Source organism: Haliotis rubra, unplaced genomic scaffold (genome assembly GCF_003918875.1).
Source record: "Haliotis rubra isolate DU_JTF1 unplaced genomic scaffold, ASM391887v1 Scf148, whole genome shotgun sequence".
Classification (NCBI taxonomy): domain Eukaryota; kingdom Metazoa; phylum Mollusca; class Gastropoda; order Lepetellida; family Haliotidae; genus Haliotis; species Haliotis rubra.
Window position 1 is genome coordinate 17,111 of NW_025765425.1, and position 72,089 is coordinate 89,199.

The 72,089-nt window shown below is 41.3% G+C and overlaps 3 protein-coding genes across 3 annotated transcripts; all 3 read right to left on the reverse strand.

The window, feature by feature from the left end:
- Positions 1–20,048: 20,048 nt before the first annotated feature.
- On the reverse strand, positions 20,049–28,378 carry LOC124269818. Its single transcript, XM_046704852.1, has 11 exons — positions 28,251–28,378; positions 27,371–27,466; positions 26,748–26,798; positions 25,681–25,765; positions 23,586–23,762; positions 22,812–22,950; positions 22,441–22,552; positions 21,497–21,569; positions 20,993–21,139; positions 20,708–20,847; positions 20,049–20,109 (listed from the first exon to the last, which is right to left on the reverse strand). The coding sequence occupies exons 1-11, from the start codon at positions 28,376–28,378 to the stop codon at positions 20,049–20,051; spliced, it is 1,209 nt and encodes a 402-aa protein (XP_046560808.1).
- Positions 28,379–30,623: 2,245 nt separating this feature from the next.
- Positions 30,624–40,756, reverse strand: LOC124269819. The gene is made up of 4 exons (XM_046704853.1): positions 40,744–40,756; positions 39,056–39,145; positions 31,899–32,233; positions 30,624–30,779 (listed from the first exon to the last, which is right to left on the reverse strand). The coding sequence occupies exons 1-4, from the start codon at positions 40,754–40,756 to the stop codon at positions 30,624–30,626; spliced, it is 594 nt and encodes a 197-aa protein (XP_046560809.1).
- A 2,485-nt stretch (positions 40,757–43,241) lies between these two features.
- On the reverse strand, positions 43,242–46,474 carry LOC124269820. The gene is made up of 3 exons (XM_046704854.1): positions 46,392–46,474; positions 45,819–46,121; positions 43,242–44,948 (listed from the first exon to the last, which is right to left on the reverse strand). The coding sequence occupies exons 1-3, from the start codon at positions 46,458–46,460 to the stop codon at positions 43,242–43,244; spliced, it is 2,079 nt and encodes a 692-aa protein (XP_046560810.1). The 5' UTR covers positions 46,461–46,474.
- Positions 46,475–72,089: the final 25,615 nt, after the last annotated feature.

Consider the following 72,089-nt stretch of genomic DNA (forward strand, 5'->3'; position numbering starts at 1 on the left):
AAGTACATAAAGGATAGTGAATGGAAGCCAGAGATGTAGTTACAATGAGATGTTTATACAATGGATGCGATGTTTATACAATAGACTGGGCTTGGTGGAGGAGGGATCATAAGCAGATGGAATGAACATCCTCTCAAGTTGAACGTTTGATGTGAATGGCTTCCTGACCGTTTAGTTCCTGAATGTGATGTCGTAAGCACATCCTCTCAAGTAACCACCTCACCTTCCTGATGAGATGTCGTGACCAACAAATCATCCCTAAAGGCCTACAGCTCCGCTCTCCCATCCAGTCTACAGCAGCCAAAGCCATCCTTCACCTAGCGTCCAGAAAACTCCTCACTGAACGCATCCGACATCATCGCAAAATCAAGGCCACCTCCACGTCCGCCATCAATGATCTCCACACCTCCCTCAGTTCCACCCTTGACCCAGAACTCTTCTCTTCCTTACGAACTGCCCAGACTACCGCCAACAACAAACTAGACACCTCAACTAAGACCGGACACATCAAGAAACTACAAGAACTCACTGCCTCAGGAACCAAACGCAAGAAAACCACAGCACCAACTATCAACAACACAGTCGTCAACCTTAGCAAGAAACAACTCACCAACCAACAGGTCAGTACCCTTGCCAAAGGTCTCAAATTTGCCCCTACATCACCCAAAATCAACTCGGACATGTTTATCGCCAACATTGAAAAAGGGTCTCCAACAACTTGCACCCGGTGGAAAGGTTGACTTCCTCCGACACCAGATCACCAGTATTCTCCACAAAGCCCAGCCTCAGAAACCAAACATCACACCAGCTGAGAAACAAGCCATCAGACAACTTAAACAACATCCTGATATTGTCATCGCCCCAGCCGACAAGGGCAGAGCCACTGTTGTCTTAGACAAGGACCACTTCCACTCCATGGTGGATAACCTCCTAGATGACACCTCAACCTACCAAATGATGAAGAGGGATCCGACTACAAAGCTCAACCGTCAGCATAAGGCCACGCTAAAAACGCTGCATGATAAATATGAACTCTCAACAGACCTGTATCGTAAACTCACAGTATCTCACCCCAGCCACCTTATGCCAGAGCAACAGTCAAAATCCACAAGAACCCCGTTAAAACTCGTCTACTAGTCTGTTCCCGTGACACTGTATTCTACAGTACTGCCCAGCACCTTACCCAAGTACTCTCCCCATTAGGTAAATCTGCCAACTCCTTCATCAATGATTCAACTGACTTCTGCTCCAAGATCCGTGACATCACCAACCCAGGTCCAATCATCAGCTACGACGTTGTGGACCTATTCACCAATGTACCTCGGGATGAAGCCCTTCAAGCACTACGTCACAGAATTGACAACCTCCAACAACCCCTCAACACCAGCCTCTCTACCGACTCTATCATCAGCCTCACCTCCGCCTGCATCAACTCCACCTACTTCACCTGGGGCGATGCCATCTATGAGCAAATCCACGGTCTTCCCATGGGCTCCCCACTATCCCCCATCCTAACAGAAATTTACATGGCGGACCTGGAAGAAGGCCCTAGAAACTGCACCCTTCAAACCGTCCTGCTGGTACCGCAAAGTGGATGACACCTTCGTCGTCCTCCAACCTCAGCAAGATCCAAAGCAGCTCCTCGTCCATCTCAACAGCCAACATCCCTGCATCAAATTCACCATTGAAACAGAGCAGAACAACCAACTACCTTTCCTTGATGTCCTTGTGTCCCGCACCTCCTGCAACCAACTCCAGACCTCCGTGTACAGAAAACCAACTCATACGGATCAATACATCCACTACAACTCCAACCACCCACCTAAAGTCAAGACCGGCGTCATCTCTACATTGACCAGAAGAGCCAAAAACATCTGCTCAACAAACCTACAGGAAGAAATTGAACACCTGAGGAAAGTCTTTGTGGAACGCAACCACTACCCACCTGAAATAGTCAACAGAACCATCGAAGCATCGCTTTCACCTCCTGCCAAAAGATCTAAACCAGAATCAGCCCCCATCAAGATATCCATTCCCTACATTGGTAAACCATCACACCAAATCAGCCGACTCCTGAAACAACAGGCAGGAATAGACACTACCTTCTCAGCGTCCTCCAGCCTCAACAACCTCCTCCATGCCAACGGAAGAAAACAACCCACCGTCAACAACAACAACCCGAAATGTGTTATTTACAAAATAGACTGTGATTGTGGACAATGCTACATAGGTGAAACATCCCGACCCATCAACACCCGAGTCAAAGAACATCGCACCTCTGTTGCTAATTCCGACACCAAATCAGCTATCTCTGACCACATCAAAGCCAACCCCAATCATCAAATAGAGTGGTCCGACATCACCATTCTCGCCAACAACCAAACGGACTTCACTAAACGCAAGCTCACAGAAGCCATTCACATCAAACGCCACAAGCCTACCATCAACCGTGACCAAGGATACTTCATTCCATCTGCTTATGATCCACTCCTCCACCAAGCCCAGTCTATTGTATAAACATCGCATCCATTGTATAAACATCTCATTGTAACTACATCTCTGGCTTCCATTCACTATCCTTTATGTACTTACTGGCTTCATCAGCTTACTGCTTAGCCAATCATGGCAATTATGTTGTTTCCTTTGTCTATTATGTTGTTTCATTGTTATATACAGTATATATATGCAGCTCCTACACTTCATGTATCACTCTTGCTTGACAACGGTACAAGAATCTGTATCGAAACGTCGCACTCACCAAAATAAAGAAGTTGTTATCCATAAAACTTGTTATATATTGTACGTCTCAACTTCTAAAATGCCACTCAAACAAGTTGTAATGAGTGTTCTGTTCTGGCCGGACTCCGCTGTAGGCGACCTGCAGTTCGTCCACCACTAACACCACGTCACAGACAGGTGCGTTTGAGATGGAGTAGACGTCATATCCGCTTACACCAACGTCAATGGTCTCATGTGCTATTCACAGATGAAAGCAGATTCAATATGGCCTTCCATGATGGTCGGCAGAGGATTTATCGTCGCAATGGAGAACGAATAACAGATGCAGCTGTGGCCACGCATAACCGATTTGGATATACTGGATATACTGGATGTACTCCACTGCACGTGATCGACGGTAATCCTACCGGACAGCGTTATCGGGACGAGATTCTGGCTCCTATATCAGTACCATTCCTGCAAACTTTGCATGGTTTATACAGTCGACCCTCTTGGGCGCGCGAGGAGGGTACACAAGATATTGAATGACCGATTGCTTCATGTTTGTCATTTTCATGTTTGGGGGTTGGTCTATACAACTGATGCTTGCTAGTGCTGTTTGAATTTTTTGTCTGTATGTCACGATGTGTCACGTTTGTCAACACATTAAACATTATGATGACACTCTTAGTTGTATCATTTCTGAGCAACCTTTCTGTACATGTGCTATATATGATTTGACCTGTTATTAATGACGCCTAGTATATTTTGTCTTTACCATGGATGCCCCTCACCCATCACAGTATCCTGACACCGAGTTAACCATTTAACTGAGTTTAATACTTCGCCGCACTCAGCAATATTCCAGCTATATGGCGGCGGTCTGTAAATAATCGAGTCTGCACCAGCCAATCGAGTGATCAACAGCATGAGCCTCGATCTGCGCAATTGGGAACCCATGGCATGTGTCAACCAAGCCAGCGAGCCTGACCACACGATCCCGTTTGTCGCCTCTTACGACAAGCATAGGTTACTGAAGGTTCATTCTGACCCGGACCTTCACTGGTCTAACCATTAAACTACTTATGGTATAGGGTGAGTGGGTGAGCATGGTTTTACGCCGCTTTTAGCAATATTCCACCAATATCACGGCGGGGGACACCAGAAATGGGCTTCACACATTGTTCCCATGTGGGGAATCGAACACGGGTCTTCGGCGTGACGAGCGAACGCTTTCACCACAAGGCTAACCAACCACGTCCTTTAGGTATGGTCAGCAAAAGGATCAAATAAGCGTCCTTCTACTCCCCAGACCGACGGTTTATCCATTGCACCATGAGGGCAGTACGTAGGTATAAGGGGTTATATTTGCTTATATAGTGTTTAAAACAGGCGATGATATTTGTACAAGTAGATAACAATGGTATAAAGAAATGAGTTTATTTGGAAAGCATAGCATACATCTAAAACATGTTAAGTGCCACAGTTGTCTGGTTGGAGTTTTTGTGACTCTCACAAGCGAGTTATTATAACATGGCTATGTGTTCGTTAACAAAGTTGCTGTGAAAGAGTATATATATCACGCAAATTATATGAGACAAATCACTGCCCATGGCAAATGCCCGAATTCAGACAGTACATTTATCTAAGTTGACACCCAGCGATGGCTGAACGGAAACCCATAATTTATTCCGGACCTTAGACCCTTAGTCTATAATATTATAAAACATGATAAAATGTACATGCTGAAATGGCGAGTGAACCTTATTTTTTCAGCTTCGTATCTTTAGTACCATACGTAATTTACTAAAACATTTAATGATATATATATCGTCGGCTGATGAAGGCCATACAAAGGTTTCAGTTGATGGTGGATTGGTTTGATGAGTTGCGAAACATTCTTCTCCCCCTCCCCACCCCCACCCCTTTAGTTTATCTTCAACATAAGCAAGGCCTCATCATGGCAGAATACATAGAAGCGTCTTAAAATGTGGAGCCTGTGTATGTGTCATTTGTAAGTCTGAAGTTGCAAACTCTCAAACATGGTTTTTATTTCCCGTTGATAAGGGGGGACTGAGTAAATGGGTTTTCACACAAGATATAGATTAAAAATGAAAATATGAATGGTCGTATTTAGTTGATGAGCCGATGCGTACAGGAAGCACTATAAAATCCATAGTCCATGACAGTAGTGTATTTCAGTTTACAGAAGCTGTTGGCTACCACGTTAAACTAGCGTAATGATCGTAATGACAGATGACAGTCACACCCAGTCATCGACATCCTCGGCCTTCAGCTTTGCCTTCAGTTCCTTGGCCTCTTGTATAGCCTTCCTCTTCTCTTTCTCGACTTCTTTGTCTGTCGGTCCAGGTGGAGGAAGAACTGCTTTCATCTCGGTTTCAATTCTCTCTATTCTGCTCTTCACCTTTGTATCAAATTCTCTCTGCTTCTGTTGAACTAAAACAGCAATTGAAGCAGTGGCGTCTTTTGCTTGTGTTTCCAGTTCTGTCTGTCTTCTCGAAATTGCAGCCTTGTCCTTTTCCGGATCCAGTCCAAGCAACTCCCCCAGACTTGCAACTTGATCCATCAGGTGCTTCTGTGAGACTTCAACATACATCTCGGCGAGGTTGTTTACCATGTAGGCCAAGGTGTTGGCGTCGGTGGCTTGTACATAGATCATATCTCTCAGCATGTCCGACATGGTGTACTTCAGGCGAAACTTTTTCCCCTTCTCAGCACTTTGGAGAAAATTCTTGACATTCTCATTCATGCTACACTTAATGATGTTGGATATTGTTTGGAAAAATCTCACCAATTTTCCCCATTGGGTTCTGACTTCCCCAATAGCCTTGATACCTCTCTGCAATAACGCTTTGATCTGGTCAAAGTCTACCTTGTCCAGCTTGATCCGTGCAAGATCGGTGATAATGGCTGTGATGTCTTCGCTGACTTTATCTAGTTTCTGGCTTTTATCACGGAAGTCATCTCTAACGGTCTCAAGGGTAGATGAAGCTTGTTCGACCTTAAATCTGGCCTGTGCACTGTGTCTTGAAGAAGCAGAGTCGGATTGTCCTTGCTCATATGATGACATCTTTGGGGTCGGCATTTCGAATGGCTTTGCCCCAAATGCAGTTTCGCAAAACAAGTTTAAACCTTGCATCTTTGCATTTAGCCTTCCCGCCACTACTCTCACTCTCTCTGTTTGCTGTTCCCCGCCTGACAGTTGCTTGCTGGCATTCTTCAAAGTCTTAATCAGTTGAGACGCATCCTCCTTAATTCCATCGAATTTGTCTCTACATACTCCTGAGTAGGATGAGAGAGAACTAATGATGTCACTTAATGTTGATTCGACCATTGTCAGATCCCCGGGTTCTTTCCCCTCAGAAAGCAAGTTGAAATTGTCCAGGACGTTCTGGATGCAGAGCGAAATTCTAGGAAGCTCCAACATGAGTGCATCTGCAGACTTTTCTGCTTCTGATTTCACAGACGCTGTGTCCCCTCCCTTATTTCCGCGTCTCTTACCACCAACGGATTTCATCGCGAATATGCTTGTCACACTCTGTACTGCTGTGACAGCACATTTGGCTAGTCCCTCAACGAAATCCATTCCAAGCATATCCCATCCAGAGGGCATAGAGTCCATGGCCTTTTCATATGACTTTTGAGCTTTTTGGAACTGTTCTCTCATTTCGTTATACTCCTTTTCAGCTTGTTCTTTCCTTTTTTCTAATGCCCCCTTCCGTGTTGATTTCACTTCAATGTCTTTTTCAGCTTTTCTAATCTTGTCGTCATATCCCCCTTTTGAAAATGTACATGCCTCTTGCAGTTCGCCAATCAAGTCCATGACGTCAGAAAACTGTGTTTCAACTTCCTCAGCTTTTAACATACAGGTGTCAGTAATCCTTTCGATGTTCGCCAAAATATCCGGAACCAATTCTTGTATTTCCTCATCAGATCCACCAATGATAAACTGCAAAGATTATATGATCACATGGCACAATGTCTATACTACTTGAAGGGATGCTTTAGAGTGATGTATGAAGAGTGATAAGTAAAACCTTTGTTATCGTGGCCACATTCAGTAATATCCGCTAAGAATTATTCGCGACTAAATGTACCAAAACAAGTGTATTTACAGAAAACGACTCCGAGAGAACGGAAGGAAAACTTCATCGCCGTTGTATTGAAAAAAAAGTTTCCTTGTACAATGTAACATATGTTATATTTGGGATTACACTTTCTCAGTAAAGTACAGATTCTAGTACTTTTCCTTGTATAATGTTATCATGGTGAGATTATTCAAGAAAGTAGTTCCCAAATGGGCATAAGCATAATTTCTTTCGCGAAACTCACTCCCAATAGGCCTCTAGTAATGTAAAGATATTAGTCTCATTGCTAGTTTACATATTTTTCTTTGGCAAACCGATGATGTCATGTCAAAGTTGAGGTCAACGTCTCACTGACAGTTTTAAGTTACAGTCCGGCAGACCCTCATACAAAACATTACGATGTCAGATGTTCCAATCCTTGTCATATCTTTGATTTAACAAGTGTTCAGTACCTTTGTACAAGCAGATTAGTATTTCAAAACGCATTGATTTTACTTTTTCTGTTCGGTTTTTAAGTTCTTCTTGAATGAATTTTTCTATAAATACCTTCACAGCGTTCTTGACATGGAGAGGTATCTGCAGGGTAAGAAGACGGATCTGGTCCATGTTCTTGTTGGCACAGTTGAAGGAAGTCCATCCCTGGTTGGCGACCTGAACTATGCTTGTCCTCAGTGAACCAGGGTACTTGGTATATTTGAAGGCAGATCTGTCCATGTGTTCTGACACCAGAGAGACGTCCTTGTCCAGAGTGACGAGCACCAACTGACCCAGAAGACACACCGACAGAGGAGCTGGGCACAGCATCTCCTGCCAGTTCATATGAGGCCCTAGGACCAGCATCATGTCTTCCTGCAATTGCAATGAAAGATGTACTATGAAAAGAATACCACTAGGTAACAGTTTTATTTCCAAGTATTACTTTAGCCATTACTTAAGACTGAATTGTTTAACATTTAAATCATTTGTCCAATCATCATGGTACGTCCTTATACCACAGATTTGATTCTTTGGCTGAAGAAGTTTTAAATGATCATGCTTGACGTGGTATGGAACAACACTTAGTGTGGTAGAAGATATCTACTGCTGGTTTGTTGTGGACTATGGACTACGTGATCTCATGCACTGTCAGAAGGTATGACAACAGCAAAACTCTACCTTGGCATCCGTCGGGCTCATCACTCTTTTCTCGGCCTTTGCAATGTCCTGTCTGCTGACATCCGCCATGATGTGTTCTCTTTATATCTGGTAATACGAATGTTCTGGAACATGTGTTACAGATAGAACTTAGTTATCAGATGGAATATTGTTCAGTTAATAGATTATTATATGTGGGTTATAGATTCACAGATAAACGTCACTCATTTGATTGTCTGGCCAAGTACAAATCTGCAGACCATGAACTTGTAGCTTGAATAGTGCAGCCATAAAGCAATCAGGAAACTGTGGCTTACATAGGAAACATATAAATTTATAGACAGAAGTATACACACGCACACGCACACGCACATACATAAAATATGTGAGTGCAACCTGTAATGAATTCAATATGTTCATGAGCTGAATATGCCGTTGAAGGCAATCTTACGTTTGTGCAGAGTATATTCTTTTGACAAAGATATATATTCACTCTCTACTTTCACCATAAGCTGCCGAATCCAGGATCTGCAATTTATCCCTGTACTTCAACAACTTGAGTGAAATTACTTTCTTACAGAACACCTTTGCCTGTTATTGAAAACTGAAACTTTGTTGAAAAGTATTTATAGTTTCGTTCCACCATTATATACAGCATCACCACAAACTGCCTAACTGCGGTGTTTTGCTGGACGACTGCCTTGACAGATGCAACATCTCCAACAGGCTGTACGTACCCCAAACGTAAAACTCAAAAAAATAAAAATAGTTTTATTGAAATGAAAGCAACACAAAACAACAACTTTATAATGGCGTTTTTACAAATTACTAAGTTAACAAGAAGACAGGTCGTGGAAGCAAAGATATATATTCAGTTTGAGACTATACAACGATTTAACCTAACAAAACGTGACTTAAGGGTCTTTCTCACAAAATATACGAACAGTCCAACAATGATAGTAGGAAGATCTTTGGGCAGTCAATTCTTTGCATTTTGCAGTCGCCTATGTCAGAATGTCCACACGTCACCACTCGCCTCCTTCTGCAGCTCCGATAGCCTTCAAAGCAGGGCGTGACAGAACCTTATTCCACAAATCAGACGTTGTGACTCCTGTTTTCTGTAGACTGGCAACCAAGCTCTTCAAAGGTTCTCCAATCTGTGCTATGTCATACATTAATTTGGTTTCATCCCTTAAGATCTCGGCTCGTCCGGCAACTAGGCTGAGCTTGTGAATAACCTTCCGCATGTTGACCAGACTGGAGTTTTGTTCTGTAATGTAATTCCTGGTGGCTTGAATGTAGAGCTCTGTGTTACTAATCTCAGCAGCGACACTCGCTTTTTCATCTGTTTTTCTTTGTAATTCATGTTCAGTTTGTTGACAGTTATTTGACATCTCTGACAAAGTGTCCCTTGCGTTAGACAGTGTCGATCGAACTGAATTCAGGCAGTGTTCGGCATTCTCCACATCATTTGTAAGAGCCGTCTCAGAAACGGCCAGCATTGTTGCTCCAACTATTGGGATCCATATGGTCGCCCAGCCTGCTGTTCGTACGTCATTGCGATGCTTTTCAGCTCTTTCGAACTCTTCCCTTGCTCGTTGAACTCTTTGCTCTGCACTTTGCACGTCCTCTTCGGCACTGGAAACCATTCGAGCCTGGTCCTGCAGGTGTCTTCTCTTTTCATCAAGGGATGCATTCAAGGATGCTAAAGACACAAGAAGTTGCTGGTGATAGGCTTGCTTCTGTGAAAGCTCTGCTTCCTTGCCGAGACACTTTTCAGTCAAAGTTTTGATGTGCTCAGTAAGTTTTCGTTCAGCACCGGAAAATGCCTCATAGGCATTATTTGCCGCAACCTTAACGTCCTTTGATCCAGATTCTATTATGGTCATGAGATCATCAATGTACTGTACGCCAGCCTCGAACTGTGTCACAACTGCTGGAGGTACTGGTTCGTGTATTTGTTTGCACAAAGCTTGGCCCATTGTCTGAAAAATGTGTTAATGTTTTATTTACTTTTGGAATTTATGAAGCATGGAATCTTTGCAGGAATATGTATAGTTTGTAACATAAAAGGTATATGATGTATATTAGGTAACTACAATGCATGTTGTGTGACATGGCTGCGCTGTTCTCAAATACCCTTTTGCTAAAATATAACTGGCTCGTCTTTCAAACAACAGTTCTGTTCTAAGACGTAGGATAAAACACTTAATTTTAGGTGTTTATGACTTTAAAATCCACAACAGAACTAGGGTTTTAAATACCATAAAAACCTGAGGAGATCTATAAACGGAAAGAAAAATGTGTAAAAAGCGTTTATCAGTATTTTTATCTTTCCCACATTTCCCATGAACTTTTAAAAACTTAAACTATCTCCTGTTGCCATACATGTACTTGAGAAGAAGATCAGAAAAGGCATTTAAACTTTATTTTGGTGTGTAAAATCAATTGTGTGTTATTTTGATTTGTTATTTCATGTATAAAATTATGGATATTGCATAGCTGGGAACAGTGACAGGACGACGGGAACTGGTGGTTATAACAAAATACAGACTTAATCTCACAGGTCTCTATGCTGCCTGATCTGGCTAAACCTATATCAGCCTGAGTGAGAGTATGTTGGTATTGGTTGCCGCAGTTGCCAAGCTACACAAAGGCAATGGGTAAAGTACCGAGTATGAGCCAGGCAAACCAATGGCCGAAGCATGAGCATCTATGCAATTACACATCTATCATTAGTTTGAACTAGGTAAACAAACAGTTCTGAAATCTAAATCAATCTGTGACAGCCATTACTGGGATTACTATAAAAATGTTTCACATTCTTAAAACGAAATTTCACTACTCAAGAAATGATCGTGAATATCTGATATATATACTGTTCAACATTTGCTAAGGATCACAGAACTTTAAAAAAAACACTTATGCCATAAGTAATATGACGTCACACGAGTGTCACATATATCTCGATTCGCCCTTTGTGAGAAAGTGGGTTGCATTAACACCTATCGTGGCCAAACCTGGACATACAGGTGGTGACACAACAGTTGTCAAAGTCACAATTATCTGTTCAGTAGGTGTGACCCCCAAACACGCACTACAGTATGGACCCGTGAAGATCCGGGTTAGAATTGATCTGCGGTAACCCAAACTTGTCGTAAGAGGCGACAAACGGAATTAGCTTGCCCTCATATCGCCTACACCTCATGTCGCCTACACCTCATATTGCCTACAATAATTATAATGGCGAGTTCTACCACCCCCATCATAGTAATGGGTATTGATATTGCTATTTTAACTTGTTGTATATGTATCCTTATTAAAGTATAAATCATCAAGACTTTTCTAATGGTATAACAGCATTTACGTGATGTGCAGTCAGCCCTAAATTTTGTTTTGATAAGGGTATAGGCGAAATGAGGTGTAGGCGATATGAGGTCAGACCGTCAGACTCGCTGACTTGGTCGACACATATCATCGTATCCCAATTGTGTAGCTAGTTGCTCATGCTGTTGATCACTGGATTGTCTGGTACACACGATTATTTACAGACCGCCGCCATATAGCTGGGATATTGCTGAGTGCAGGGTAAAACTAAACTCGATCACTCACTACAGTTTGACACCGCCTTTTCATGCTGCCAATACTGTTGCTGTGGGAGACGGTTCAAATCCTGCTAGAGTCTGTGTTTGGTGCTTGGTTGATCCACTTGCTTTGGTGCTTGGTTGATCCACTTGCTTTGGTGCTTGGTTGATCCACTTGCTTTAGTGCTTAGTTGATCCACTTGCTTTAGTGCTTGGTTGATCCACTTGCTTTAGTGCTTGGTTGATCCACTTGCTTTGGTGCTTGGTTGATCCACTTGCTTTAGTGCTTGGTTGATCCACTTGCTTTGGTGCTTGGTTGATCCACTTGCCTTAGTGCTTGGTTGATCCACTTGCTTTGGTGCTTGGCTGCTTGTTGCAGCAGGTTCCCTATGTGTTCTATGGGGTGGATATTAGGGCCATACCATACTTTGGGGGGTTAGTGTTTTCAGATACTTTCCCACGGCCTTTGCATGATATGGACGATCGTGGACATTAATAGGGAACCGATGAAGTTCTTCCCGAAATAGCTCCCGCGAAGGCTCTAAAAAGGACATCCAAAATCTCATCTCTGTGGCGAATCCCGGTCAAGGTACCATTTGCAGGAACATGCAGGTCGGTTTTATCGTCCCAGCTGGTTCACCCCTTACCATACTTGAGCAATTTCCATGTCTGCCATGGTCAACAATGGTTTACATATGCTTCATCTTGCTAAATTCTGGTCTCCAGTCTGGTGCAGTTCAATTCTCATGGTTAGCGGTCCACTGGTGGGCAGGGGTTAAAGGGATTCGAACACAAGGTCGTCTTACACGTAAACCATGCTGTCGTCTTGGAACTGTTTGTGTTCAAATGTTGACACTGCGGGTAGTGAAGAGCCAAATCTCAGCTATGAGGCATTTCTGTTCTCTGTCAGAGAGCTTGAGTGTGGAGGTAATGGTCATCCCGAATCATTGTTGACCTTTCACGACCTCAACCATGGCGGCAATACCTCACGTTTGGAAACGGTTCCATGTCCTATTGCTGACACTGTGGTAACACCACGTTCTTCACCTACTCCACTCTCAGTCGCTCCTTTTCGCAACATCCCAGTGCCTTGTGGCAGTTCTCCAGGCCATGTTTGTTAACTGAACAGTCAATTTTGGTTTACAATGCTGAAAACACAGAGAGAAATCTCCCCACAGAAATCTGCCATTAAAGCAGCATACCCTTTTCGTTCAGCTATCAATCACTTTATGTGCATCTACTATTCGTTATCATTCAATTCTCAAATGTTTTACTTGTAACATCCCATGCCTTAGCAAATGTTGAACGGTATATAACTATACTGTATATATAATCACTGAACTACAGCATCACATCAACTGGTTAGAAATGTCAGTTTATTTAAGGGGAAAGGAAGAAATTTCATAACAACCTAAAGGGCATCCTAATGTATGTTTTTTCCTATTTTCAAAATGGCGGGTGTTGTTATCCTGTGTTTCTGTGCTTGAAACTACTTTTAAAAAGGAAATTGAATCACGATAATGGTGTTTCCTTCCCCATGTCAACTATACATTTTGTGTCAGTATATGAAACATTGTGGCCGCAAATATATCCTCACAGTATGTTGTTAGCATATAAAATATAGAAAGTTGTTTCAGCCTTCAAGACAAAAAGAAAATACAGCAAATATAATATTGAATAATGCGTGGTAGGACACTGAGAACTGGAACTGAGTTTATTGGATGGTATAATTGGAAGAAAACGATGCAAAATTATTCGCCAAGTAGCAGTCAAACAGTGCTGATACCGGGTGGCAAAAAAAACAGAATGCGACGACCACAGTGATAACATGGCCAACAATACAGGGAGCCATGGACATAGCGATAACATAGGAAACAATGCCGACAGCCGTGGACATAGCGATAACATAGGAAACAATACAGGGAGCCATGGACATAGTGATAACATAGGAAACAATAAAGAGAGCAAAGGACATAGTGATAAGATAGGAAACAATACACAGAGCCGTGGGCATACCGATAACATAGGAAACAATACAGTGAGCCAAGGACATAGTGATAACATAGGAAACAATGCAGACAGCCGTGGACATAGCGATAACATAGGAAACAATAAAGAGAGTAGTGGACACAGTGATAACATAGGAAACAATAAAGAGAGCAGCGGACATAGTGATAACATAGGAAACAATAAAGAGAGCAGTGGACATAGTGATAACATAGGAAACAATACAGAGAGCCATGGACATAGTGATAACATAGGAAACAATAAAGAGAGCCATGGACATAGTGATAACATAGGAAACAATACATAGAGCCATGGACATAGAGATAGCATAGGAAACAATACATAGAGCCGTGGACATAGTGATAACAAAGCAAGTAATAGATATGATATATGTGACACTGGTTGGGTTTCACCATATGGGTAATAAATAGAGGATATTAATATATGAGCATACTATGTTTACTACACAAGTGTCTAAATGCTGGTATTGCCCGAGCGAGAGTGTCGTAACATAGTATGATATGGGCACGAATATAATATTCTATGTACTATCGAAGTCGGCAAATTGAGGAAAATATACCCAAATCTACTTTCAAACATAGGCTGGCTACCGCATGTAGAACGCAACGTCATAGAAGAAACGTGACGTCACCATGACAAAGTGATAGTTTGCCCTAGGGCATCGTATGAAAAATATGAACCCAGATATTTTCAATGGTAATAAATCTCTATATTCTTATACATTCTTATATAAGACATCATTAATCTCCATATGATATGGTACATGCATAAAAGGAATAGCAACATTTACCCATATGATATAGCTGATGTGTAAGACTCTCGTCAACATTTACCCCTTTACGACACAGCCAATATGCAGGACATTTATCTTTAGACGACATGGCTGATATGTAAGTCTGTCTTTAATTAACATTGCCTTTTGTGAAACTATCGTTAACATGTATCTCCATGTGATATGGCAGGTGTGATAGACTATCGTTAACATTGTTTCCCTATAATGTGGCTGCTGTGTAAAACTATCGTTAAAATGTATCTCCTAAATATGATTGATATATAAAACTGACATTAACCTTCGTGTTACACAGCTGACATGTACGCTGACAAATAAGGACACAGGTGAATGTAAACATATGGTCAAATCCCACCTACATATGACATATCTGACACTTAAGACTGGTGCCACCATCTACCTGTTTAGTGCAAACTCACAACTACTGCAATATGAATTCTACTTACTGTTTTCCGCAGAGGACAATGTTGGAATAAGTGTACGAATAAACACAACCCGTTTTATACACAGCGGCAGGAGAGATTTCTGGGAAATTTGAAAGAGCTGGAAATGTGAATCATCCCGGAAGAGAAACCAGAAAGAGCCGGTCAGGGTTGGCAGCAGGCCCCGTGAAATATATGGGCACGGCGGTGGAGGAGGTTGGAGGTTGGAAGGGGGACTTTTGTTTTGAGTGGCTGCTCGGACGAGTAGGATATGTCTGTTTATGTCTCCTGTTAACTGTGATGTGTGTATATCCACCAACATGTTCCTAACCCTGCTTCAAGTCTGTGAAGGTCGAGCCCATGGATGTGTAGTATTTCTATCCTTGTAATAGGTGAATCTAAATAGGCACAATACAGTTTGTTATTATTTTGTTGGGATAGTTTGTTCTTATCATTTGTAGTATCCATGAATCATGATCTCTTACCCGTGAAGATCCAGGTTAGAATCGGTCTTCAGGAACCAATAGTGGTAGTGGGCGACTAACGGGATCAGGGGGTGGGGGGTTGGGGGTGTCAGACTCGCTTACTTGGTTGACACGTGTCATCGTATCCAATTGCGTAGATCAAAGCTTAGGTTGTTGATCACTGGATTGTCTGGTCCAGATTTGATTATTTACAGACCGTCGCCATATAGCTGGAATATTGCTGTGTTGGGCGTTAAACTACAAACCAACATGTTTTCTTATAATCATTCCTCAGGAGACTAGGCCAAGTCTAACACGTTCTCTTTGTGTAAAGGTCACATAGCCAACTTAAGATAAAGTCCTATCTGGAGGAAATATATGCCTCGCTTATCTCAAGTTCCTACTCATCTATTTCATCGTGACAATGAAGCACATGGCAGTGTCTACGTGTCTGTTGTAAAGTGGAGTTACCAGGAAGCAACACACTGGAGCTATGTAACTGTGGGTGAGTGTGTGTGTGTGTGTGTGTGTGTGTGTGTGTGTGTGTGTGTGTGTGTGTGTGTGTGTGTGTGTGTGTGTGTGTGTGTGTGTGTGTGTGTGTGTGTGTGTGTGTGTGTGTGTGTGTGTGTGTGTGTGTGTGTGTGTGTGTGTGTGTGTGTGTGTGTGTGTTCGATTCCTCACATGGGTACAATGTGTAACCCCATTTCTGATGTCAACCGCGGTTATATTGCCGGAATACTGTTAAGCCTAAAGGCGGCGAAATACCCAACTCATTCAGTTGCCCTGCCTCTGCTTGTGTTTGTGACCAGTGTCAGCTATAGAACACCTATTATCATAACAAAAATTAAAGCCATTCAAAACACGGTGCTTATGATAGTCGTGCAGCGCTCACCTTTTCGTGAACCCTAGTATCAGCACATAAAGACAAACTTAAATATAGTCGGATTAGCACAAAGAATTCCACTTTCCACAGAGAATTCACAGAATGACTTACCTGATTTTGTTAGTGTTATTCACCTCGACAGGATCAACGGAAGAAAATTGCTGACACTCCTTCACATATAACAATTATTTGTTACAAGAAATGCCATCCAACCATAAAGATTATTGAGGCAACGATGTTTTAGGTAAAGTTTAATTGTAATTGGTTGTCACAAAAGTGAAGTCTTGTTGCTCAAGGGGGCGGTAGGGTAGCCTAGTGGTTAAAGCGTTAGCTTGCACTCCGAAGACCTGGATTCGATTCCCCACATGGGTAGAATGTGTGAAGCCCATTTCTGTTGTCTCCCGCCGTGAAATTGCTGGAATATTGCTAAAAGCGGCGAAAAGCCATGCCCACTCACTCACTCTTGTTGCTCAACATATGCTGACGTCATTGATTCATTTTCTAAAGTTTCACAAACGATATTACTGTTGTCAAGTTAATCTTGATCAATTGTTAAAAGTGAATCTAACCAGTTTTAGACTCTGGATGTACTGTAGATAAACATTTGTCTCGCTTATCATGCAGTCACGTGAACACAGCCTTTTCCTTCTTGTGTAACAGTTAAGAATTTGGAAGTGATTCACAGTATCTGGAAACCTGAAATTTTCATTTTATTGACACCTCTAGACACTGTTAGCACATTAACTGTTAGCACATTAACAGTTTTCACAAGGAGTGGAGTCTTAGGGAACCCACAGGTAAGTGTGTGAGTTAAGTTTTACGCCGCTTTTAGCAATATTCCAGCAATAACATGGCGGGATACACCAGATATGGGCTTAACACATTGTACCCATGGGTATCGAACACGACTCTTCAGCGTAACTAACAAACGCTTTAACCACTAGGCTACCCAACCGACCCCATAGGGCACGACTGCAAGCAACGATCTCTCCACCACGGTCGGGATGCACGTAAGAAACTGGCCTTCAGCAGCCGATGTTTGTCATTAGCGGCGACCAACGAGATCGGTTGGTCAGTTTCCCTGACTTGTCGTCAGAACCAGGTGGCGTAGATCGGTGCTCATCATATTAATCACCGGCTTGAATAATCCATACAATAGTTATTTACAGATTGCTCTATACAGTTGGTGTATCGGCGGTACAATGTTTAGGGACCTCCACAATCAGTCATATTTCTGGTATACATTTTCAGGCCAAGGGTCGTTTGAAAGCCTCCTTGGTGAAGTGGTTAGAGCATCTGCCCGGAGAGCGGAAGGTCGAAGGTTCGATCCCCGGCCGCGTCATACCAAAAGACGTTAAAATATGGTACTTGTTGGTCCCTGCCTGGTGCTCGGCATTAACTGGTACAACAAGGACTGGTCGACTCGGAGTCAGTATAATGGTATTCATGCTTCACTGCGGCATGGTATCTCAGTGAGCTAGCACTGTAAATCCAGCATAAGTCTGAACTTGTACAAGCCGTCACACATACACACGCATGCATGCTGTCATATGAGCAAAATAATCTTAGGTGCAACGTTAAACCCCATTACACCTCCCCAAACCCGCACTGTCCCGTGAACAATTAGTTGAGTCATGCCCCTTGACCTGCACATGACGTGACGGGGAACTGCTGACATACATCTCATAAACACGAGCAGCAGGAAACAACCATAGAAGCATGTAGAAGTGTGAGAGTGAGACAGGATAACAATATAAAGCCACAAGGAAACCACCATCCAGGAAGAAAAAACAACAACGGGGAACAGTATACCGCCAACTTCTTGCGATATTCATAAGTGAGTGAGTGGGCTTCACACATTGCACTCATGTGGGCAATCGAACCCGGGTCTTCGGCATGAGGAGCGAACACTTAACCACTAGGTGAGGTGAGGTGAAATTGGGTTTAACGTCGTGCTTGAGAATATTTCGCTCATATGACGATGTGCATGCGTGTGTATGTGTATGTGCGGCTGCTTGTACTAGCCCAGACTTGTGCTGGTTTTATAGTGCTAGCCCACTGAGATACCGTGCCGCAGTGAAGCATGAATACCCCACTCAGACACATTACACTGACTCCGAGCCGACCAGTCCTTGTTGTACCCATTAATGCCGAGCGCCAGGCAGGGACCAACAAGTTTTACCCAAGCCAAGACCCAGAATATCTGTCTATAACAATAAGCTCAACCATGACCCAGAATATCTGTCTCGAATATTACCCCAGCCAAGACCCAGAATATATGTCTATAACAATAAGCTCAACCATGACGCAGAATATCTGCCTCGAATATTACCCCAGCCAAGACCCGGAATATCTGTCTATAACAATAAGCTCAACCATGACCCAGAATATCTGTCTATAACAATAAGCTCAACCATGACCCAGAATATCTGTCTCGAATATTACCCCAGCCAAGACCCAGAATATCTGTCTCGAACAATAAGCTCAACCATGACCCAGAATATCTGTTTTAATATTACCCCAGCCAAGACCCAGAATATCTGTCTCGAACAATAAGCTCAACCATGACCCAGAATATCTGTCTCGAATATTACCCCAGCCAAGACCCAGAATATCTGTCTATAACAATAAGCTCAACCATGACCCAGAATATCTGTCTCGAATATTACCCCAGCCAAGACCCAGAATATCTGTCTATAACAATAAGCTCAACCATGACCCAGAATATCTGTCTCGAATATTACCCCAGCCAAGACTCAGAATATCTGTCTATAACAATAAGCTCAACCATGACCCAGAATATCTGTCTCGAATATCACCCCAGCCAAGACCCAGAATATCTGTCTATAACAATAAGCTCAACCATGACTCTAGAATATCTGTCTCGAATATTACCCCCAGCTAAGACCCAGAATATCTGTCTATAACAATAAGCTCAACCATGACCCAGAATATCTGTCTCGAATATTACCCCAGCCAAGACCCAGAATATCTGTCTCGAACAATAAGCTCAACCATGACCCAGAATATCTGTCTCGAGAATATCACCCAGCCAAGACCCAGAATATCTGTCTATAACAATAAGCTCAACCATGACCCAGAATATCTGTCTCGAATATTACCCCAGCCAAGACCCAGAATATCTGTCTATAACAATAAGCTCAACCATGACCCAGAATATCTGTCTCGAATATTACCCCAGCCAAGACCCAGAATATCTGTCTATAACAATAAGCTCAACCATGACCCAGAATATCTGTCTCGAATATCACCCCAGCCAAGACCCAGAATATCTGTCTATAACAATAAGCTCAACCATGACCCAGAATATCTGTCTATAACAATAAGCTCAACCATGACCCAGAATATCTGTCTCGAATATTACCCCAGCCAAGACCCAGAATATCTGTCTATAACAATAAGCTCAACCATGACCCAGAATATCTGTCTCGAATATTACCCCAGCCAAGACCCAGAATATCTGTCTATAACAATAAGCTCAACCATGACCCAGAATATCTGTCTCGAATATTACCCCAGCCAAGACCCAGACTATCTGTCTATAACAATTAGTTCAACCATGACCCAGAATATCTGTCTCTGAATATTACCCCAGCCAAGACCCAGAATATCTGTCTATAACAATAAGCTCAACCATGACCCAGAATATCTGTCTCAAATATTACCCCAGCCAAGACCCGGAATATCTGTCTATAACAATAAGCTCAACCATGACCCAGAATATCTGTCTATAACAATAAGCTCAGCCATGATGACGCAGAATATCTGTCTCGAATATTACCCCAGCCAAGACCCAGAATATCTGTCTATAACAATAAGCTCAACCATGACCCAGAATATCTGTCTCGAATATTACCCCCAGCTAAGACCCAGAATATCTGTCTATAATAATAGCTCAACCATGACCCAGAATATCTGTCTCGAATATCACCCCAGCCAAGACCCAGAATATCTGTCTATAACAATAAGCTCAACCATGACCCAGAATATCTGTCTATAACAATAAGCTCAACCATGACCCAGAATATCTGTCTCGAATATTACCCCAGCCAAGACCCAGAATATCTGTCTATAACAATAAGCTCAACCATGACCCAGAATATCTGTCTCGAATATTACCCCAGCCAAGACCCAGAATATCTGTCTATAACAATAAGCTCAACCATGACCCAGAATATCTGTCTCGAATATTACCCCAGCCAAGACCCAGACTATCTGTCTATAACAATTAGTTCAACCATGACCCAGAATATCTGTCTCGAATATTACCCCAGCCAAGACCCAGAATATCTGTCTATAACAATAAGCTCAACCATGACCCAGAATATCTGTCTCAAATATTACCCCAGCCAAGACCCGGAATATCTGTCTATAACAATAAGCTCAACCATGACCCAGAATATCTGTCTATAACAATAAGCTCAACCATGACGCAGAATATCTGTCTCGAATATTACCCCAGCCAAGACCCAGAATATCTGTCTCGAACAATAAGCCCAGCTAAGACCCAGAATATCAACTGTTGCCTTAGTTGTGGTGTAGTAAGACACATACCCATTGACCTTGAGTACCGGCGATACATAGAAGAGACAGAAGTCAACAGTGGTGCAGCCACTCATAGTCAGAGGTTGGGGATCCGTCAGAGGTTGGATCTTGTTAGGATCATTGGCAGGGAACACCATCGAGTTGGGAAACTAGAAATACAACATTGACAACGTTCATCTTAAAGGGGCACAACACCCCAATTTCCGAACCATATGATACATTTAAGCATATTTGTGTAAAGATGTTGAAGAACGGTTATACATAAATCTTAATAATTTATCTGGCATGTCTCACCCCTTGGTATCCCGCCATGCATGGCGTCATGGTGTAGCTTCCCACTTGATCAGCGGCCAGGATGATGCCGTACTTGTTCTCACCCCCAAAATCTGAATACGTGGACCACACCTCCCCGTCTGGACCCTCAAAGTCCGACCAGGCCAGCTGGGGAAATATGACGTGCATGAAATATGACGCTATGAAGGGCATTTCGTACGTTTCCATATTGTTTCATAGATTTTCAGTGCATATAACATTACTTAATTTTAAGATGGTTCGCTAAATATATCAAAGGCAATGAAGTACAAAAATAACGTTTAGCTTAGATCGCTGCTCATGTTGTTGATGACTGTATTGACGTCACGCTTCACGTCAGTTGTCACTGCCTCATGCGGTCTCTTCCAGTGCAACTAACTCGGTTAGCACTCCTCGGGCTTTAACTTTAACAGTTCAGGGCAAAACTGTAGAACCACTTTATTGCACTATTTATGGTGAAAACTGTATACGTTAATTAGGAAGCACCTTTCGTAGCATGTTATCAATTGCCGTCGCTGGTCGTGACGGCTTTAAGATGAGGCCGTCAGCATTGACAGATCTGTTGAAAGAATGTGAAAATACATTAATGATATCATCTGTTAAGTTTGGCCAGAACATTTCAAAACATTACTCGCCACAACTTAGCTGATGTTCTAAGCGTTGCTGCAAATTGCAGAAAGCGTGTTCCAGCTTAAAATGAGGAAAACATTTCATTTGAAAGAAAAGGTATGGTATGGTTATGTGTATTCGTCACACGTTAAAATGTTACCTGGATGATATCTTTGTTATCATACGACAGATAAACAAAGGGAGGTAAGTATGAGGGATACAGCATGACAGATAGTTTCCGTATTACCGTGAGCTTTTAGAATCCTGCATTCTGATTTGCCCACCTGTCGAATCAACGTTACACGATATTTTGGCTTATGACTCAATGATAATTGTGAGTGTAGTTTATGTGGACTGTCAACATATCTTATTGGAAGTTTATTAAGTAAATTTGTGATGACTACTAACAAGCTACAATGACCGTCAACCTACTTAGTAATGGTTGTCAACGTACTTCATGAGGACTTGCTGAGGACTGTCCACCTACTTCGTGATGATTGTCAACCTACTTCGCAATGACCGTCAACCTACTTAGTAATTAATGGTTGTCAACCTACTTCATGATGACTATCAAAGGACTTGATGAGGACTGTCAACTAATTTGATGATGATTGTCAACCTACTTAGTGATGATTGTCAACCTACTTCACGAGGACTATCAAAGGACTTGATGAGGACTGTCAACCTAATTCATGATGACTGTCAACCTACTTAGTGATGGTTGTCAACCTACTTAATGATGACTATCAAAGGACTTGATGAGGACTGTCAACCTAATTCGTGATGATTGTCAACCTAATTCGTGATGATTGTCAACCTACTTCATGACGAGTGTCTTGTTCATATACCCCACCATGTCGCTGACCCCTACTGGACCTGTACTGAGGGTTGCTATTGCAGAGTTCAAGGTCGTGAACGGTTCTGTGGCACCATCTGAAACAAAACACGTTTAAACCAGATAGAACTAGGTATATATCAGCCTACGGAAGACAGACTGGATAACTTGTTTTGATTGCATGTCACCGTACAACCAGGGCGTACATCGCTGCTCGAAATGACTATTCTGTCTGGTCCAAATTTCATTATTTATAGGGGCAGGTAAATCTATGAGTGCCTCGCATATACACTTACAAACAAAGCAGAGATGAACTTTTAATAATGCATCATTGTTGCTTGACAACGCTCTACATACGGTATGGGTTTCCAGGCTGAACGCTGGTTGTCCAGAAGTTGTCCTTGAATGGCGCAACGCCGAGAGCCCACGCAAACAGTGACGTAACGCCCACCTTCCAGTTGGCGGTGCCGGGGATGTAGTCACCACTGGCACGGGCCTGGAAGATGCAGTGTAAATGTGACAAGTATCAAACATACTTCTTAGGTTTCAACTCACACAGCCACGCAGTGATGACTTGAAATTTCACTCCTCTTTTTGCATATCGGGTGACCGGAGATAAAATGAAATTCACAAATCGTACATATGCTAGGAATTGAACCCGGTCGTCTGTGTGACGAGCAAACACTTCAACCACAAGGCTACTTCGCCGACCATATTGACATCAGAGCAGTCTGTGGGAACGGAAATAATTCAGATTGACAAACAGAACTTCATAATTATTGATGTATCACACTTCACAATGGATACAGTAAGTGGGTGACTGTAGTTTCATGCCGCTTTTTGCAATATTCAGCAATATCATGTCCCCCTTCACTGTACCTGTGTGACCGTGAACATCCGGGTTAGAATTGATCTTCAGCAACCTATGCGACTAACGGGATCGGGTAGTCAGGCTAACTGAATTGGTTGACACATGTCATCGTATCCCAGTTGTGCAGATCGATGCTCATGCTGTTAATCACTGGATTGTCTGGTCCAGACTCGAATATTTACAGACCGCCGTCATATAGCTGGAATATTGCTGAGTGCAGCGTTAAACAACAAACCAACCACCCTGTCCTTTCACTGTACCTGTGTAACAACGGGTATTTCCAATGCCTGCATCATGTGACGTGGCAACGACATACAGTACTGAAGAGTCAGGCCATTCTTGGCGGCGCCATTGCCCATCTGAAGCAGCCATTGTCGGCCCAGGTCGATGTCGCTCCACACCTTATGAAGTTCTTCAAATTGAACATTCATAAAATCCTAGAAAACAAAGTCTCATTAATAGAATTTGGTGCTTGATGTGGGTTCACTTTCATACCTGACAAAGGTTTTCAAGGTCATCTGCCTTTGGCCGCTCTTTCTTTCTAATTTAAAGTGACATTTTAAGAATTTTGGGTAAATGTTGGTACATGCACTTCAGTGGAGATAAATCTCTTCACAAAATAGTTGTGTGGTGTAGAGTTTTGTATGAGAGGTATTACCTGTTCGAAGACCAACAAGCCCCACTTCCTTGCATCAGCGAGCAAATCATCCCAGAATTTCTGAAAGGTAATGGATGGTTCCTGTAATTAAGACGTTTATGACAAATAGCAGCCTACAGTAGTATGTTCCGATTTCTTTGTATGAGGGAGAAATGAATATTTTGAAATTTGTAAATAATGGTATTAAGTTATCGAATATTAGATGTTGTTTCCCAGTAGAAATCGACTAAAAATTTACCATCTTTCTTTGTTATATTTTCTAAAACCCCTATGATGGACATAACATGTCAACAGTCCACTTATACAATCGAATTGAAATTTTGCCTGATAGGAGGTTTGTAAAAAGAGATATTACAAGTTATTACTGCTAGTTGTGTCAATGGAACAACTGAAGGTATTCTCTATATGTATGGATTTGGCCTTCTGTAGTTCATATTAGCAGCTTTATGTCAGAATTTGTACACAGAATCAATATATCTTATCAGCATGATTGGCATACAGCCCTCCATAGCAGCTCCAAATACTCATCTCATGTTGCTTTCAAATCATCCTTTGGCGTACAATCGTATATAAGGAAAATCACTATTTCAAAATTCAGGGATCAATTGAGAATTTTCTCACTTAGTAACATATGTTATATTTGGGATTTCACTTTCTTAGTAAAGTACAGAATCTGTAATTCGTAACATATGTTATATTTGGGATTACACTTTCTTAGTAAAGTACAGAATCTGTACTTTACACAATATGTACAGAATCTGTACTTTACAAAGAAGGTGTAATCCCAAATATAACATATGTTACATTCGACAACTTTCTAAATGGCATTGTGTATTCATAGATTTCGGCAGTGGGAGCCGTGCCAATTTACATTTATCAGGGGGTACACAGAGTCAAGACTACCAGTTGTCCGACTTCCATTTTTGTGGAAGCCGCGGTGGCTGAGCGGGTTAGGCGGCTGACTTTGTGTGCTAGCGATTAGGTGCCTGACTCTGAGGGTGTGGGTTCGAATCCCGGATGGGACTCAACCCAACAAGAGTACTTTATCTGAATCTGTACTTTACTAAGAAAGTGTAATCCCAAATATAACATATGTTACATTTGACCACTTTCTAAATGGCATTGTGAATTCATTTCTCACCTCGGGTTCAAATTGAAAGTGGTAGATATTTTAAGAACCTAAAGCTGATAGATTATGTCTTGTACGCAAACAATGGTATGATGAAGATAAATATCATTTTGGAATAGTGTGTAATTTAAACCAAAAAATAAGTTCTTTGTACCTGCCTACAAAATTCTGTTCAAATCCTACTTTACATAAATTTAACATCTTGATTTCAGATGTAAACACAAAAAAAATTAAATCCCTAGCAATGTTTTTAAGTAATGCGATGCGACTTAGTCATGTGTACTTCCTGTCCTGTCTAATTGTCCTGTCTCACTTCCTTAGATAGGGCGGGGGGTAGCCTCATGGTTAAAACGTTCGCTCGTCACGCCAAAGACCCCGGGTTCGATTCCCCACATGGGTACAATGGGTGCAGCCCATTTCTTGTGTCCCCCGCCATGATATTGCTGAGAATATTGCTAAAAGCGGCGTAAAACCATACTCACTCAGTCACAACTTCCTTATGGTGTCCTTACTCATGTTATCACTGTTTTAACACCGATATGTCGAACTCCATAAAATGTATCATTACCTCCTCCAAGGGCAATGATTTTCCACCGTCGATCAGGAAGTCGTACTTCCCTCCATTAGCCTTTGCGTAAGTCGTGTTGCTGGACCTAGGGGAAGCCCAAGGAATAATTCATTAACATTTTTCAACGTATAAACAAGAACAAAAGTTACATGGTTAGCTTTTAACTACCATGAAACCCCGTGTAATTCCAGAGTGACTGGTCACCTGTGACCCACATTTGTAAGTTGGTCATGTGACTACAGTGTGTAACCCTGCTGATGGCGTGTCACAGTGCCCCCACGGAGTAGATCGTTACTCATACCATCGACCATTTGTTCGCCAGACCCACACTTGATTCTATATATACCACCGTGACAAGCTGGGGGTTTGCTAACTGGGTGGATGTCCATCGATATCGAGGTTATCTTTCTCTCAGTGTTCATGTCTTGTTACCATCCAGCTACTACTTTATCTGTCTGTTATCCAGATCGAGGCCTAAATGACCAGATCGAGGTCGAGGTTGGAGGACGATACCACCTATCCAAACCAACGACTGTAATCAGTCGATCACTCAATGCAAAGCTGACTGCCTAATAATCTCTGTGTACCTACTTTCTACAAGACGTCTAGAAATAGTCGTATTAAACAAAAACAGCATGTTGTCAATCCAGCGTATGATACAGTTGGGGTGTCAAGCCATACTGCAAACCATCAAAATGGTGACCAATTCCCCACAAGGGTAAATTGTGTGAAATGATTCTGAAACTATAGTCTTGAAAATATAAATGGACCCCAAAATTACTGACGATATTAAAATGGTACTACCCTGAAAATGGCAAATTGTCCGATGCATGATTCTTTGACACATCTATGATGCCAGTATGAAACACACCATCATGACATTATTTAGCCACCATCAAACATGGCTGTATACTCTCTTTCCTCCGTCAGTATATGTGAATGTCTATTTGGACATTATGAGTCGAGACAAACGGACCAAAAATCACGACAAACACCAGTAAATGAGGATGACGTACATATTCTGATGCTTATTATAAACGTTATGCTATTACATAATCCCGACTCACCAGAACATGCTGTGGGCAAGAACAGGAAGCTCCGTCTTGTTATACAGCCACCTTGGGACACACGATGAAAGGGGTTAAATTGATTCAAGGCTTCATTAAAGCTTTCAAACAGTTTGATCATAGATATGTGGGGTGATTGACTAGCCTTTGCATGTGTTTATGGCAGGTGCCACCGGAGGGGCATACCACCACTTCGCGAACACATGGTATCAACACTAAATAAATGATCATGATACAGTCGAAATTGTACAATGTCGACTCTGCTGTTGGCAGAGATTTCTTGTGGATGTGGAATGTTTTTTGCATATATTAGTAAACATAGATATATATATAACAGTTCTGACATCAACCTGTATGTATATACTAACAAGAGCGCTTAATTGACTGATCATGATTAACGGTCAGAAAATAATAATACTCTTAATAATGACTTAATGTATTTTTAATAATATCAGATATTTAAAAATTCTCGATGCCTGCGAACATTTAAAATTAAAAGTAGATATTTCACCTCATTCGAGAATATTTATAGAATTCATGCATATATTTATCATAGTTTAATGTATTAAGAGATATTTGAAATTATCTGAAATCAGAATCATCTTTGAATAAATATATCTCACTGCAATCCATCAGGAAAGATGTTTGGTTTAGCTGCCCATGTCGTGATGCCGTGGTCGTTGTCGTAATAGTACCACCACCAGTCGTACTGAATGTACCTGGCAACAAAACAACACGGTTTCTGTCCTGGTCAGTCATGATATACCTGGCAACAAAACAACATGGTTTCTGTCCTAGTCAGTCAGGATGTACCTGGCAACAAAACAACAGGGTTTCTGTCCTGGTCAGTCATGATGTACCTGGCAACAACACAACAGGGTTTATGTCCCAGTCAGTAAGGATGTACCTGGCAACAAAACAACAGGGTTTCTGTCCCAGTCAGTCAGGATGTACCTGGCAACAAAACAACACGGTTTCTGTCCTAGTCAGTCAGGATGTACCTGGCAACAAAACAACACGGTTTCTGTCCTAGTCAGTCAGGATGTACCTGGCAACAAAACAACACGGTTTCTGTCCTAGTCAGTCAGGATGTACCTGGCAACAAAACAACATGGTTTCTATCCTAGTCAGTCAGGATGTACCTGGCAACAAAACAACATGGTTTCTGTCCTAGTCATTCAGGATGTACCTGGCAACAAAACAACATGGATTATGGATGTACCTGGCAACAAAACAACAGGGTTTCTGTCCCAGTCAGTCAGGATGCAAGAAAACAACACGGATTTCGTCCGAGTTGTGCTTGGTGTACCTGGCAACAAAACATAATACAGAAAACCTGAGTCTTTCCGTAGCTTTATACATCAGATTCAATAACCATAATGTTAAGACAGGATCGAGTATTGTTCCTTAACGTCCGGTGTACTATAGAGCAGTGCGTGCTGCCAATTCGTATTTAATATCACGAGTTGACAAAATGTTTATGATTAACCTGCATGTACAAACCTGACGGGTACCCCGAGCTGTTTAATGTAGTTGTTGATGTCCAGTATCGTATCCTGGTAGTTCTTCCCCTTCTCCGGAACGTCCCAGTAATACGCACCTGCACAAACAATACGTGCTTTTCGTAACATATCTGTTTGACATGCATTCCTTGTGCATCAAAACAAATTTCAAAATTAAAATTCGTCAGTGTTGTTCCAAATCACTTTAATCTGTGATGTATAAACCTGGTGGTACAAACAAGTGGTTGATAGCACGAGCAATACCCACACCACCAGATGACATAGAATCACCCATGAGAACAATCAAGCGGTCTGGAATTGTTTTGTGTTTTTCTATATTTCTAATGTGTCTGATAAGTTACAATGTATTAGTTTCAGTTTCGTTTCATTTAAGACAACCTCCGTGGTCTGATAAATAGAGCGTTTGTTGGGAGGGCAGAAGGTGGTTCTATCCCAGACTAACGCTTAGTCTCTGACTGACTGACTGACTGAGTTTGGTTTTACGCCGCTTTTAGCAATATTCCAGCAACATCACGGCGGGGACACCAGAAATGGGCTTCACACATTGTACCCATGTGGGGATTCGAACCCGGGTCTTCGGCGTGACGAGCCAACGCTTTAACCACTAGGCTACCCTACTGCCCCCTTAGTCTCTGAACATATATAAGTTTGATTGTAACAACTTGCTTCATTTTAGGCTGTAGCATTGCAGAGAGGGTTAGGCTGTAGGGAAAGTAATATGGTTCAGGGACTGTGAGACAGACTAGTTCTGTCCTCGTCTGTGTTATACGGAAAGACGTTACAAGATGGTACTTGTTGTTTCCTTGCCTGGCGATCGGCAGTAGGGCATAAAACAAGACTGCTAAGAATACTTTGAGTCGGGTATCAAACAAGTTACTTCGCACATGAGCATAGTGTATAGAGACACATAAGAACAGCAATAATTCCAATGGACGAAGGATCACAATCGAGTATTGGACCATGGGATTCGAACTTCGATAAACGGAAAACTCAAAAGGAAATCATAACATGTGACTGTGTGAAGTATGATTGTAATGTAAAATTGATATATCCTCACCATCGTCGGTCCAGTACCCCAAGTAGTTGATTGTAAAGTCAGATTTGACATACTGATCCGTGCGGCCGTGCCATGTTTGTAAAATCTGACCCCAGCTCACGAAGGCCTGAAAGTAGATTGTCATACACCGAGTGATAGGAAACGGAACACTTTCTTAAAGGTTCATAAATATTCAGCATATATCTCGTTACTACATACCAAGATCGCAAATCAGAGATCAATGACAAATATACATACTTATGCATTTTCTTAAAATGGAAAATAGAGGTTTTCGTTTGGACGGAATAAGGGTACGAACCTGAACCAGTAGCACGACATTGTGTGATACTCGATTCTGATTTGCTGGGAGCTCATCAAAACCGTGCGCGTCCGGTTTTTAAATTTCATTTTAGCGGTCTTAAATCAACGATAAAGGACCGCAAAATTGAAAACAAAGTAGCTTTATTTTCTAATTCTAGAAATGACACTGACTCCCAAATTTGGGAGATAAAATAAATTTGTTGTTTCTAAACTGGAAAAGCGTTTTTGACTGCATGCCTGTGATCAGAAACCATGGCTACGACACATTCCAGTGAACAAAACGAAGAAAAGCATCCGTCCAGAAGAGCACTCTGAAGTTTATGTACCTTGTTAATGCCTTGGTTGCCACAGAAAAGAATAAAACTGTTTTCTACATCTGCAGGAACATTCTCCACTCCACCCATTGTCCCCCCAGTAGACGTTGTCTCCGCCCGTACTTGCGTTCTGACGCCATATTGATGACGACATAAACTGACTGGCAGGGGAGATAATCAGGGCATTTGCAGTCTTCTCGCGATCAAATAGTGCCAGGGGACCGCCTCTGAGTCCATCGATGATCGTAAATGATGACGGCCCCCATCTGTAATTGTAAAATGATTGCTGCAAGCTGATTGGCTGAAACGGGATGGAATGCCCTCAATGTTCGCACTTTTCACCACGTATGGAATTTTATAAGTACCATTTTTTATTAGTTAGATATTCGGCATTAGTTAGATATCAGATTTGCCCAGATTGGTTTAGTTACCGGTACCACATATATAATCTGATCACGTCATGACTGATGACGTCGTCTCTGTATCTCAACACTGAGAGTTTACTTAAAGGTTACAATGGAAAAGTTATGATACGATGTTGAAAATTATCACGCTTTCAAATTTGCGATATTTATTATGTTATATGATATAATAATATGATCACCAAGAATGTGTTTTTAAGTAAAGACTGAAAATTCGAAGAAGAGATGATAAAACAAACAAGAATACTGTTTTCAAGTGCTTACTGCCCAGACCGTAGATAATCATGTCCAAACATTAGGCCGCTATAACAAAGGTAGCCCAAAGGAAGATTTGCCTCTTGTATTTGGAATCCAGGAAAACCAGAAATGGTGTAGTTACCGTTGGTGGCGGTGTTGTTAGCTCCGTTGATGTAACGCTGTTGTTGAAGATGTTGATGAAAACATTAGTGCAGATGATGATGATGATGGTGATGGTAGTGGTGGTGGTGGTGATATAGGAATTATTTACTCGAGCACATATACAATTCGGTGACTTTGACAGCAACTCAGGGTTACATTAATACATGAATACACAATGCCATTTAGAAAGTGGTCAAATGTAACATATGTCATATTTGGGATTACACTTTCTTAGTAAAGTACAGATTCTAGTACTTTTTTGGGTTGAGTCCAAGGCGAATTCGAACCCACACCTCACGGTGAGGGCACCTAATCACCAGCTTTTGCACAAAGTCTAACCCGCTCAGCCACCGTGGCTTCCCCGTGGGACTCAACCCCTAAAAGTACGAGAAAAAAATCTGTACTTTACTTTACTGTAACATATGTTAGACATTAATACAAACACCAATCAAATGTGCATGTGGTAGAATCTATTTACAACCCGTCGTTATATACGAGACCCACCGAGCAAGTGGGATGAATGAATGAATGAATGAATATTGCTTTACCCCGCATCAGCAATTTTCCAACTATTTGCGGCGAACAAGTGAGAAATAATGCGGAAAAAAACAGTTTGGATTAACTGGTGAAATTATCGTTTCCATCTTAATGCAAGCTTTCATTTTACATTGGCCTTATATGCACTTTAACCATATATACTCCATGTTCACTAACAGCCATGAAGCTGATAAAGTGGAGCTTAACGTTTTCCAAGTGCATATACGAACGATCCAGCAGGGTGGTCCGTTATGTGAGAAAATCGAAACAAAAGGGTTTCATTTGTTTCGTTTACTTGATGTGTGAAGAAAGTGGGACGGGTCCAATCGATGGTATACGTCAACCACCCTGTACAGTTTGGAGTGAGTGAGTTGGTTTTACTTAACACATTATTCAGTTATATCGCGGCGTGATAGATGGAAATAATGAAGATTTTGGATATTTACCACGTTGATGACACCGGGGTCGGGACGAACCGGGATCCGAACCCACTATCATAGTTTTGTGGCGTGTCCAAGGGACATAACTCTGCACAGGTAATAACGGCGCCTAAGACGAATGTTAGAATTACATTTAATCTATGAGGCTACGTATTTTACCTGTTTGAACAGCATGAAAGGTATGGCAGGATTGTTGTAGGTGAAGATGCTTTTATCCGGGGTGTACTGTACAAAACTGGACTCGATCTGACTGGTCCCTGCCTGGTACAAGAAGCTGCTGGACTGCCACTGACCAATGAAGTCCACACCACTGGACTGAGTGTTCTTGACCAGCTTCAGAGATCCATCAGCCGTGGTGAAGACTTTACTGTCAGATGTGAAGAAGGTGGGAGCGCTCTTCAGCCAGACCTCTCCCTGGACAACGACGTTGTAGCTGCCGTCGGTGTTGACGTTGACGGCAAAGTCCTGCTTTCCTTCTGCGCATGGCGTGACTGCTGAAATGAAATACAGTGGCATGTGAGTCTATGTTTCAGTGTGTTCTCTCCCTCACTTTCTCTCTCTCCCTCAGTCTCTCCCCTCTCCTCACTCACCCCTCACTATCTTCTCTCTCCTCTCCCTCTCTATCTTCCTTTCTCTTTCTTTGTCTTCTCTCTCCCTCACTCTCACTCTTCTCTCCCTCTTTCTCTCTTCTTTCTCTCTCACTCTCTCCACTCTCTCACTCTTGTACCAAGCATGGATGCTGATTTTCTATTTCATGCTCATGCTATGTCAAAATAACTGTCCTCTTTGAGCCTTTGATAATCATATGCGTGAATAATTTAGCATAATACTTATAAATCTGTCATTCCATGCCCTTTTTGGAATGGGGGGGGGGGCGCACCTTTCGAAATTCTGTCGCCCTGCCCATTTTGGATTCTGGGGGAAACTCTAGTATAGGTATACCCATGTTTGGAATCGAACCCGGACTTTCCCATTGGACATTGGCACATCCCGTCATTCCACTGTGGACGTTTCTGTCATATATCATCAATATTGAATGAATTTGTCTAACGAATGGTCTAATCTTTAATTGATAGATGCGCTTAGACCGTGATGAATCTCATCATTATCCCAGCCAATGGTTCAGTACACACTCATTCATTCTCAGCTCCCTAGGCACCATACAGCCCACGAGCCTGTAAGGCGCTAGACGTCTATCCGTGCATTTCCTCTTTCCGTATACTGATTCACCTCTATTTACTTCTGTACCTGTGTGCCCGTGAAGATCCGGGGAACAATTGGTCTTCAGTAACCCATGCTTGTCGTAAGAGGCGACTAACGGGATCGGGTGGCCAAGCTAGCCGACTGTATCCCAATTGTAGAACGATGCTCATTATTTTTAACAGTGGGTTGTCTTGTCCAACCTCGATTATTTACAGACCGCCGCTATATAGCTGTTATATTGCTGAGTTATTCGTTAAACAACAGACAAACAATTCAGTGTGGACAGGACCGAAGTCCTTGACCCTGTGCTGTGTGATATAAGAGTCAATGGTAGATATGGGCTTGACATGAAGAGTGGTATATACCTACCGATATTAAGCTGATAATACATAGAGGTCATAACATGTCACATGGGTCGTGACTTCATAGGGGGGATGGTAGGACTTACATCCGGGACATAGTATGACCTACATCCGGGACATGATATATATTATTATAACATATTATTAGTTAGAGACCAGGGCCTAGATTTTGGAAGCTCTCTTAGCGCTAAGATAGTCGTATGTTAATGTTAATGTATGGCACTTACGACTATCTTAGCGCTAAGATAGTCGTATGTTAATGTTAATGTATGGCACTTACGACTATCTTAGCGCTAAGAGAGCTTCGAAAATCTAGGCCCAGGACCCGATTTCTCGAAACTAACTTAAGTTTTTACTCAAATTTCAAACTGAGTTGGACAATTTGAAACAGCTGAATTTTAAACTCAACTGCATTTTTTTAAATAAAAGAGCCCAAACAACTTAAGTAATCTATCCACCAAACTCAAATTGTCAACTATGTTTGAGTTTATTATCGATTCCCCACCATAGTTCATTCTGGGAAATGCATTTTCCTGCATTTTCTCAAACCAACTTAAGTCAAAACTCAGACTTAAGTTTGTTTCGAGAAATCGGCGCCTGATGTAGTTCGTGGGGAGGTAACTCGCACCATGTGGACGATCATTCGTAACTACTCGTGTCATTCCGTCAAGCCGGATGGCGACTTGTACCCATATTGTGGTCATCTTCACGACTGGGCCTTGCGTAAGCGCATACGGGCACGGAGGTGAAAATAGTCTAGTATTATCTCCAAGGAAAGGTAACTCTGAACTGCCAAACATGGCTACTCCTGGAATGTCCCATATCCCGTGAGAAAAACAGCTATACAGTCATTCCCTTCTAAATATGTTTCATTGTTGAAAGTTGCTGATCCTTTTGCTCAAAGTGTATGTTTAAGTTGTGCTTTGCATAGTTCAACGGTTCCGCCAATTTCCAAATGCGTTTTACTACGCGCGATTTGATTGGTTTGTCGCGATTCTTGGCAATAATGACGTACTATACAGGTACGAGTCTTCTTGTAGGTCACGGAAAGAAGCGAGTAGTCACGAATGTAATGACGTACTATAATGATAGGAGTCTTTTTGTAGATCACGGAAAGAGGCGAGTCTTAACGAATGGTGGACGTTAACGAGTGATAATCAATTTACCCCTGAAGGTGAAGCTGAATTGCTAAAAATATATGCATTTATTATATTTCCAACAAAAATAGGCCAGTAGAGTAATGATATTGTCTGCAATACGAGCTAAGTAGTAACATTTTGAACAGAAAACGGACAAGTATCATGTATGATTTTCAGATTTGGAAGTTCCTTAAGTCTTCCGCACCAGATATCGTTAGAACTTAGAATGTTAACTGTAACTGTATGATAGAGCGGATGTGCAGCGATTACAAGATTCTTCTTCGAGGCGAGGATGCGACTAACGGGATCGGATGGCCAGGCTCGCTGACTTGGTTGACACATGTCATCGTATCTCATTTGCGTAGATCGATGTTCATGCTGTTGATCACTGGATTGTCTGGTCCATAGGCGATTATTTACAGGCCGCCGCCATATAGCTGGGATATACACAAGCCAAACAAACCCTGTTCTAGGCTTTACATGATGTCATTTTGAAGTAGTATGTTACGTCGTGACGTCAGTCCCCGGTAAGATAGAAGCTCCGTGACGTCAAACATTGTGTTGTTAATGTTAAACCGTTCATCCTCAAAGGGTTTGAGCTTTGCAAAAAATATATTCGAGGTAGTCTCTTGTGAAATCAGTTGCAAGTAATATTTACCGATGCTCTTCTATTTCGACATAAAACACCTTATCGCCTCGACCTCCATCAAATCGTCAAATATACAACCAGATCATTGAGAGTAAAATAATATAACGCGTGATATAGGTATATATCCCAACTCAGTATTATTTCTCAGTGAGTGTGAGTTTAGTTTTATCAATATCCCAGCAATATCATTGCAGGGGACACCAGAAATTGGCTTCGCAAATTGCAACCATCCTAAGTGATGGTGTGTGGTCCTGTTTGTAGAGCTCAGGTCACGAATCAGTTGAAGTAAAGCAACGTCGAGCTCGGAGAGTCCTTGGATGGGTGACCGTGTTTGGCAGTTTGACGCCTGAGAGTTTCTAAGACTTCAGTCCTGCCCCACAATGAAGCACATGTGATACATGTTGTCTACTATTAGGCAAGCGAGTTTGTTCAAAATTGCCTCTGTTCACCCAGCAGAAAATGGGTACCCGGTGGGATAACGTCATGTGACTATACCCTTCTAGCGCCTAACAGGCAGCTTGGGTTATCCGGGGTAATAATAATCAGATTCTTATTACAGCGGTCAGTGAGCAACTAGTCAGATGGATACTAGGCATTATAGAAATGAATTATTATTATTAATTATTATTATGTCTAATAAGAAAGTAAGTTTGTGACGAGACAGGATGTTTCCTGATTACAAACATCAGTCGTCAAACCTACATAAACAGTCAGACAGAAGCAAAACACTTCACGTGATCCTTGTATTTGATTATAAATCATTGTTTTATAACCCACAAAGAAACAAGACACTTACTGACACAAAGGCATAAATACAGAAGTCCATACACCGAGTCCTTGTTCAACATCTTGCGCTGTTGAGCCACCTACATCCCTGATGCCCAATAACCCTTAGGTGTTATATACAGTAGGTCGTGCACTAATTCTGTTACTATCTAGTGAATAGCGTGATAATACTGACCAGGTCTCGAATGGACTTGGGTGTCAAGGTTACGGATATGTGTCATCATTATTTATCGGTTAGCATGTCAAATAATCCACGAATTCGTATCAACGCAATGCGGTGAGTAAATATGGTTTTACGCTGCTTTAAGCACAACACCAGTAATATGACGGCGAGGGACACCAGAAATGGGCTTCACACATTGGTACCCATGTGGAAATCGAACCCAGGTCTTCGGCGTGACGAGAGAACGCTTTAACCACTAGGCTACCCCACCGTCCCTATAACGACAAGAATTACTGGACACCTGACCATTTGTCCCTTTAGGTTCGTCTATAAGAAGGCTAGAGTTTAGTGTAACAGGTACACGATCACAGTACAATTATGGTTTTAACGGATTCAAAAAGACCACTAACTTCTGGATAATCGTAGTTCGTTATATGCATGTCGATTTGAATATACGCAAAGTAACCGAGACAAAAAGTGTTCGTCATATCTGCCAGTTTGTTACAAGCGTGATCGTTAAAAACGTACTTTACTGGACTATTGTAACAAGACACTGAAAATGCTAGATTCTATACACAATTACAGTAAAACTACGGTTTTAAGGAACTTTAAAGACACTAACTTTAGTTCTTGACAACCGTAGTTCGGTATATGCATGTCGACTTGAATATACAGAAAGTAAACGAAATGAAAAGTGTTTGTCATATCTGCCAGTTCGTTACAAGCGTGATCGTTAAAAAACGTACTTTACTGGACTATTATAACAAGACATTTAAGAATGCTTGATTCTGACTGGTGAAAGTAAAGTATCTAATTCCATTCCATATCGATACCTGGCTCCGTTCCGAATTACGAAAACAGTTATCTGATCTACAGTTACAATATACCTCAACTTTTTGGGCATAAAAGGGGTTTCATTTCTTATCCGATTGCATGCAGGGATTGTCTTTGGACTGCATGGTGGCTAGGTTAAGGTACCTTACATAGTGACGTACATGTACCTATGTGAACCTGTTCCTGTGCCTGTGCGTGAGCGTGCGTGCGTGCGTAAGACCGGAATAGTGGCCATTTAATAGTGGTAGCCCACCAGAGCTATACTCAGCGTCATTAATGAAGGGTCAAGCAACTGGTAACAATTTCTGAAAGGTTGTAAAATCTTCATTTTTGTTTGAAATATATACAACTGAATGTTTTACAAACTTTCTTAAAGGTCACATGCAAGGTAAAACACAACTTTGCAGATTCTGATACCTTTCGGTATGGACTTACAGATACAAATCATCAAAAATGCAAATTCAGCTTATTAAGTTGAAAAATAACGCGATGGAAAAAAAACCCGTTCAAACGATTCACTAAATTCACCCCTGCCTTGGGGTGAAAAGTGGTTTCAACAGCTGGGCTGCGCTCATAGCACATGCGCAGTGCAATAGGTTCGCGCAGCTTGGAAGCGGGATGTCCGGATTATAAGGTCGGAGTAACAGGAGTAGTCTAATCAAAACAAATAGTAAATACTCTACTCGTTACATAAAAGAACCTTGTTAGGATCTAGATCTACTCAGCTATGTGTCAACCAGTGAGGCGTTCGACATTTCAAGACGGAAAACCTTCGCTGGCGGTGAATACTCGGTGAAGGCTTTGATGTGAGCTATTTTTCTAATGTTTTGTTGATATTTCATAGGCGCGAGCTTTTTATATGTTATGACAGTAGATTACCGATTTAACTGTTTATATAATTTCATTTGTCTATTTCACCACACGTTCTTCTTACCGAGTCACTTTCTCAGTTCGATACTTAAAAGCAATGTCATTATTTAGCGTTGACAGAATTTCTAACCGTGATATAGATATGTTCTTGTCACAGACAAAACTCAGTGTCTGTTTTATTGACACCTATGTATCTGCCTGCCTGTCTGCTAATGGCAATATTCAATACACAACTTCGATCACTGACCACATGCAATTTGAACTTAACACCTGTCAGGCTATACACCATAAACAAAACGCATTGATTTATGGCTCGAGTTCGGTCTCTGTGACATTATGTAATTACACAGACAGGCAGGTGTGATACTTGCACACATAACATGTTATGATGTCTGTTGATTGCAAAATGTTTTGCACAAAAAATGAGCATGTATTTACAAAACCCAACATCTCCATATACACACTCACAATGAGCCGTGAAGGCATCGGCAAATGAACCAGCCGTTACACTTGAGTGCACACCCACGCGCCCTGACTGGGTTCGGTATCCCGGGTGTTTCGTTTCAAGGGAAGTAAACCCAAGTACAAAATATTGCACTTGTGATTTGCGATTGTACGCTTATAGTTTTGTTTATATGTTTTTTTCATAATAAGCAATGTATATTTGTCATGAATAAGTGATAATTGTGTTTTAATTATGTTTGATTTTTCGGTTGCATGTGACCTTTAACAGTATGGAAACACATCAGGCCGTTGAAATGTCATTATTACGTTCTTTAACGTCCGATACATTCTGTTACAAATCGCACATTTTTTATTCAAATTGTCAATATGGAAATCCACTTGCAAATTAATGTTAATGATTTCGCTCTATCCATGGGAAGTGGAGGACAATACGCATGCATTGATGCTTTTTCGATGTCGTACACAGATACCTGTTTTTAAAATTAGACGGGTTTTTTACACTTGCTGAAAGGGGTCAGGCTATAGGCCTTTTGGAATCTGGTCAAACTTAGCGGCTGTCCGCTTTAATGTGAGTGCTATTGGTAGACTGTGGCAGAGATTTCAAGCCAATGGGTCCGTGGAATATGCACGTCGACCAGATCGCCCCAGAGTCACAACGGGTGAGGTGATAGGTACATGATTAACACCGCGCTACATGACAGATTCCTTAACCCAGCAGAACTTCAGACAGAACACTTCAAATGTTAACAATGTAAGGATATCCAGGAGCACCGTTCGTCGACGTTTAAGGGAGACGTTTACAGAAAAACGAGATAACCCTGAAAACTACAGACCCATCACCTTACTGAGCTGCTTCAGCAAATTATTCACCTCTGTACTGAACAACAGACCCACAAAGTATCTAGATTCATCCGGGGTCCTCTCCGAAGCACAAGCTGGATTCAGGAAACAGTACTCTACAAGTGATCATATCTTTAATCTCCACTGCCTTTTGGAACTTAATAAACTATCCAAGAAGAAACTCTTTGCAGTTTTTATAGACTTTGAAAAGTCATTTGACAATGTTTGGAGAATAGGACTTTGGAACAAGTTATTAAAGCAAGGAATCAACGGTAGTTTCTTTAAAATAATCAAAAACATGTACAAATCAATACGATCATGTGTTTCCAGCAATAACATAAGAACCGAGTACTTCCCATGCAATAAAGGCGTACGGCAAGGTGAAAACCTATCCCCTATGCTATTTGCACCATACCTTAATGACCTCGAAGAATGCCTCACTAGTAAGTCCTGCGATGGAATCCCAATAAAGGTGGATGAAGAAATGAACATCTCAATTAAACCATTTGCACTATTGTATGCAGACGACACCGTTATGCTAGCTCATACAAAGGAATCTCTACAGGAACAACTTGATGCTTTCAGCCAATACTGTCGACATTGGAAACTGAAGATTAATGTCAAAATGTTCTTATTTTCAATGGCAAGAAATTAAAAGTCGTTCTCTACAGGATTCAAGTTAAACGGCGCTACAGTAGATCATGTAGATATGTACAAATACTTAGGCGTCATCTTAGGCGTAACGGCAGCTACATAGAAATGAGAAAGTCTGTTTGTGAGAAAGCCACCAAAGCCATGCGCTTTAATATATCTAAGGCAAGAAAGTTCAATTTATCCATTTCATGCCAGTTTAAATTATCTGATGCTATGATTTTGCCAATTTTAACCTATGGGGCCGATATCTGGGGTTACGAAGATTTAAAATTGACTGAAAATGTAAAATTATGTTTCTTTCGTAAAGTCCTGTCTTGTAAGAAAAGCACACCATTATGTATGTTATACGGAGAAACTGGTCGTATACCACTGTCCATTTTGGGGGAAATTGATAATGGGAAAATCAAATAAAATTTCATCAGTTTTATATAATGTATTGTACAAACAAGTTTGCAAATGTAATGCCAACTATAGTTATAAATGGATTAATTTCATCAGAAATATCCTAACAGACACCGGTAATAATAATGTGTGGATTAATCAGTGTTTCCCTTCTGTAAATTGGCTTAAGGCTTATGTCCGAAACTGCCTCAATGACCAATATGCACAGCAATGGTTCTCTTGTGTAAATAACTCGTCAAAATGTAAATTCTATAAGGTTATCAAACTACAATGGAATTTTGAATGTTATCTTTCTAAACTTAAAAGAACTGTCTATTTACCTTTACTCTTTTTTAGAATAGCTTGCCATATACTGCCAGTTGAAGTGGGGAGATGGCATAATGTACAATATGTAAATAGACTTTGTAATTTATGTCATATTAACGCTATTGGCGATGAATACCATTACCTATTCATTTGTAAAGTATAGTATAGAAAAATGTACATCTCAAAATATTATTATCAAAGTCAATCTGTATATAAAACCACTCAATTATTCAACTGCCATAAAGTAAGTGTATTTCGCAAACTGGCTAAATTTTGTAATATTATCATGCACCACTTAAAACCAAATACTAAATAACCTGTCCAGTTATACCTTTATCCGCCATTACTCAAAATGTTCTAATGTTAACCCTCAATATGATATGTATATAGCCTTGAGTGTAATAAAGTTCTGTTCTGTTCTGGCTGGACTCCGCTGTAGGCGACCTGCAGTTCGTCCACCACTAACACCACGTCACAGACAGGTGCGTTTGAGATGGAGTAGACGTCATATCCGCTTACACCAACGTCAATGGTCTCATGTGCTATTCACAGATGAAAGCAGATTCAATATGGCCTTCCATGATGGTCGGCAGAGGATTTATCGTCGCAATGGAGAACGAATAACAGATGCAGCTGTGGCCACGCATAACTGATTTGGATATACTGGATATACTGGATGTACTCCACTGCACGTGGTCGACGGTAATCCTACCGGACAGCGTTATCGGGACGAGATTCTGGCTCCTATACCAGTACCATTCCTGCAAACTTTGCATGGTTTATACGGTCGACCCTCTTTACTGCAAGACGACAACGCTTGACCTCACAGGGCCAGGATTGTCACGGAATTCCTCAGGCAGCAGGGTGTAGAGCGGATGGAGTGACGAGCATGCTCGCTAGACCTCAATCCAATTGAGCATGCCTGGGATGAACTTGGATGTGTACACACGTCACCCAGCACCAGTGGATCTCCCAGGGCTCGGCAGAACTCTAGTAGAGGAATGGAATGCGATTCTACAAGCTTTCTTTATGAACTTGATAAGGAGCATGAGAACAAGGTCCACCTGTGTCTTGGGCGGGCGAGGAGGGTACACAAGATATTGAATGACCGATTGCTTCATGTTTGTCATTTTCATGTTTGGGGGGTTGGTCTATACAACTGTTGCTTGCTAGTGCTGTTTGAATTTTTTGTCTGTATGTCACGATGTGTCACGTTTGTCAAAACATTAAACATTATGATGACACTCTTAGTTGTATTATTTCTGAGCAACCTTTCTGTACATGTGCTATATATGATTTGACCCGTTATTAATGACGCCTAGTATATTTTGTCTTTACCATGGATGCCCCACACCCATCACAGTATCCTGACACCGAGTTAACCATTTAACTGAGTTTAATATTTCGCCGCACTCAGCAATATTCCAGCTATATAGCGGCGGTCTGTAAATAATCGAGTCTGGACCAGCCAATCCAGTGATCAACAGCATGAGCCTCGATCTGCGCAATTGGGAACCCATGGCATGTGTCAACCAAGCCAGCGAGCCTGACCACCCGATCCCGTTTGTCGCCTCTTACGACAAGTATGGGTTACTGAAGGTTCATTCTGACCCGGACCTTCACTGGTCTAACCATTAAACTACTTATGGTATAGGGTAAGTGGGTGAGCATGGTTTTACGCCGCTTTTAGCAATATTCCACCAATATCACGGCGGGGGACACCAGAAATGGGCTTCACACATTGTTCCCATGTGGGGAATCGAACACGGGTCTTCGGCGTGACGAGCCAACGCTTTCACCACAAGGCTAACCAACCGCGTCCTTTAGGTATGGTCAGCAAAAGGATCAAATAAGCGTCCTTCTACTCCCCAGACCGACGGTTTATCCATTTCACCATGAGGGCAGTACGTAGGTATAAGGGGTTATATTTTCTTATATAGTGTTTAAAACAGGCGATGATATTTGTACAAGTAGATAACAATGGTATAAAGAAATGAGTTTATTTGTAAAGCATAGCATACATCTAAAACATGTTAAGTGCCACAGTTGTCTGGTTGGAGTTTTTGTGACTCTCACAAGCGAGTTAGTATAACATGGCCATGTGTTCGTTAACAAAGCTGCTGTGAAAGAGAATATATATCACGCAAATTATATGAGACTAATCACTGGCCATGGCAAATGCCCAAATTCAGACAGTACATTTATCTAAGTTGACACCCAGCGATGGCTGAACGGAAACCCATAATTTATTCCGGACCTTAGACCCTTAGTCCATAATATGATAAAACATGATAAAATGTACATGCTGAAATGGCGAGAGAACCTTATTTTTTCAGCTTCGTATCTTTAGTACCATACAAATTAATTTACTAAAACATTTAATGATATATATATCGTCGGCTGATGAAGGCCATACAAAGGTTTCAGTTGATGGTGGATTGGTTTGATGAGTTGCGAAACATTCTTCTCCCCACCCCTCCCCACCCCCACCCCTTAGTTTATCTTCAACATAAGCAAGGCCTCATCATGGCAGAATACATAGAATCGTCTAAAAATGTGGAGCCTGTGTATGTGTCATTTGTAAGTCTGAAGTTGCAAACTCTCAAACATGGTTTTTATTTCCCGTTGATAAGGGGGGACTGAGTAAATGGGTTTTCACACAAGATATAGAATATAAATGAAAATATGAATGGTCGTATTTAGTTGATGAGCCGATGCGTACAGGAAGGACTATAAAATCCATAGTCCATGACAGTAGTGTATTTCAGTTTACAGAAGCTGTTGGCTACCACGTTAAACTAGCGTAATGATCGTAATGACAGATGACAGTCACACCCAGTCATCGACATCCTCGTCCTTCAGCTTTGCCTTCAGTTCCTTGGCCTCTTGGATAGCCTTCCTCTTCTCCTTCTCGACTTCTTTGTCTGTCGGTCCAGGTGGAGGAAGAACTGCTTTCATCTCGGTTTCAATTCTCTGTATTCTGCTCTTCACCTTTGTATCAAATTCTCTCTGCTTCTGTTGAACTAAAACAGCAATTGAAGCAGTGGCGTCTTTTGCTTGTGTTTCCAGTTCTGTCTGTCTTCTCGAAATTGCAGCCTTGTCCTTTTCCGGATCCAGTCCAAGCAACTCCCCCAGACTTGCAACTTGATCCATCAGGTGCTTCTGTGAGACTTCAACGTACATCTCGGCAAGGTTGTTTACCATGTAGGCCAAGGTGTTTGCGTCGGTGGCTTGTACATAGATCATATCTCTCAGCATGTCCGACATGGTGTACTTCAGGCGAAACTTTTTCCCCTTCTCAGCACTTTGGAGAAAATTCTTGACATTCTCATTCATGCTACACTTAATGATGTTGGATATTGTTTGGAAAAATCTCACCAATTTTCCCCATTGGGTTCTGACTTCCCCAATAGCCTTGAATCCTCTCTGCAATAACGCTTTGATCTGGTCAAAGTCTACCTTGTCGAGCTTGATCCGTGCAAGATCGGTGATAATGGCTGTGATGTCTTCGCTGACTTTATCTAGTTTCTGGCTTTTATCACGGAAGTCATCTCTAACGGTCTCAAGGGTAGATGAAGCTTGTTCGACCTTAAATCTGGCCTGTGCACTGTGTCTTGAAGAGGCAGAGTCGGATTGTCCTTGCTCATATGATGACATCTTTGGGGTCGGCATTTCGAATGGCTTTGCCCCAAATGCAGTTTCGCAAAACAAGTTTAAACCTTGCATCTTTGCATTTAGCCTTCCCGCCACTACTCTCACTCTCTCTGTTTGCTGTTCCCCGCCTGACAGTTGCTTGCTGGCATCCTTCAAAGTCTTAATCAGTTGAGACGCATCCTCCTTAATTCCATCGAATTTGTCTCTACATACTCCTGAGTAGGATGAGAGAGAACTAATGATGTCACTTAATGTTGACTCGACCATTGTCAGATCCCCGGGTTCTTTCCCCTCAGAAAGCAAGTTGAAATTGTCCAGGACGTTCTGGATGCAGAGCGAAATTCTAGGAAGCTCCAACATGAGTGCATCTGCAGACTTTTCTGTTTTTGATTTCACAGACGCTGTGTCCCCTCCCTTATTTCCGCGTGTCTTACCACCAACGGATTTCATCGCGAATATGCTTGTCACACTCTGTACTGCCGTGACAGCACATTTGGCTAGTCCCTCCACGAAATCCATTCCAACCATTTCCCATCCAGAGGGTATAGAGTCCATGGCCTTTTCATATGACTTTTGAGCTTTTTGGAACTGTTCTGTCATTTCGTTATACTCCTTTTCAGCTTGTTCTTTCCTTTTTTCTAATGCCCCCTTCCGTGTTGATTTCACTTCAATGTCTTTTTCGGCTTTACTAATCTTGTCGTCATATTCCCCTTTTGAAAATGTACATGCCTCTTGCAGTTCGCCAATCAAATCCATGACGTCAGAAAACTGTGTTTCAACTTCCTCAGCTTTTAACATACAGGTGTCAGTAATCCTTTCGATGTTCGCCAAAATATCCGGAACCAATTCTTGTATTTCCTCATCAGATCCACCAATGATAAACTGCAAGATTATATGATCACAAGGTACAATGTCTATACTACTTGAAGTGATGCTTTAGAGTGATGTATGAAGAGTGATAAGAAAAACCTTTGTTATCGTGGCCATATTCAGTGATGTCCGCAAAGAATTATTCGCGACTAAATGTACCAAAACAAGTGTATTTACAGAAAAAGACTCTGAGAGAACGGGAGGAAAACTTCATCACCGTTGTATTGAAAAAAAAAAAAAAAAGTTTCCTTGTACAATGTAACATATGTTATATTTGGGATTACACTTTCTCAGTAAAGTACAGATTCTAGTACCTTTCCTTGTACAATGTTATCATGGTGAGATTATTCAAGAAAGTAGTTCCCAAATGGACATAAGCATGATTTCTTTCGCGAAACTCACTCCCAATAGGCCTCTAGTAATGTAAAGATATTAGTCTCATTGCGAGTTTACAGATTTTTCTTTGGCAAACCGATGATGTCATGTCAAAGTTGAGGTCAACGTTTTTCGGTGACAGTTTTAAGTCACAGTCCGACAGACCCTCATACAAAACATTACGATGTCAGATGTTCCAATCCTTGTCATATCTTTGATTTAACATGTGGATCGTGTTTTCATATTCAACTCATTGTGTCAGCCATGAGAATATTACTGGATACACTATATTACACAAATTCTTACATATCATCGACAAAACAAATATAATCACAATGGCGATTACTTCTTCGTTTTCTTTTACCAATACATAAATATGCAACATGAAATAGTGTATAATAAGTGTTCAGTACCTTTGTACAAGCAGATTAGTATTTTAAAACGCATTGATTTTACTTTTTGTATTCGGTTTTTATGTTCTTCGTGAATGAATTTTTCTATAAATACCTTCACAGCGTTCTTGACATGGAGAGGTATCTGCAGGGTAAGAAGACGGATCTGGTCCATGTTCTTGTTGGCACAGTTGAAGGAAGTCCATCCCTGGTTGGCGACCTGAACTATGCTTGTTCTCAGTGAATCAGGGTACTTGGTATATTTGAAGGCAGATCTGTCCATGTGTTCTGACACCAGAGAGACGTCCTTGTCCAGAGTGACGAGCACCAACTGACCCAGAAGACACACCGACAGAGGAGCTGGGCACAGCATCTCCTGCCAGTTCATATGAGGCCCTAGGACCAGCATCATGTCTTCCTGCAATTGCAATGAAAGATGTACTATGAAAAGAATACCACTAGGTAACAGTTTTATTTCCAAGTATTACTTTAGCCATTACTTAAGACTGAAGTTTGTAACATTTAAATCATTTGCCTAATCATCATGGTACGTCCTTAAATGATCATGCTTGACGTGGTATGGAACAACACTCTGTGTGGTAGAAGATATCTACTGCTTGTTTGTTGTGGACCATGGACTATGTGATCTCATGCACTGTCAGAAGGTATGACAACAGCAAAACTCTACCTTGGCATCCGCCGGGCTCATCACTCTTTTCTCGGCCTTTGCAATGTCCTGTCTGCTGACATCCGCCATGATGTGGTAATACGAATGTTCTGGAACATGTGTTACAGATAGAATTTAGTTATCAGATGGAATATTGTTCAGTTAATAGATTATTATATGTGAGTTATAGATTCACAGATAAACGTCACTCATTTGCTTGTCTGGCCAAGTACAAATCTGTTGACCATGAACATGTAGCTGGAATAGTGCAGCCATAAAGCAATCATGAAACTGTGGCTTACATAGGAAACATATAAATTTATAGACAGAAGTATACACACGCACACGCACGCGCACACACATAAAATATGTGAGTGCAACCTGTAATCAATTCAATATGTTCATGAGCTGAATATGCCGTTGAAGGCAATCTTACGTTTGTGCAGACTATATTCTTTCGACAAAGATATATATTCACTCTCTACTTTCACCATAAGCTGCCGAATCAAGGATCTGTACTTTTACCCTGTACTTCAACAACTTGAGTGAAATGACTTTCAAACAGAACACCTTTGCCTGTTATTGAAAACTGAATTTTTGTTGAAAAGTATTTATAGATTCGTTCCACCACCACAAACTGCCTAACTGTGGTGTTTTGTTGGACGACTGCCTTGACAGATGCATCATCTCCAACACGCTGTACGTACCCCATACGTAAAACTCAAAAATATATAAATAGTTTTATTGAAATGAAAGCAACACAAAACAACAACTTTATAATTGCGTTTTTACAAATTACTAAGTTAACAAGAAGACAGGTCGTGGAAGCAAAGATATATATTCAGTTTGAGACTATACAACGAATTAACCTAACAAAACGTGACTTAAGGGTCCTTCTCACAAAATATATGAACAGTCCAACAATGATAGTAGGAAGATCTTTGGGCGGTCAATTCATTGTATTTTGCAGTTGACTATGTCAGAATGCCCACACGTCACCACTCGTCTCCTTCTGCAGCTCCGATAGCCTTGAAAGCAGGGCGTGAGAGAACCTTATTCCACAAATCAGACCTTGTGACCCCTGTTTTCTGTAGACTGTCAACCAGGCTCTTCAAAGGTTCTCCAATCTGTGCTATCTCATACATTAATTTGGTCTCATCCCTTAAGATCTCGGCTCGTCCGGCAACTAGGCCGAGCTTGTGAATAACCTTCCGCATGTTGACCAGACTGGAGTTTTGTTCTGTAATGTAATTCCTGGTGGCTTGAATGTAGAGCTCTGTGTTACTAATCTCAGCAATGACACTCGCTTTTTCATCTGTTTTTCTTTGTAATTCATGTTCAGTTTGTTGACAGTTATTTGACATCTCTGACAAAGTGTCCCTTGCGCTAGACAGTGTCGATCGAACTGAATTCAGGCAGTGTTCGGCATTCTCCACATCATTTGTAAGAGCCGTCTCAGAAACGGCCAGCATTGTTGCTCCCAACTATTGGGATCCATATGGTCGCCCAACCTGCTGTTCGTACGGCATTGCGATGCTTTTCAGCTCTTTCGAACTCTTCCCTTGCTCGTTGAACTCTTTGCTCTGCACTTTGCACGTCCTCTTCGGCACTGGAAACCCTTCGAGCCTGGTCCTGCAGGTGTCTTCTCTTTTCAGCAAGTGATGCATTCAAGGATGCTAAAGACACCAGAAGTTGCTGGTGATAGGCTTGCTTCTGTGAAAGCTCTGCTTCCTTGCCGAGACACTTTTCAGTCAAAGTTTGTATGTGCTCAGTAAGTTTTCGTTCAACACCGGAAAATGCCTCATAGGCATTATTTGCCGCACCCTTAACGTCCTTTGATCCAGATTCTATTATGGTCATGAGATCATCAATGTACTGTACGCCAGCCTCGAACTGTGTTACAACTGCTGGAGGTACTGGTTCGTGTATTTGTTTGCACAAAGCTTGGCCCATTGTCTGAAAAATGTGTTAATGTTTGATTTACTTTCGGAATTTATGAAGCTTGGAATCTTTGCAGGAATATGTATAGTTTGTAACATAAAAGGTATATGATGTATATAAGGTAACTACAATGCATGTTGTGTGACATGGCAGCGCTGTTCTCAAATACCCTTTTGCTAAAATATAACTGGCTTGTCCTTCAAACAACAGTTCTGTTCTGACGTAGGATAAAACACTTAATTTTAGGTGTTTATGACTTTAAAATCCACAACAGAACTAGGGTTGTAAATATCATAAAAACCTGAGGAGATCTATAAACGGAAAGAAAAATGTGTAAAAAGCGTTTATCAGTATTTTTATCTTTCCCACATTTCCCATGAACTTTTAAAAACTTAAACTATCTCCTGTTGCCATACATGTACTTGAGAAGAAGATCAGTAAAGGCATTTAAACTGTATTTTGGTGTGTAAAATCGATTGTGTGTTATTTTGATTTGTTATTTCATGTATAAAATTATGGATAATGCATAGCTGGGAACAGTGACAGGACGACGGGAACTGGTGGTTATAACAAAATACAGACTTAATCACACAGGTCTCCATGCTGCCTGATCTGGCTAAACTTATATCAGCCTGAGTGAGAGTATGTTGGTATTGGTTGCCGCAGTTGCCAAGCTACACAAAGGCAATGGGTAAAGTATCGAGTATGAGCCAGGCAAACCAATGGCCGAAAGCATGAGCATCTATGCAATAACACATCTATCATTAGTTGGAACTAGGTAAACAAACAGTTCTGAAATCTAAATCAATCTGTGACAGCCATTATTGGGATTACTATAAAAATGTTTCACATTCTTTAAACGAAATTCCACTACTCAAGAAATGATCGTGAATGTCTGATATATATACTGTTCAACATTTGCTAAGGATCACAGAACTTTAAAAAAAAAACACTTATACCATAAGTAATATGACGTCACACGAGTGTCACATATATCTCGATTCGCCCTTTGTGAGAAAGTGGCTTGCATTAACACCTCTCGTGGCCATGCAGGGCCAAACCTGGACATACAGGTGGTGACACAACAGTTGTCAAAGTCACAATTATCTGTTCAGTAGGTGTGACCCCCAAACACGCACTACAGTATGGACCCGTGAAGATTCTGGTTAGAATTGATCTTCGGTAACCCAAACTTGTCTTAAGAGGCGACAAACGGAATTGGCTTGCCCTCATATCGCCTACCCCTCATTTCGCCAACACCTCATATTGCCTACAATAATTATAATGGCCAGTTCTACCATCCCTATCATAATAATGGGTATTGATATTGGTATTTTAACTTGTTGTATGTATGACCTTATTAAAGTATAAATCATCAGTGTAAGGGTTTATTTTCATTAGTGGAAGACTTTTCTAATGGTATAACAGTATTTACGTGATGTGCAGTCAGCCCTAGCTTTTGTTTTGAGAAGGGTATAGGCGAAATGAGGTGTAGGCGATATGAGGTCAGACCGTCAGACTCGCTGACTTGGCTGACACATATCATCGTATCTCAGTTGTGTAGGTAGATGCTCATGCTGTTGATCACTGGATTGTCTAGTACTGACTCGATTATTTACAGACCGCCGCCATATAGCTGGGATATTGCTTAGTGCAGCGTAAAACACTAAACTCACTCACTCACTACAGTTTGACACCGCCTTTTCATGCTGCCAACACTGTTGCTGTGGGAGACGGTTAAAATCCTGCTAGAGTCTGGGTTTGGTGCTTGGTTGACCCACTTGCTTTGGTGCTTTGGTGCTTGGTTGATCCACTTGCTTTGGTGCTTGGTTGCTTGTTGCAGCAGGTTCCCTATGTGTTCTATGGGATGGAGATTAGGGCCATACCATACTTTTGGGGGTTTATATTTTCATATACTTTTCCACGGCCTTTGCATGATATGGACGATCGTGGACATTAATAGGGAACCGATGAAGTTATCCCCGAAATAGCTCCCGCGAAGGCTCTAAAGAGGACATCCAGAATCTCATCTCTGTAGCGAATCCCGGTCAAGGTGTCATTTGCAGGAACATGCAGGTCGGTTTTACCGTCCCAGCTGGTTCACCCCTTACCATACTTGAGCAACTTCAGTGTCTGCAATGGTCAACAATGTTTACATATGCTTCATCTTGCTAAATTCTGGTCTCCAGTCTGGTGCAGTTCAATTCACATGGTTAGCGGCCCACTGGTGGGCAGGGGTTAAAGGGATTCGAACACAAGGTCGTCTTACACGTAAACCATGCTGTCGTCTTGGAACTGTTTGTGTTCAAATGTTGACACTGCGGGTAGTGAAGAGCCAAATCTCAGCTATGAAGCAATTCTGTTCTCTGTCAGAGAGATTGAGTGTGGAGGTAACGGTCATCCCGAATCATTGTTGACCTTTCACGACCACAACCATGGCGGCAATACCTCACGTTTGGAAACGGTTCCATGTCCTATTGCTGACACTGTGGTAACACCAAGTTCCGTACAGACAGACGGGACAAAGCAATAACATAGGAAACAATGCAGACAGCCGTGGACATAGAGATAGCATAGGAAACAATGCAGACAGCCGTGGACATAGAGACAGCATAGGAAACAATGCAGACAGCCGTGGACATAGAGACAGCATAGGAAACAATACACAGAGCCGTGGACATAGTGATAACATAGGAAACAATACACAGAGCAGTGGACATAGTGATAACATAGGAAACAATACTGAGGGCAGTGGACATAGTGATAACATCGCAAACAATACAGAGAGCCGTGGACATAGTGATAACATTGCAAACAATACAGGGAGCCGTGGACATAGCGATAACGTAGCAAACAATACAGAGAGCCGTGGACAGAGTGATCACATAGGAAACAATACACAGAGCCGTTGGACATAGCAATAACATAGGAAACAATGCAGACAGCCGTGGACATAGAGATAGCATAGGAAACAATGCAGACAGCCGTGGACATAGAGATAGCATAGGAAACAATACACAGAGCCGTGGACATAGTGATAACATAGGAAACAATACACAGAGCAGTGGACAGAGTGATCACATAGGAAACAATACACATAGGCGTGGACATAGCGATAACATAGGAAACAATACACAGAACCATGGACATAGCAATAACATAGGAAACAATGCAGAAAGCCGTGGACATAGAGACAACTTAGGAAACAATACACAGAGCCGTGGACATAGTGATAACATAGGAAACAATACAGAGAGCAGTTCACATAGTGTTAACATAGGAAACAATACACAGAGCAGTGGACATAGTGATAACATAGGAAACAATACTGAGGGCAGTGGACATAGTGATAACATCGCAAACAATACAGAGAGCCGTGGACATAGTGATAACATTGCAAACAATAGAGGGAGCCGTGGACATAGAGACAGCATAGGAAACAATACACAGAGCCGTGGACATAGTGATAACATAGCAAACAATACAGAGAGCCATGGACAGAGTGATCACATAGGAAACAATACACAGAGCCGTGGACATAGTGATAACATAGGAAACAATACACAGAGCAGTTCACATAGTGATAACATAGGAAACAATACACAGAGCAGTGGACATAGTGATAACATAGGAAATAATACTGAGGGCAGTGGACATAGTGATAACATAGCAAACAATACAGAGAGAAGTGGACATAGTGATAACATAGGAAACAATACTGAGAGCAGTGGACATATTGATCATATAGGAAACAATACACAGAGCCGTGGACAAAGTGATAAAATAGGAAACAATACACAGAGCCGTGGACATAGTGATAAAGTAGGAAACAATGCAGAGAGCCGTGGACATATAGATAGCATAGGAAACAATACACGGATCCGTGGACATAGTCATCACATAGGAAACACTACAGACAGACGTGGACATAGTGATAACATAGGAAACAATACACAGAGCCGTGGAAATAGTGATAACATAGGAAACAATACCGAGAGCCGTGGACATAGTGATAACATAACAAACAATACACAGAGCCGTGGACATAGTGATGGCCTAGCAAGCAATACATAGAGCAGTGGACATAGTGATAACATAGGAAACAATACACAGAGCCGTTGGACATAGTGATAACATTGCAAACAATACAGGGAGCCGTGGATATAGTGATAACATAGCAAACAATACAGAGAGCCGTGGACAGAGTGATCACATAGGAAACAATACACAGAGCCGTTGGACATAGCGATAGAATAGGAAACAATACACAGAGCCATGGACATAGCAATAACATAGGAAACAATGCAGACAGCCGTGGACATAGAGATAGCATAGGAAAGAATGCACAGAGCGGTGGACATAGTGATAACATAGGAAACAATACACAGAACAGTGGACATATTTATAACATAGGAAACGATACTGAGGGCAGTGGACATAGTCATAACATCGCAAACAATACACAGAGACGTGGACATAGTGATAACATTGCAAACAATACAGGGAGCAGTGGACATAGCGATTACATAGCAAACAATACAGAGAGCCGTGGACAGAGTGATCATATAGGAAACAATACAGAGAGCCGTGGACATAGCGGTAACATAGGAAACAATACACAGAGCCATGGACATAGTGATAACATACGAAACAATGTAGACAACCGTGGACATAGAGATAGGATAGAAAACAATACACAGGGCCGTGGACATAGTGATCACATAGCAAATAATACCTAGAGCCGTGGACATAGAGATAGCATAGGAAACAATACACCGAGCCGTGGATATAGTAATCACATAGGATAAAATACACAGAGCCGTGGACATAGCGATAACATAGGAAGCAATACTGAGGGCAGTGGACATAGTGATAACATCGCAAACAATACAGGGAGCAGTGGACATAGCGATAACATAGCAAACAATACAGAGAGCCGTGGACAGAGTGATCACATAGGAAACAATACACAGAGCCGTTGGACATAGCGATAACATAGGAAACAATACACAGAGCCATGGACATAGCAATAACATAGGAAACAATGCAGACAGCCGTGGACATAGAGATAGCATAGGAAACAATGCAGACAGCCGTGGACATAGAGATAACATAGGAAACAATACACAGAGCAGTAGACATAGTGATAACATAGGAAACGATACTGAGGGCAGTGGACATAGTGATAACATCGCAAACAATACACAGAGACGTGGACATAGTGATAACATTGCAAACAATACACAGAGTCGTAGACATAGCAATAACACAGGACACAATGCAGACAGACGTGGACATAGTGATCACATAGCAATCAATACAGGGTGCCGTGGACATAGAGATAGCATAGGAAACAATACTGAGAGCCGTGGACATAGTGATAACATAGGAACAATACACAGAGCCGTGGACATAGCGATAACATAGGAAACAATACACCGAGCCATGGACATAGCGATAAAATAGGAAACAATGCAGAGAGCCGTGGACATAGAGATAGCATAGGAAACAATACACGGATCCGTGGACATAGTCATCACATAGGAAACACTACAGACAGCCGTGGACATAGTGATAACATAGGAAACAATACACAGAGCCGTGGACATAGTGATAACATAGGAAACAATACTGAGAGCAATGGACATAGTGATACATAGCAAACAATACAGAGTGCCGTGGACATAGTGATAAGATAGGTAACAATACAGAAAGCCGTGGACATAGCAATGGCCTAACAAGCAATAGATAGAGCCGTGGACATAGTGATAGCATAGGAAACAATACACAGAGCCGTTGGACATAGTGATAACATAGGAAACACTACAGGGAGCCGTGGACGTAGGGATAACATAGCAAACAATACAAAGAGCCGTGGACATAGTGATAACATAGGAAACAATACACAGAACCGTGGACATAGTGATGACATAGGGAACAACACTGAGAGCCGTGGACATAGTGATCACATAGCAAACAATACACAGAGCCGTGGACATAGTGATAACATAGCAAACAATACAGAGAACCGAGGACATAGTGATAAGATAGGTAACAATACAGAGAGCCGTTGACATAGCGATGGCCTAGCAAGCAATACATAGAGCCGTGGACATAGTGATAACATAGGAAACAATACACAGAGCCGTTGGACATAGTGATAACATAGGAAACAATACAGGGAGCCGTGATGGATAACATAGCAAACAATACAGAGAGCCGTGGACATAGTGATAACATAGGAAACAATACACAGAACCGTGGACATAGTGATGACATAGGGAACAACACTGAGAGCCGTCGACATAGTGATCACATAGTAAACAATACACAGAGCCGTGGACATAGAGATAACAATAGGAAAAAATACAGAGAGCCGTGGACATATAGATAGCATAGGAAACAATACACGGATCCGTGGACAAAGTCATCACATAGGAAACACTACAGACAGACGTGGACATAGCGATAACATAGGAAACAATACACAGAGTCGTGGACATAGTGATAACATAGGAAACAATACTGAGAGCCGTGGACATAGTGATAACATAGGAAACAATACTGAGAGCAGTGGACATAGTGATCATATAGGAAACAATACACAGAGCCGTGGACAAAGTGATAAAATAGGAAACAATACACAGAGCCGTGGACATATAGATAGCATAGGAAACAATACACGGATCCGTGGACATAGTCATCACATAGGAAACACTACAGACAGACGTGGACATAGCGATAACATAGGAAACAATACACAGAGCCGTGGACATAGTGATAACATAGGAAACAATACTGAGAGCCGTGGACATAGTGATAACATAACAAACAATACACAGAGCCGTGGACATAGTGATGGCCTAGCAAGCAATACATAGCGCCGTGGACATAGTGATAACATAGGAAACAATACACAGAGCCGTTGGACATAGTGATAACATTGCAAACAATACAGGGAGCCGTGGATATAGTGATAACATAGCAAACAATACAGAGAGCCGTGGACAGAGTGATCACATAGGAAACAATACACAGAGCCGTTGGACATAGCAATAACATAGGAAACAATGCAGACAGCCGTGGACATAGAGATAGCATAGGAAACAATGCAGACAGCCGTAGACATAGAGATAGCATAGGAAACAATACACAGAGTGGTGGACATAGTGATAACATAGGAAACAATACACAGAACAGTGGACATATTTATAACATAGGAAACGATACTGAGGGCAGTGGACATAGTCATAACATCGCAAACAATACACAGAGACGTGGACATAGTGATAACACTGCAAACAATACAGGGAGCAGTGGACATAGCGATTACATAGCAAACAATACAGAGAGCCGTGGACAGAGTGATCATATAGGAAACAATACAGAGAGCCGTGGACATAGCGGTAACATAGGAAACAATACACAGAGCCATGGACATAGCAATAACATACGAAGCAATGTAGACAACCGTGGACATAGAATGGGATGAAAACAATACACAGGGCCGTGGACATAGTGATCACATAGCAAATAATACCTAGAGCCGTGGACATAGAGATAGCATAGGAAACAATACACAGAGCCGTGGATATAGTAATCACATAGGATAAAATACACAGAGCCGTGGACATAGCGATAACATAGGGAAACAATACTGAGGGGCAGTGGACATAGTGATAACATCGCAAACAATACAGGGGAGCAGTGGACATAGCGATAACATAGCAAAACAATACATAGAGCCGTGGACAGAGTGATCACATGGGAAACAATACACAGAGCCGTTGGACATAGCGATAACATAGGAAACAATACACAGAGCCATGTACATAGCAATAACATAGGAAACAATGCAGACAGCCGTGGACATAGAGATAGCATAGGAAACAATGCAGACAGCCGTGGACATAGAGATAACATAGGAAACAATACACAGAGCAGTAGACATAGTGATAACATAGGAAACGATACTGAGGGCAGTGGACATAGTGATAACATCGCAAACAATACACAGAGACGTGGACATAGTGATAACATCGCAAACAATACACAGAGCCGTGGACATAGTGATAACATAGCAAACAATACAGAGAGCCGTGGACATAGTGATAAGATAGGTAACAATACAGAGAGCCGTGGACATAGTGATAACATAGGAAACAATACAGGGAGCCGTGATGGATAACATAGCAAACAATACAGAGAGCCGTGGACATAGTGATAACATAGGAAACAATACAGAGAACCGTGGACATAGTGATGACATAGGGAACAACACTGAGAGCCGTCGACATAGTGATCACATAGTAAACAATACACAGAGCCGTGGACATAGAGATAACATAGGAAACAATACACAGAGCCGTGGACATAGTGATAACATAGGAAACAATACTGAGAGTAATGGACATAGTGTAACATCGCATACAATACAGAGAGCCGTGGACATAGTGGTAACATCGCACACAATAGAGAGAGCCGTGGACATAGTGATAACATAGCAAACAATACAGGGAGCCGTGGACATAGTGATAACATAGCAAACAACACAGAGAGCCGTGGACATAGTGATAGCATAGCAAGCAATACAGAGAGACGTGGACATAGTGATAACATGAGAAACAATACACAGAGCCGTGGACATAGTGATAACATAGGAAACAATACAGAGAGAGGTGGACATTCTCATAACATAGAAAACAATACACAGAGCCGTGGACATAGTGACAACAAAGGAAACAGTACTGAGAGCAGTGGACATAGTGATAACATCGCAAACAATACACAGAGCTGTGGACAAAGCAATAACATAGGAAACAATGCAAGCAGTTGTGGACATAGTGATAGCATACGAAACAATCAACAGAGCCGTGGACATAGTGATAGCATAGGAAACAAGACTGAGAGCAATGAACATAGTAATAACATCGCAAACAATACAGAGAGCCGTGGACATAGCGATAACATAGGAAACAATACAGAGAGCCGTGGACATAGCGATAACATAGCAAACAATACAGAGATCTGTGGACATAGCGATAACATAGCAAACAATAGAGAGATCTGTGGACATAGCGATAACATAGCAAACAATACACAGAGTCGTGGACATAGCAATAACACAGGAAACAATGCAGACAGCCGTGGACATAGTGATCACATAGCAATCAATACAGGGTGCCGTGGACATAGAGATAGCATAGGAAACAATACTGAGAGCCGTGGACATAGTGATAACATAGGAACAATACACAGAGCAGTGGACATAGCGATAACATAGGAAACAATACACAGAGCCATGGACATAGCGATAAAATAGGAAACAATGCAGAGAGCCGTGGACATAGAGATAGCATAGGAAACAATACACGGATCCGTGGACATAGTCATCACATAGGAAACACTACAGACAGCCGTGGACATAGTGATAACATAGGAAACAATACACAGAGCCGTGGACATAGTGATAACATAGGAAACAATACTGAGAGCAATGGACATAGTGATAACATAGCAAACAATACAGAGTGCCGTGGACATAGTGATAAGATAGGTAACAATACAGAAAGCCGTGGACATAGCAATGGCCTAGCAAGCAATAGATAGAGCCGTGGACATAGTGATAACATAGGAAACAATACACAGAGTCGTTGGACATAGTGATAACATAGCAAACACTACAGGGAGCCGTGGACGTAGGGATAACATAGCAAACAATACAAAGAGCCGTGGACATAGTGATAACATAGGAAACAATACACAGAACCGTGGACATAGTGATGACATAGGGAACAACACTGAGAGCCGTGGACATAGTGATCACATAGCAAACAATACACAGAGCCGTGGACATAGTGATAACATAGCAAACAATACAGAGAACCGAGGACATAGTGATAAGATAGGTAACAATACAGAGAGCCGTTGACATAGCGATGGCCTAGCAAGCAATACATAGAGCCGTGGACATAGTGATAACATAGGAAACAATACACAGAGCCGTTGGACATAGTGATAACATAGGAAACAATACAGGGAGCCGTGATGGATAACATAGCAAACAATACAGAGAGCCGTGGACATAGTGATAACATAGGAAACAATACACAGAACCGTGGACATAGTGATGACATAGGGAACAACACTGAGAACCGTTGACATAGTGATCACATAGTAAACAATACACAGAGCCGTGGACATAGAGATAACATAGCAAACAATACAGACAGCCGTGGACAAAGAGATAGCATAGGAAACAATGCAGACGGCCGTGGACATAGCAATAACATAGGAAACAATGCAGACAGCCGTGGACATAGTGATAACATAGGAAACAATACAGAGAGCAGTGGACATAGTGATAACATAGGAAACAATACTGAGAGCAGTGGACATAGTGATCATATAGGAAACAATACACAGAGCCGTGGACAAAGTGATAAAATAGGAAACAATACACCGAGCCGAGGACATAGTGATAAAATAGGAAACAATACAGACAGCCGTGGACAAAGAGATAGCATAGGAAACAATGCAGACGGCCGTGGACATAGCAATAACATAGGAAACAATGCAGACAGCAGTGGACATAGTGATAACATAGGAAACAATACACAGAGCAGTGGACATAGTGTTCACATAGGAAACAATACAGACAGCCGTGGAAATAGTGATAACATAGGAAACACTACACAGAGCCGTGGACATAGTGATAACATAGGAAACAATACTGAGAGCACTGGACATAGTGATCATATAGGAAACAATACACAGAGCCGTGGACAAAGTGATCAAATAGGAAACAATACACAGAACCGAGGACATAGTGATAAAATAGGAAACAATGCAGGGAACCGTGGACATAGCGATAAGATAGGAAACAATACAGAGAGCCGTCGACAAAGCAATAATATAGGAAACAATGCAGACAGCAGTGGACATAGTGATAACATAGGAACCAATACACAGAGCAGTGGACATAGTGTTCACATAGGAAACAATACAGACAGCCGTGGAAATAGTGATAACATAGGAAACAATACACAGAGCCGTGGACATAGTGATAACATAGGAAACAATACTGATAGTAATGGACAGAGTTTAACATCGCATACAATACAGAGAGCCGTGGACATAGTGGTAACATCGCACACAATAGAGAGAGCCGTGGACATAGTGATAACATAGCAAACAATACAGGGAGCCGTGGACATAGTGATAACATGGGAAACAATACACAGAGCCGTGGACATAGTGGTAACATAGGAAACAATACAGAGAGATGTGGACATGGTGATAACATAGGAAACAATACAGAGAGTTGTGGACATAGTGAACAAATAGGAAACAATACAGAGAGACGTGGACATAGTGATAACATAGGAAACAATACAGAGAGAGGTGGACATTCCGATAACATAGGAAACAATACACAGAGCCGTGGACATAGTGACAACATAGGAAACAGTACTGAGAGCCGTGGACATAGTGATAACATCGCAAACAATGCACAGAGCCGTGGACAAAGCAATAACATAGGAAACAATGCAAACAGTCGTGGACATAGTGGTAGCATACGAAACAATCAACAGAGCCGTGGACATAGTGATAGCATAGGAAACAATACACAGAGCCGTGGACATAGTGATAACATAGGAAACAATACTGAGAGCCGTGGACATAGTGATAACATAACAACAATACAGAGAGCCGTGGACATAGTGATGGCCTAGCAAGCAATACACAGAGCCGTGGACATAGTGATAACATAGGAAACAATGCACAGAGCCGTTTGACATAGTGATAACATAGGAAACACTACAGGGAGCCGTGGACGCAGGGATAACATAGCAAACAATACAAAGAGCAGTGGACATAGTGATAACATAGGAAACAATACACAGAGCCGTTGGACATAGTGATAACATTGCAAACAATACAGGGAGCTGTGGACATAGTGATAACATAGCAAACAATACAGAGAGCCGTGGACAGAGTGATCACATAGGAAACAATACACAGAGCCGTTGGACATGGCGATAGAATAGGAAACAATACACAGAGCCATGGACATAGCAATAACATAGGAAACAATGCAGACAGCCGTGGACATAGAGATAGCATAGGAAACAATGCAGACAGCCGTGGACATGGAGATAACATAGGAAACAATACACAGAGCGGTGGACATAGCGATAACATAGGAAACAATACACAGAACAGTGGACATATTGATAACATAGGAAACGATACTGAGGGCAGTGGACATAGTCATAACATCGCAAACAATACACAGAGACGTGGACATAGTGACAACACTGCAAACAATACAGAGAGCCGTGGACAGAGTGATCATATAGGAAACAATACAGAGAGCCGTGGACATAGCGGTAACATAGGAAACAATACACAGAGCCATGGACATAGCAATAACATACGAAACAATGTAGACAACCGTGGACATAGAGATAGGATAGAAAACAATACACAGGGCCGTGGACATAGAGATAGCATAGGAAACAGTACACAAAGCCGTGGATATAGTAATCACATAGGAAAAAATACACAGAGCCATGGACATAGCGATAGCATAGCAAGCAATACAGAGAGACGTGGACATAGTGATGACATAGGAAACAATACACAGAGCAGTTCAAATAGTGATAACATACGAAACAATACTGAGGATAGTGGACATAGTGATAACATAGGAAACAATACACAGAGACGTGGACATAGTGATAACATTGCAAACACTACAGGGAGCCGTGGACATAGCGATAACATAGGAAACAATACAGAGAGCCGTGGACATAGTCATAACATAGCAAACAATACAGAGATCTGTGGACATAGCGATAACATAGGAAACAATACAGAGAGCCGTGGACATAGCGATAACACAGGAAACAAAACACAGAGCCGTGGACTTAGCGATAACATAGGAAACAATACACAGAACCATGGACATAGCAATAACATAGGAAACAATGCAGACAGCCGTGGACATAGAGATAGCATAGGAAACAATGCAGACAGCCGTGGACATAGAGATAACATAGGAAACAATACACAGAGCAGTAGACATAGTGATAACATAGGAAACGATACTGAGGGCAGTGGACATAGTGATAACATCGCAAACAATATACAGAGACGTGGACATAGCGATAACATAGCAAACAATACAGAGAGCCGTGGACAGAGTGATCACATAGGAAACAATACACAGAGCCGTTGGACATAGCGATAACATAGGAAACAATACACAGAACCATGGACATAGCAATAACATAGGAAACAATGCAGACAGCCGTGGACATAGAGATAGCATAGGAAACAATGCAGACAGCCGTGGACATAGAGATAACATAGGAAACAATACACAGAGCAGTAGACATAGTGATAACATAGGAAACGATACTGAGGGCAGTGGACATAGTGATAACATCGCAAACAATACACAGAGACGTGGACATAGTGATAACATTGACAAAACAATACAGGGAGAGCAGTGGACATAGAGATAGCATAGGAAACAATACACAGAATACGTGAATATATAGGAATCACGTAGGAAAAATACACAGGCACAGCCGTGGACATAGCGATAACATAGGAAACAATACAGGGAACCGTGGACATAGCGATAAGAGATGGAAACAATGCACTGAGAGCCGTGGACATAGGGATAACATGATAACAATAAACAATACAGGGAGCAGTGAACATAGTGTTCACATAACATAGGAACAATACAGAGAGAGGTGTTCCGTGGACATAGTGATAACATAGGAAACAATACAGAGAGCCGTGGACATAGTGATAACATAGGAAACAATACTGAGAGTAATGGACATAGTGTAACATCGCATACAATACAGAGAGCCGTGGACATAGTGGTAACATCGCACACAATAGAGAGAGCCGTGGACATAGTGATAACATAGCAAACAATACAGGGAGCCGTGGACATAGTGATAACATAGCAAACAACACAGAGAGCCGTGGACATAGTGATAGCATAGCAAGCAATACAGAGAGACGTGGACATAGTGATGACATAGGAAACAATACACAGAGCAGTTCACATAGTGATAACATAGGAAACAATACTGAGGATAGTGGACATAGTGATAACATCGCAAACAATACACAGAGACGTGGACATAGTGATAACATTGCAAACACTACAGGGAGCCGTGGACATAGCGATAACATAGGAAACAATACAGGGAACCGTGGATATAGCGATAAGATAGGAAACAATACAGAGAGACGTGGACATAGTGATAACATGGGAAACAATGCAGACAGCCGTGGACATAGTGATAACATAGGAAACAATACACAGAGCAGTGAACATAGTGTTCACATAGGAAACAATACAGACAGCTGTGGACATAGTGAACACATAGGAACCAATACAGAGAGACGTGGACATAGTGATAACATAGGAAACAATACAGAGAGAGGTGGACATTCTGATAACATGGGAAACAATACACAGAGCCGTGGACATAGTGGTAACATCGCACACAATAGAGAGAGCCGTGGACATAGTGATAACATAGCAAACAATACAGGGACCCGTCGACATAGTGATAACATAGCAAACAACACAGAGAGCCGTGGACATCGTGATAGCATAGCAAGCAATACAGAGAGACGTGGACATAGTGATAACATGGGAAACAATACACAGAGCCGTGGACATAGTGATAACATAGGAAACAATAAAGAGAGATGTGGGCATGGTGATAACATAGCAAACAATACAGAGAGCTGTGGACATAGTGAACACATAGGAACCAATACAGAGAGACGTGGACATAGTGATAACATAGGAAACAATACAGAGAGAGGTGGACATTCTGATAACATGGGAAACAATACACAGAGCCGTGGACATAGTGACAACATAGGAAACAGTACTGAGAGCCATGGACATAGTCATAACATCGCAAACAATACACAGAGCCGTGGACAAAGCAATAACATAGGAAACAATGCAAACAGTCGTGGACATAGTGATAGCATAGGAAACAAGACTGAGAGCAATGGACATAGTAATAACATCGCAAACAATACCTAGAGCCGTGGACATAGCGATAACATAGGAAACAATACAGAGAGCCGTGGACATAGCGATAACATAGCAAACAATACAGAGATCTGTGGACATAGCGATAACATAGGAAACAATACAGAGAGTCGTGGACATAGCGATAACACAGGAAACAAAACACAGAGCCGTGGACTTAGCGATAACATAGCAAACAATACACAGAGCCGTGGACATAGCAATAACATAGGACACAATGCAGACAGCTGTGGACATAGTGATCACATAGCAATCAATACAGGGTGCCGTTGACATAGTGATAGCATAGGAACAATACACAGAGCCGTGGACATAGCGATAACATAGGAAACAATACACAGAGTCATGGACATAGCGATAAAATAGGAAACAATGCAGACAGCCGTGGACATAGAGATAGCATAGGAAACAATACAGGGATCCGTGGACATAGTCATCACATAGGAAACACTACAGACAGCCGTGGACATAGTGATAACATAGGAAACAATACACAGAGCCGTGGACATAGTGATAACATAGGAAACAAGACTGAGAGCCGTGGACATAGTGATAACATAGCAAACCATACAGAGTGCCGTGGACATAGTGATAAGATAGGTAACAATACAGAAAGCCGTGGACATAGCGATGGCCTAGCAAGCAATACATAGAGCCGTGGACATAGTGATAACATAGGAAACAATACACAGAGCCGATGGACATAGTGACAACATAGGAAACACTACAGGGAGCCGTGGACGTAGGGATAACATAGGAAACAATACACAGAGCAGTGGACATAGTGATAACATCGCAAAAAATACACAGAGACGTGGACATAGTGATAACATTGCAAACAATACAGGGAGCCGTGGACATAGCGATTACATAGCAAACAATACACAGAGCCGTGGAGAGAGTGATCACATAGGAAACAATACACAGAGCCGTGGACATAGAGATAGCATAGGAAACAATACACAGAGCCGTAGATATAGTAATCACATAGGAAAAAATACACAGAGCCGTGGACATAGCGATAACATAGGAAACAATACTGGGAACCGTGGACATAGCGATAAGATAGGAAACAATACAGAGAGCCGTGGACAAAGCAATAACATAGGAAACAATACAGACAGCAGTGGACATAGAGATAACATAGGAAACAATACACAGAGCAGTGGACATAGTGTTCACATAGGAAACAATACAGACAGCCGTGGACATAGTGATAACATAGGAAACAATACACAGGGCCGTGGACATAGTGATAACATAGGAAACAATACTGAGATCACTGGACATAGCGTAACATCGCATACAATACAGAGAGCCGTGGACATAGTGGTAACATCGCACACAATAGAGAGAGCCGTGGACATAGTGATAACATAGCAAACAATACAGGGAGCCGTGGACATAGTGATAACATAGCAAACAACACAGAGAGCCGTGGACATAGTGATAGCATAGCAAGCAATACAGAGAGACGTGGACATAGTGATAACATGGGAAACAATACACAGAGCCGTGGACATAGTGATAACATAGGAAACAATACAGAGAGATGTGGACATGGTGATAACATAGGAAACAATACAGAGTGCTGTGGACATAGTGAACACATAGGAAACAATACAGAGAGACGTGGACATAGTGATAACATAGGAAACAATACAGAGAGAGGTGGACATTCTGATAACATAGGAAACAATACACAGAGCCGTGGACATAGTGACAACATAGGAAACAGTACTGAGAGCCGAGGACATAGTGATAACATCGCAAACAATACACAGAGCCGTGGACAAAGCAATAACATAGGAAACAATGCAAAGAGGCGTGGACATACCAATAACATAGGAAACAATGCAGACAACCGTGGACTTAGAGACAGCATAGGAAACAATACACAGAGCTGTGGACATAGTGATAACATAGGAAACAATACAGGGAGCCGTGGACATAGCGGTAGAGAGATCCCTGGACATAGCGATAACATAGCAACAATACACAGAGGCGTGCATGGACATGGCGATGACATAGCAAATAATAAAGAGAGCCGTGGACATAGTGATAACATAGGAAACAATACACAGAGCCATGGACATAATGATAACATAGGAAACAATGCACAGAGCCGTGGACATATTGATAACGTAGGAAGCAATACAAAGAGCCATGGGCATGGTCATAACAAAGCAAGTAAGAGATATGATATATATGACACTGGTTGTGTTGGGTTGTAGTCAAAAGGGCCGAAGGACAAAAGGGCCGAGGCTAAAAGTCAAATGGGCCGAAATGAAAAGTCAAAAAGGCCGAAAAAAGGGCCGAAAATAAAATAAAATTTAATAAATAATAATTTAATAAATTACGTAGTAAAATAGTATGAATAGTGTGTAGTTTGTTGTTTTTGTGATTTTCAATGGAATTTGAACATGGGAGTGTCATGACTAATCCGTATGGGATGTTTGTTTTTGTTGTTGTTGTCGACTCAGTGTCTTAACTAATGAACTCACTTCAATTGACAATATGCTATATAACCTGCTTCCCAACATATATAAGTCTTATATAAGACTATTCTCTATATGATATGGTACACGCGTAAAAGTAATAGCAACATTTACCACCGTATGATATAGCTGATGTGTAAGACTCTCGTCAACATTTACCTCTTTACGACACAGCTAATATGCAGGACATTTATCTTTAGACGACATGGCTGATATGTAAGTCTGTCTTTAATTAACATTGCCTTTTGTGAAACTATCGTTAACTTGTATCTCCATGTGATATGGCAGATGTGATAGACTATCGTTAACATTGTTTCCCTATAATATGGCTGCTGTGTAAGACTATCGTTAAAATTTATCTCCTAAATATGATTGATATATAAAACTAACCTTCGTGTTACACAGCTGACTTGTATGCTGACATATAATGACACAGGTGAATGTAGACATATGGTCAAATCCCACCTACATATGACATATCTGACACTAAAGACCAGTGCCAGTATCTACCTGTTTAGTGCCAAACTCACAACTACTGCAATATGAATTCTACTTACTGCTTTCCGCAGAGGACAATGTTGGAATAAGTGTACGAATGAACACAACCCGTTTTATACACAGCTGCAGGAGAGATTTCTGGAACATTTGAAAGAGCTGGAAATGTCAATCATCCCGAAAGAGAAACCAGAAAGAACCGTCAGGGTTGGTAGCAGGCCCCGTGAAATATATGGGCACGGCGGTGGAGGAGGTTGGAGGTTGGAGGGGGGACTTTTGTTTTGAGTGGCTGCGTGGACGAGTAGGATATGTCTGTCTATGTCTCCTGTTAACTGTGATACTAATATTATGTACGTTTCAGACACAATGCTCCTTGTGTTGTTTTGCCGTCGTTGTATATTCGCCTCACTCTTTGCGTCCGATGTCCCAATATTTGTTACACAGATTATTAGCTGATGTCTCTATTTCATCTCAGCTATGACGACTGTTCGAACCAAGTTAATGACCCCTTGCTTGACAAACACACCCACACAAACCACCCCAGGTTGAGTAAAACTAAAATTGTACCAAACATATCAAATTAACGTTATGTGTGTATGTCCACCAACGTGTTCCTAACCTTGCTTCAAGTCTGTGAAGGTCGAGCCCATGGATGTGTCACAGCAAAAATAACTTAGTTTCCATTCTTTCGGAAACCTAATGGATACTGGGTAATGTAGGTTTCCGCTAGGTTTCAGTATCCGGAAACAGACAATGCTAGTTTCCGCATAGTTTACAAAACTGAAACTAACAAATCTAGGTTTTCGTCAGGTTTCTACAACTGAAACTGTCTTTATGAGTTTTCCATTTAGTTTCAGGTCGCTGATACATTCATAGCAAAATGACTTAGATTCGGTTGTTGCGGAAACTTATTGGATACTGGGTAATGTAGGTTTCAGCTAGGTTTCTGTACCCGGAAACTGACAAGTCTATTGGTTTCAGCTTAGATGAAATGACAAACTTAGCTTTGCGCTGTTCCATTGGGGGACTATATTTATTTACTGTTACACTTGCAAAATAATTTCTATATACAGAATCCAGCTAGGGTCCATGCAGGGAGCAAAAGCAATAGCCCATTTAAATACTGTACTGTTAAAGTGTTTATGGTTATATGCTAGTTTTTAGTGTACATTTGTGATATACTAGTTATTTTACTGTCCTTCGCAGACAGGTAAATATATAGGTTTGTTTTTTATATAATGCACACATTTACAAATTTAAATTAACGAGGTTAGTTTCAGCGACTGGAAACTACCGGAAATCAACAAAGTTAGTTCCAGAAATGGAAATTTACAGTAAAGTATCATTGGTAGTTTCCATCGCATAAAGCAGCTGGAAACCATCATTGATGGGAACGTGAATGAACGAAACGTAGAGGAAATTACTCCATATATACCAGTATATACAGCATACATCTAGAAACCTACATTAACCTACGCTAAACTGTCTATGTATTCCATGCATATAAGTTTCAGTTTAGTGATCTCAGTGTTTCTGTACACCAGAATTCAAATAAAAGATACTGTCACATGAAAGATTAATTTCAGGAGCAGTTAAACCTAATTATGGAAACTTAAGATTCTACTTTGTAACCTTTACGTTTTGTTAGGTACACTCACAGATGCCTTAAACTTATAAATTATTGAAGAACACCGGGTAAGGCTCCATTAGGTTTCGGTTACTCATTGGCTTTCCGTTTGTAATTTTTGTCAAAGTGATACATACTAATACAACTAACTGGGAGTGGTTATGCACATTACACATAACTGTACTAAAAAGGACAATAGTTTCGTAAATGTTCAATAAAGAACATAATACAGGCTACAATAAATTATACAGTAGACTTATAGACATAAAATATATTTAAGTTTAACTTCATCTGCCAGTGGTGAAAAATGTTAGGATTGAAAGAAAATGAAGTCAATGAACGTTTGTTTTGCCTTTTAATTATAGCATTATCAGTATTGATCCATTATCATATTTTAAGCACTTTGGAACCTCATAAATTTATAAAATGGCTTTCTAGATATGTCATAGAGTACCTAATTAAAATGTAAGGGAATCATATTTCACACACATTTGCCCTAAGTGTGACTTAGTACAAGTTGTTTGTGGAATGATTTTGTTGAATGCTACAAGAAAAATGAAAACAAAATACAGATATCAAACTTAAAACCAACTAACGTTATAACAAAACTAATGGGCTATTACCTTGTTCGAGAAAAGTATCCATCAGTATCCACATAATGGAACGATATGCCATTCATCGGCAGCTGCCCAAAAAAATGTTCCATGTCACGTGACCGGGTTTCATTGGCCACCAAAGATAATACACCTGACAAGTTTTTACATAATGTCCACAATTCTTTAAAAAAAATCAAATACTAGTAGTGTCGGTTAATCCTCGAAGGAAGGTCGCTGTGTTTACACGACAGAATGTTGGTATATTCGGTGATGTCTTACTTGGAAGCAGACCTTTGTTACAGTGAAAATCCTTTGATATTGGATGGCTGACGGTGCATGTTGTTTTAAGGGATTAACTTTCTGAACTACCTAGCGAAATAGGTGACACGAACTCACCCCTTGTTCACTTACATAATGAAAATCAATGAAATTGAACTCACTTAGCTTGTTTTGACAATCATTGATTGTCATTAATTGATATGAGTAAGCACCAACTCATCAATTTGGGTACATAATATGCTGGGCATACCTTCAAATTCATCACTTTTATTAAGGCAAAACAGCAGTTCCATGTTTAAAGTAAAAGTTCATTCCGACTTCACGAGGTGGAAGATATCTATGTATGAAATGCTACATCTTGGTTGTCCTGGGTATGTTGTAGAGTCTCAGCTGTCTCCACTGTCGATGATATAGTCACCAAACATCCTGACATACGTAACCACGAACGTGTCAACAAGATATAAAGGTGTGACAATATATCCGCTGTGACAATAAATACAACATATAACATAAATATATTTTACAATACCACTGATGATTTGTCTGCAGGGAGAATAAGTGTACTTGCGTTCGCAGACGCAGTTTCATACTTAATGAAACTGAAGTGTAGACTGTATGTGTACTATGTACATGTATTATGAATTTTTTTTATCATTATGATGATTAAAATATAATTTGTTCTAAGATGTCACTTTAATGAATTTTATTGTTGCCATATCATGAATAAGTAAAATATTCTGTAAAATCTGGTATTTTCTACGAATATCACTTCGTTGTACAATTTATTTTGTTTTCAACTTGGGAATTTAGTGTTACCTGCATGCCTGTCATCCATTGTTCTCCAAATGCGTTCAACCTGACAATCCCTTAGTGCCTTATTGTTGTTAGAAACATCACGAATGTCTACTTCACGGTAATAAACCTCTTCAGTATACGTTAGTAACTCTACAAAAATAAACCCTACCTTTTGACGGTTAATCCTCGACAAAAGACGTCGTGCAAGATAAAAGTAATAAATCAATTGCGTGTCATCGGTTAATCCTTTTTTCTGTGCTTGGTTTTTTAACTCAACTGATAATTCCTTTTGCTGCACCTCCATGCATATATTACATAACATGTAGTACATAAGACCTTAATATATACTGAGTCAAAAAAGAAACTTCACATTCTTTCTTCAGGGCACTATTAAAGAACAAGAGATGGTAAGATGGTTAAACTGTTATTATTTCATTGCTGAGATCTGTGTGATGTACTCGATACACTGACAGTGCCATAATCAGTTCCATTAGGCTACACCGCCGTTCCAAAACATGGGTATACAGAATGTCAAGTCACAAGAATAAAAATGCGAAATTTCTCAGTTCAATATCGTCTATGGCCGCCCCGCGCATTCACCACTGCCAAACACATGAGTTTATTTTATATTTGAATGTATTATGAATAAAATATATGACATAATACATTCAAATATATAATACACTCATTTCAACTACAGTTAATATAGCTGAATAATCATAATTTAATATGGACATATGGTTATTACTGAATACTAATAACTGAAACCAAATGGAGCTATACAGATTCTGATTTACTGAAACTTATGGAACATGGTAAATGTGATTAATAGAAACGAAATTCACAGGGAAACATAATTGAACTAAGTAAATAAATGAAACCATCAGAAAGTAAAGGATAAGGGAAACCCAATGGAACCTCATAGGAATCTGCGTAACGGAAACTCACTGGAACCATACAGGAATCGGGTAACGGAAACGCACTGGAGCCCTACAGGAAACTGGGTAACGGAAACGCACTGGAGCCTTACTGGAACCTGGGTAATTTGTAAGTTTCCGCTTTCCGGAAACTTGAAGGAAATGTAGAGAAACAGTCCGGAAACCGGAATCTAAATAGGTACAATACAGTTCGTTATTCTTTTGTTGGGACAGTTTGTTCTTATCATTTGTAGTATCCATGAATCATGATCTCTTAACCCGTGAAGATCCAGATTAGAATCGGTCTTTAGGAACCAATAGTGGTAGTGGGCGACTAAGGGGATCAGGGGGTCAGACTCGCTGACTTGGTTGACACATGCATCGTATCCAATTGCGTAGATCGAAGCTTAGTGTTGTTGATCACTGGATTGTCTGGTCCAGATTCGATTATTTACAGACCGCCGCCACATAGCTGGAATATTGATGTGTGAAACAACAAACCAACATGTTTTCTTATAATCATTCCTCGGGAGACTAGGCCAAGTCTAACACGTTATCTTTGTGTAAAGGTCACATAGCCAACTTAAGATAAAGTCCTTTCTGGAGAAAATATATGAAGCGCTTATCTCAAGTTCCCACTCAACTATTTCATCGCGACAATGAAGCACATGGCAGTGTCTACGTGTGTGTTGTCAAGTGGATTTACCAGGTAGCAACACACTTGAGCTATGTAACTGTGGGTATTTCCAAGAACTGTCAGCCCAACAGAATCATTATGTCATTCCGCGATTGTATTCCAAGTTAAACTAACTGCAAGGTGAATTTGACTGAAAATGTCATTAGGAATATTTCAGCATTATTTCTATTACTGATTATTACTCAAACTGCTTTTAACACTGTTCTATGCAATAATGTAACATTACATCAATGTACATTAATGTAACACCTAATCGCCAGCGGGGCGATGGTGTAGCCTAATGGTTAAAGCGTTCGCTCGTCACGCCGAAAACCCGGATTCGATTCCCCCCTTCCTCCTTTAAAACGGCGTAAAAATAAACTCACTCACACACACACTCTCATCGCCAGCACATAGTAAGCGATGTAACCTACTCAACGCTAGTAGTTAAGCCTTTGGTCACCTTGACTTTGCCATCACATCAAACCTTATTTTTGTAGCATCACTCGTGAATTCATTTGGGTGTTTGTGTGTGTGTGGGGGTGGGGGTGGTGGGTGGGTGTTTATCGGTGTAAAGCGTTCGATTCCCCACATGAGTACAATGTGCAACGCCCATTTCTGATGTCAGCCGCTGTGATATTGCCGGAAAACTGCTAAGCCTAAAGGCGGCGAAATACCCAACTCATTCAGTTGCCCTGTCTCTGCGTGTGTTTGTGACCAGTGTCAGCTATACAACACCTATAATCATAACAAAAATATAACTATTCAAAACACGTAGCTTATGATAGT

What these genes read in the sequence shown, in the direction of transcription:
- LOC124269820 (XM_046704854.1), bottom strand. Translation starts at nt 46,460, where the DNA reads ATGGCGGATGTCAGCAGACAGGACATTGCAAAGGCCGAGAAAAGAGTG. An exon ending in TGAGCCCGGCGGATGCCAAG is followed by an intron (nt 46,122 to 46,391) that starts GTAGAGTTTTGC and finishes TTGCAATTGCAG; the next exon opens with GAAGACATGATGCTGGTCCT. An exon ending in ATGTCAAGAACGCTGTGAAG is followed by an intron (nt 44,949 to 45,818) that starts GTATTTATAGAA and finishes ATAATCTTGCAG; the next exon opens with TTTATCATTGGTGGATCTGA.
- LOC124269819 (XM_046704853.1), bottom strand. An exon ending in TAATTTGCTGAAGCAGCTCA is followed by an intron (nt 32,234 to 39,055) that starts GTAAGGTGATGG and finishes ATTTCATTTCAG; the next exon opens with CAGTCACGCCATGCGCAGAA. An exon ending in CTTTCATGCTGTTCAAACAG is followed by an intron (nt 30,780 to 31,898) that starts GTAAAATACGTA and finishes CTTCAACAACAG; the next exon opens with CGTTACATCAACGGAGCTAA.
- LOC124269818 (XM_046704852.1), bottom strand. Translation starts at nt 28,378, where the DNA reads ATGTTACGAAAAGCACGTATTGTTTGTGCAGGTGCGTATTACTGGGAC. An exon ending in AATCATTGCCCTTGGAGGAG is followed by an intron (nt 23,763 to 25,680) that starts GTAATGATACAT and finishes TTTGTTTTCTAG; the next exon opens with GATTTTATGAATGTTCAATT. An exon ending in GCATGGCGGGATACCAAGGG is followed by an intron (nt 20,848 to 20,992) that starts GTGAGACATGCC and finishes TTGTATTTCTAG; the next exon opens with TTTCCCAACTCGATGGTGTT.